The 70,310-nt window shown below is 35.1% G+C and overlaps 7 protein-coding genes and 1 long non-coding RNA gene across 11 annotated transcripts; 5 read left to right on the top strand and 3 right to left on the bottom strand.

The window, feature by feature from the left end:
• Positions 1 to 2,431: 2,431 nt before the first annotated feature.
• LOC115702524 (uncharacterized) lies at positions 2,432 to 3,799 on the top strand. The gene is made up of 2 exons (XR_009685335.1): positions 2,432 to 2,829; positions 3,615 to 3,799. It is a non-coding gene; the product is annotated as an uncharacterized LOC115702524 (long non-coding RNA).
• A 12,639-nt stretch (positions 3,800 to 16,438) lies between these two features.
• LOC133032761 (uncharacterized) lies at positions 16,439 to 25,970 on the top strand. The gene is made up of 18 exons (XM_061107103.1): positions 16,439 to 17,273; positions 17,522 to 17,593; positions 18,080 to 18,150; positions 18,276 to 18,375; positions 18,465 to 18,563; positions 18,808 to 18,934; positions 20,136 to 20,269; positions 20,362 to 20,421; positions 20,645 to 20,880; positions 21,505 to 21,934; positions 22,084 to 22,407; positions 22,519 to 23,121; positions 23,252 to 23,425; positions 23,768 to 23,998; positions 24,078 to 24,361; positions 24,960 to 25,247; positions 25,367 to 25,489; positions 25,612 to 25,970. The coding sequence occupies exons 1-18, from the start codon at positions 16,998 to 17,000 to the stop codon at positions 25,742 to 25,744; spliced, it is 3,765 nt and encodes a 1,254-aa protein (XP_060963086.1). The 5' UTR covers positions 16,439 to 16,997; the 3' UTR covers positions 25,745 to 25,970.
• A 3,385-nt stretch (positions 25,971 to 29,355) lies between these two features.
• On the top strand, positions 29,356 to 30,711 carry LOC133032763 (uncharacterized). 4 transcript variants are annotated; one of them, XM_061107106.1, is made up of 6 exons: positions 29,356 to 29,554; positions 29,697 to 29,747; positions 29,838 to 29,960; positions 30,054 to 30,127; positions 30,236 to 30,386; positions 30,457 to 30,711. In XM_061107106.1, exons 1-5 carry the CDS (start codon positions 29,510 to 29,512, stop codon positions 30,366 to 30,368), a joined length of 426 nt encoding a protein of 141 aa, XP_060963089.1. In that variant the 5' UTR covers positions 29,356 to 29,509; the 3' UTR covers positions 30,369 to 30,386; positions 30,457 to 30,711. The 4 variants fall into 4 exon arrangements, with proteins under 4 accessions (XP_060963089.1, XP_060963088.1, XP_060963091.1 ...); XM_061107105.1 differs by having other exon boundaries at positions 29,358 to 29,554; positions 30,236 to 30,711; XM_061107108.1 differs by having other exon boundaries at positions 29,372 to 29,554; positions 29,643 to 29,747; positions 30,236 to 30,640.
• Positions 30,712 to 35,134: 4,423 nt separating this feature from the next.
• On the top strand, positions 35,135 to 36,607 carry LOC115715456 (putative expansin-A17). The gene is made up of 3 exons (XM_030644203.2): positions 35,135 to 35,437; positions 35,566 to 35,887; positions 35,973 to 36,607. The coding sequence occupies exons 1-3, from the start codon at positions 35,302 to 35,304 to the stop codon at positions 36,280 to 36,282; spliced, it is 768 nt and encodes a 255-aa protein (XP_030500063.1). The 5' UTR covers positions 35,135 to 35,301; the 3' UTR covers positions 36,283 to 36,607.
• Positions 36,608 to 36,614: 7 nt separating this feature from the next.
• Positions 36,615 to 39,081, bottom strand: LOC133032762 (protein COP1 SUPPRESSOR 2-like). Its single transcript, XM_061107104.1, has 7 exons — positions 38,612 to 39,081; positions 38,245 to 38,440; positions 37,884 to 38,150; positions 37,663 to 37,786; positions 37,505 to 37,578; positions 37,254 to 37,411; positions 36,615 to 37,131 (listed from the first exon to the last, which is right to left on the bottom strand). Exons 2-7 carry the CDS (start codon positions 38,337 to 38,339, stop codon positions 36,965 to 36,967), a joined length of 885 nt encoding a protein of 294 aa, XP_060963087.1. The 5' UTR covers positions 38,340 to 38,440; positions 38,612 to 39,081; the 3' UTR covers positions 36,615 to 36,964.
• A 4,368-nt stretch (positions 39,082 to 43,449) lies between these two features.
• LOC133031717 (uncharacterized) lies at positions 43,450 to 45,565 on the bottom strand. Its single transcript, XM_061105297.1, has 3 exons — positions 45,003 to 45,565; positions 44,753 to 44,920; positions 43,450 to 44,527 (listed from the first exon to the last, which is right to left on the bottom strand). The coding sequence occupies exons 1-3, from the start codon at positions 45,432 to 45,434 to the stop codon at positions 44,342 to 44,344; spliced, it is 786 nt and encodes a 261-aa protein (XP_060961280.1). The 5' UTR covers positions 45,435 to 45,565; the 3' UTR covers positions 43,450 to 44,341.
• Positions 45,566 to 45,573: 8 nt separating this feature from the next.
• LOC115715228 (peptidyl-prolyl cis-trans isomerase) lies at positions 45,574 to 46,950 on the top strand. Its single transcript, XM_030644099.2, has 5 exons — positions 45,574 to 45,989; positions 46,084 to 46,172; positions 46,271 to 46,325; positions 46,427 to 46,512; positions 46,614 to 46,950. Exons 1-5 carry the CDS (start codon positions 45,620 to 45,622, stop codon positions 46,767 to 46,769), a joined length of 756 nt encoding a protein of 251 aa, XP_030499959.2. The 5' UTR covers positions 45,574 to 45,619; the 3' UTR covers positions 46,770 to 46,950.
• On the bottom strand, positions 46,931 to 48,835 carry LOC133031716 (uncharacterized protein C24B11.05-like). The gene is made up of 8 exons (XM_061105296.1): positions 48,718 to 48,835; positions 48,565 to 48,629; positions 48,425 to 48,490; positions 48,244 to 48,341; positions 48,033 to 48,158; positions 47,658 to 47,924; positions 47,503 to 47,568; positions 46,931 to 47,295 (listed from the first exon to the last, which is right to left on the bottom strand). The coding sequence occupies exons 2-8, from the start codon at positions 48,614 to 48,616 to the stop codon at positions 47,137 to 47,139; spliced, it is 834 nt and encodes a 277-aa protein (XP_060961279.1). The 5' UTR covers positions 48,617 to 48,629; positions 48,718 to 48,835; the 3' UTR covers positions 46,931 to 47,136.
• Positions 48,836 to 70,310: the final 21,475 nt, after the last annotated feature.

The raw sequence follows: 70,310 nt of genomic DNA, 5'->3' as shown, positions 1-70,310 counted from the left end.
TTGGTTTCACGATATCGATCTGGGTCTGGGCTTGGGGTTTCGTCAAATGTGGTGGTTTTGTTGGGCTCGTTGGGTTTCATCGATGTTGCATCCGGTGGTGGCAAATGGTTGTGGCAATCGGGTTGGTGTGGGTTTAGGGAGTTAGAGAAAGAGAGATAAACGAGAGAATGAGAGTTAGAGGGAGAGTGAGAGTTTCAAATAGGGAGGGTATTATTCGAATTAAGGGTTTTTAGAGTATTAAATTCTTATATTGTTTGGGATAGAATATTAAAAGACCTTATGCTTATTTTAAGCATGTATTAGCAAATTTCCCTTTAGTAACTAATTGAACAAACATAATTAATAATTAAATGTAGTTTAAAATAAAATTAATTTTGATGAATATTTTATAATAAAATAAAATAAAATTATGTTTTTTTTTTTTGATGAATATTTTATAATAAAATAAAATTATGTTAGTATCAAGTTATAAGTAATTTATTATTATTTTTAATTAATTTTTATATTAATCACAACTGTTTAATAATAATCAAATGATTAAAAATAAATGTAACCATTATAGTTAAAATAAAATTAATCTTAATTAATAAACTCAAAAATAAAATATATTAATAAATAAAATAGAATCAGGTTACTATCAAGTTATAATAATTTATTATTATTTTTAATTAACTTTTACATTTATCCATTCAGTAATGATCCAATGATTAAAAGTAAATGTAATCATCATGGTTACATATTTGATGTAACCATTAAAACTTCTTTCATATATAGTAGAATCTCTATCCAAGAATACACTTGAAACTAAGTAAATTATATTCTAATTGAAAGGTTATAACTAAATAAAGTTTTCAAAATACTAAAAATATTAATGTAACAATAATAACAATAAACTATCCTTAATACTACATTATAATAGAATTATTTTTGAGTAAATATAATATATATGCATGTATTATAATTTTTTTTTTTTAAAAAAAAAAATATTAACTCTACATAAATAAATTTATATTAAATATATATTTTATTGAGATGTAATTATTTTTATATAAAAGTATACTTTGTTCATATGAGACTTAGAAAATGTTTTTATTTTTATTTATAAGTGATCTAAATTGAGATTTAATTTTTTTATAATAAATTTGAGATTATTTGATTGAATAGAGTATTATTAAATAGAAATTCTATTGTACTGTATATATATAATATTAATTATAGTATTTCTTGTGTAGAGGTAAACCATCAAACTAGGTAGGTGGATACCATATGTCATTTTCTCCTCTGCTACTACATCAAATATTGTAACTAATTTCCTTAAAATTATGTATATATTGCAACTAAATTGAACTTTTGTTAATGTGAAAACTTTTGTTCCTAACTACTAAATTGAATTATTAATCATTTGTTTACAAGCCCAACAACTCCTACGTATGAACACAATACGGGTCTCGTTAAGCAATAATTGTGGATTTTATAATAACATTTACGTAGTCTATCCCTATTTATTATTTAGAACTAGTTAATACATAGGAACAGATCAACTTTACCAAAAAAAAATCATAGGAACGGATCAAATAACTCCACCTGAGCACCACAACACGAGTCAATTTTTTAAAAATAAAATAGAATAAAATACAAAGTAGAAACAAAAATACTACTTATGATAGAAATTCTTCAAAATTAGTTTTTGAAAAGTTTTACAGAATATGCAGTTTTATTATTATAAAGAAAAATATCAACGTCTTCTTTTTTTTTCTTTTTTTTTTTCTGTTTTGTATCTTATTAGATATACCATACATAGTAAATTGGGCTGGACTTTGCTTTGCTGCTCTTACTCCTGAGATAGAAATGGGCCTGGTCTATTAGAGTGGTAGAGACTAGTTGGGGTTTGATAGCTAGCTATATGTAGGGAAATTTACATGCTATACTAATTTTTGTCATTTTTTTACAAAAATACTGCCAGGCGGAATTTTTTACTTTTTTACTGTGTTTTTTTATAAGTTTCATACTGCAGTATACTGTGTTAAGTTTTCACTGGTGTTCTACTGGTGTTTTACTAGTATTCTACTGTTGTTTTGAGTTGTTTTACTTTGTGTTTTACTGGTGTTTTATAAAAACACAGTATTTTTGAAAAATTTTCCGTGTGACAGTATTTTTGTAAAAGTTAACCCAAATTCCAGTATTTTTGTAAATTTTCCTATATCTATATATAAGTTTTGAAAATGAATAAAGACACTATTTTTTTTTTTTTTGTTTTTCAACATTTATACGGTACCATAATTTTAGTTTTTAATTTTACCATTTTTTTTAAACTTTTATACGGTTTTTTTTTTTTTAAATAATTACATCATATACGGTTTTTGTTTTACTCATTTAATTGCCTACACGTTTCCTTTAATATGTCAAATTTCAATCACTTCCCTGCCATTTACCATTATCTAACCCACTCACTCCATATTATTATTATATTTTGACTTTTATATTTTACATCATTCTCATCTTCCTCTTCTTTTTCTTTTTGATCATGGAGTTCTTACCTTTTTTTTTTTTCCTGCTTGTTGTTTCTTTAATTTTTCCTTGTTTTTGAGTAATGGTTGTTTCTCAATCTCGTTCAAGTTCATTGTCCCCTTCTCCTAAGAAACCCAAAAAAAAAATCTATTAAAGAATCTAAACCCAAATTAGTTGCTCAAACTTCTTCAAAACCCTCTAAGCAGAAATCTAAAGTTGTGGTTTCTGCTGGTGAGCCTTCATCTGGTGATCTTAGGAAGAAAATTTAAGAGGAATAGGATTGATAATGATGATGATTTTGTTTCTGTTCGTCCTAGAAAGGTATTTTTTTTTTTTTTTTTTGTATTTTTCTTGTTGATCTGTTGTTTTCATGTTGTTGTTCATTTTTTATTTGACTGTTATTTTGTTTGTTTATTATTTGTTTATTTCTTTAATTTTTTGGGTTTAGGGTTTTTTTTCTATGTTGTTTTTATGTTGTGAGTTTCAATCTGATTGTTTTTCATCTTATTATTCTATGTTCTATGTTCTTAGTTTTTTTGTTTATTTTTTATTTTGTTCATATTTCTTCAATTCTATTCTAGGTTCTATATGTAGTTTTTTTTTTGTTGCTTTTTTGTTGATATAGTGTTTTCGTTTAAACGTAGAGATTTTTTTTTTTTTGTATTAAGTTTTTTTCAATGTGATTTTGTCAATCTTTGCTAGAAATTTGTTTTTATATACATTGTGATTGTTTTCATATGATTTTGTTATTTTGTTGTTCAATTATATGTTTTTTGATTGTTTTTTTTTTTTTAGGTTGTTCTGTTTATCTATTGTTCATTAGTTGTTCATTTGATGTAACAAGTTCCATATCCATTTTTAAATAATTTAATTTATATCATTTGTTTTCTTTTTCTTTTTCTTTACATATTGTTGTTTTCTTGAGTTTATAACTTGTTTATTTTTTTTTGTTAGTTATTTTTTTATTTATGCATAGTTTATTTATGTTTATTTTCATAGTTGTTGTAGTTTTTATGTTTAACTGATTTTACTATTTTGTTTTTTTAGTTATGGGATAATAAATTTTGTTGATTTTTCATTAAAATGTTGTTGAATTTTTGTTTCAGCAAGTTTTGTCGAGCATCAATGGCTGCTCTGTTTTCTTTTTCAGTCGGACGAGAATGCTTAAGGTGTTGAAGAAGTTGAAACCGTATTTTATATAATTTAGATTACACTTACCGTATATAAATTGTATTTTGGGGTGTAACCGTATTTTTGTTAAATTTTTCCTATTTTAGTGCAATTGTGAAAATTCCCCTTTTTTTTTTATAAAAAAAATATTTTTACGAAAACAACAAGAAAACTACATGAAAATAACATTTAAATAATATCAAAACAGCAACAAAAAATAACATACAAATAACAAAAAAGCAACAACAAATTAACAAGAGTACAACATAAAAGACCGTATTTTCTGTAAATAAAATAAAAAAAAATCATAAAAATATTTAAAATTACGTGAAATCTTATTTTTATAATTTTTTGTTGTTTTTGTGTATCTGTGAAATGATCCCTTTTAGAAATTACACAAATACTTCCACACTGAAAAAAAAATACAAAATCTAATTTTTTTTTTTTGGATCTTACAAAAATACTTATTATTTTGTTATTTTTATATTTTCACTGTCACATTTTTTTTTTATTTTTATAGTACTAATTTTTTAAAAAATACAGTATTAAAGTTTCAAAATTACAAAAATATAGTGCTTCAGTAAAATAAAAAAATAACTTAAAAACAACTCTAAAATAACTTAACAAACTGTTGACGCAGTTTTTCGTCAACTGATCTAAGAAGATCGTAAAATATATAGAGGACTGCAATGAATTAAACTTGACTAATAAAACCGCAATAAATTAAATTAACACCAGAAATTTATATTAGTTCACTCCCCATATCGCGATGTTAATAGGGCTATATCTACTTGTATTTTTATTGATTAGATCCAACACACCAGAGTTATGTTCTCAAGAGTGTGTGGACAATAATACAACAATGAATTTCTAGATAAAATTCGTATCGAGATTTATGAGCGCAAGACTCATGGGAGACTTAATATTCACAAATCTGATCAATATTGGTGGTTGTATAGTTCTTGGGAACAATAAGCCAATAAAGTATAAAAAAGAGATGTGTATCATGGTGTTTGAGGTCTTAGTGTCGACTAAGTATGGTGGACTCAATGAAAACGATGAAGAGTAAGTATGGTGTTCTTGGCTGTCGTCAAGTAGGTCTCAAAGAAGGGTTTCAAAAAAAGGATCCTCTACTTCAGTCTCTTACTTCTCATTATATAGGTTGTAGGGTTTGTAAGTAATCCCTCACATGTAGGGGTGTCTTACTAACAAATCCCGTATATCATCTTTTTTAATGAAAAAAAATGACAAGAAAATAAATATCTATAAAAATCTCATTGTTTCTTGGCCAAAATCCCACAAACATTGGGAAATGATTATTTTCGGTTGAGGATTTACCAATTTAAAATGGGGTGACAAGGGATGTCACCTCTCAGCTAGGACTTCATGATATTAGTGATGAGTATTGAAACCATGTGATTTGGGATGTCAGTGTTTGCATATAATGTCACATGGGTTGTGGTAGTGTCCTCCAACACCCCTCACTTAACTACACTATTTAATTCCCGAGTAAAATATACCAAACTCTCTTGTGAGCCAATTTTGGACTCGATAACTTCAGAATTGAGCTATAACTATCAAAAACACTTAGATCCATGTTGAAATTATCTTTCCAATGCAAGTTCAACCAAGCCATTTGGATAAAAATTGAGAGAGTTATGCTCATTTTACTAAAGGTAGTTTATGTTGTCTTGTGCCAGTTTCGAGCACTGACATGGCCAAATGGCAATGCTCGGCCATGCATGTTCTTGTTGGAAATATTTTACCAGGATCTAGATTTACTACCAAGTATGTTTTATTAACATCCTAATATGAATTCTAAAACAATGAAATAAACACATAAGAGTTTAAGAAAATCTTACATTGGGTGCAGCGAAATATAATGACTCCTTCCATTCAGATCTCTAGCCCTTGATTCCTTTCTGTAGGAGAGCATTATCAAGATCTGAACCTGGATCTCTTTCTCTCCTTCTTGTTGGTTGAATTTTCCATAGTCTTACATACTATGATTGAGGTACCACTTGATGTGTGTGGGCACTACTCTATCACTCAAGGGAATTTCGAAAGTTTAGAGAGGAAAAGAGAGAGGGGTGGCATAGTTTTTTTCTGAAGGAAAAACAATGTGCAAAGTTATGAGTTTCCTGAAGCCAACACTTTCTATTTATAGAATGCCCTCTAGGTTTAGGTTAGAATTGTGTGGCATTAAAATAAAGAAAAATTAAAATGGTAAAAGCCTATGCATAGTGGGCGGCCCATATAAGGAAATTGGGCCTCACTTTGTAACTTTCCCATTTTGTTATTTCTCGTTCCCATTTTCTCAAAAATGCCAATTTTCCAATTTAACCATTTAAATGCCAATTCTAATTATTTAATAACTTAAGAATAATTATTAAATAATATTGTCATTTAATATATTTATTAATTTAGACATATAAAATATCTTAATTAATAAATAAACCTAGAATCTCTTTTCTTTATAATTTCGCCCTTGCTTAGTGAAAATTCATAAAGTAGACATAGTCTAACTTTTAGAATTATAATTGATTAATTAAAATCAATTATCTGAGTCTTACAAGTAGTGTGGTCTCAATTAGTATGGGGACCATGGGTCTATATAACCGAGCTTCCAATAAGTCGAACCGAATTTACCAAGTAAATTCCCTAACTTATTAATTCCTTATTGAATCCACTCTTAGAACTTGGAATTGCACTCTTAGTCATATAGAACGCTCTATATGTTCCACGATATACATACGTCATTAGTTATCCATTGTTATAATCCTAATTTGATTAATGATCCTTTATATAGATGATTTACACTGTAAAGGGATTAAATTACCGTTACACTCTACAATGTATTTTATCCTTAAAACACTTAACCCTGTATAAATGATATTTCAGCTAAGTGAAATGAGTACTCCACCATTTATTTTCGTTTGGTTAAGCTCGAAGGAAATCATCCTTTACTTTCTATTCGCCAGATAGAAGCTATAGATTCCATATTTATGTTAGCACTCTCACTCAATTGCACTACCGTGTTCCCAAAATGTACGTATCACCCTGACCCAAAAGTAGGCTTAACTAACAAATCAAAGAACACGAATAACACTCTTGAGATTGAACCTAATCATATCAGGATTAAGATCATTTGATCTAGGATCAACATGTGATATTGAATTGAATAGATATTACGGTAAGTTTTAATATATCTAATCAAAGTTCAATATCGGTCCCTTCCGATGTATACTCCATACATCCGATACTGGTAAACTTTGCCAATGTCCTGGAAAGGACATAACCCTTTTCCAAGGTGTAAGAATACCTATCGCTGATTATACCATGTCAGTCTAAATCCAGTGTTCTGACAAATCAGGGAATAAACTTTCGAACATATAATTAAGATTATATTCCACTGTGCTGACAACACTATTATCATTAGCAAATTCATATGTTCTGGACTTAAATAGAATTCATACATTATATATATAATCATGAAATAAATCATGTGAACCATGCAACACAAAATGTTATTTCTGATCTTTATTAATAAGTAAATCTGATTATATTGAAATGAGTTTTATTTAGGGCACAAAACCCAACAGTTCTCGGACCCCAAGGAGTGTGTTTTGACTTGTTTTTTGAGGGTGAGTCATATTTTGGGGGTCCTAAGATCCCAAAACCTTATTTTGACGTCTGAAACCCTAACGGGAGATCATTACCACTAGTTGGAGCTAGAAAGTTGCAGTGGTCGTCGGCCATGGCTTGTGGGAAGCCATGGATGGTGTTTCTTGCTTATTTCAGCCATATGGATGATATAAAACTACTTTGGTCACATTAGTTATTGGTCAATTGCTTAGGAGAGCACTAACACCATTTTTGCCAAAATAAGTGGCAGTGGTTGCATAAGGGACTTATGAAGCCTTGGGTGACTTTTCTCACTTGTATTTAATACATGGATATTGGAAATACAACTTGGCCAATGAAACTCCTTTCCTTGTGTATTGCCCGATAGGGCTGAACATTGGACGAGTTTACCGGGTTTCGGGTTGGCGAGTTTCGGGTTCACGGGTTTCGGGTTCAAAAAATTGAAACTGAACCCGGACCCGATAGGGCACGGGTTGGCGGGTTTCGGTTGGTCGGGTTTAGCGGGTTGGCAGGTTGACCCGGTCAACTCTTTAAAAAAAATTAATTTTTTATTGAAATAATTATTTTTTTTATTTATTAAATTAAGCATATATAATATAACAATTTGTTCATAGTATCTACTATTGAAGAAAAAAGGCATTAATCAATCCAACCAACAAACAAATAACCTATTTATCAAAGATTCAAATCAAACTTCATATTCATGTTCATGAATCATGATAAAAGTGAAAACTAAAATATTTCAAAATACATCCATATCCAATATCCATAGTCCATAAAAATCTAATATCCATGTTATATATATAAAAACAGTAATAAAAAAAATATATAAATATATTTATAAACCGAGTTGGCGGGCGGGTTCGCGGGTTCAACCCGAAACCCGGTACCCCTAAAATCTCAACCCGCCAACCCACCCGAAGGGTACCGGGTTGAACCCAACCCGCCTGAAACTTTTTTTAAAAAAAAAATTTTGCGGGTTCACCAGTTCGGGTTTGGGCGGGTTGCTCGGGTTCGGGTCAAACCCGCTCAAAATGTTCAGCCCTAGTGCCCGACCACTACCACCAATTATGCCAAAATTGTGGCAATGGTCGGCCAAGTGGTTTCCATACCACTTGGTGGCTTCTTTCACTTGGTTTTGACATATCATTGGTGAAAATGCATTATTAGAAAAAAAAAATATCACTTTCCCTCTTCATCATCGACCACTGCAATTCATTGTGCCACAAAGATGGCAGTGGTTGGCTAAGGTTGGTCCTTGGTGGGAAATAGTTTCTCTCACTTGTTTGCACTCCTTGGTGTTGAAGGAACACATTTGGACAATTTTCCCTTCATCATTTGTATGTAGCGACCACTGCCATTCCCTTTTGGCAGTGCTCTTCAAAATTGAAGAGCACTGTCATTTCCTTGTGGCAGCGCTCTTCAAAATTGAAGAGCACTGCCATTTCCATATGGCAGTGGGTGTATGTGCCTTGTTCCTTGAGGGCTTGATGCCATATTGACTTTATGCATAAATCTAAGTCATTTCATGCCTACATGAGTCAAGTTCTTGTTGGTTTCCTTGGCAGATTAAGATTTCTAGGGTGAAAACGCTCGCACGGGCCCATGAACCTTAATTTAGGCACACTTGGGTGTGTGAGTCCCGATGCCAAATGGTTTTTTTTTTTTTTTTTTTTTTTTTTTTATGTTTTTGAGTCCTCTAAAAGTGTCATGGGGCCCTCAAGAAGGATGTCTTAACTCATTTGACATTTATAAGTCTTGGTCAAAGTCATAAGGTTGACTTTTTTGAATTTTTGAAAATCTTGTATAACATTCGCCCCCCAAAAGTGTTTGTCGAAAACTTTTGGGAAAAACTTTTGTTATTGTACCCTTCTTGTCTTGAAAATAATAAGCATGTCGCCTTTTGCTTATTTTGTTGTCTCTTAGAGTACTCGGTTGAGACTGTCGTCATTGAGAGTCAGTTCTATTTTCTAAGCGACTTATCTCGAAATTTGTGGAATTTAAACTTTATTACGTGAAATAAATTTAATTTGTCTAAGGACAATAAATTTCCATTTTTTCACATAATTAAATGTTAAAATCACAAATTTTACCAACACAAATAACAAGTGTCACAAGGAGATGAGTACCAATGGCACCTACAATAAATAACATGTGCCAAATAGGCCAAGGGCATTTTTGGAAACCCTTGGCCAAATGAAAGGCATAGCCATAAGTCTTATTTTCTTTATAAATGCAATCCCCTCCCACTTTTCAAAACACTTCATCACTTTTTTAAACTTTCACTCACTAACACTCAAGGACACCATCCCACCATTCAATTCTCAAAGGGACGGCTAGGGATTCTCAAGCACTAGCAAAGATAAAAAAAAAATTCCCTTTCACTCTTTTTTATTATTTTTTTCGTTTTATCTTCTCATCCACTCATTAACTTTAAAAATTACAAAACCCCTAGAAATCCACATTGTGGCCATGGCTCTTGCTTGGTGAAAGGAAAAAGGGCTTTTCAAAATTTCTTCAAGGTTTTTGGAAATTCAAGCAATTTTTGAGGTAATTTTTAATTTGTAATTGGTTTTGGCATTAATTACATGGATGAAATGATTGTGGATATAGAAATTAGGACTGAATTTGTGTTTTCTTGAATATGTTTAGATATATGTTGTGGGAATAGTGTTTGGATAGGTTTTGAATTTATTGTGACATTGGTGATGAAAATTGACTAATTGGGAGTTGAAGTAGCAAATTTGGGCAAGAAGTGCAAACTTTTGGTATAAGTTTGGACTATGGAAAATAGGTCCCACCAAGCGTTTGATGAAATTCCCAAGTGAGAAAAATATGTGTTTTTTGTCACTTTGGGTGCTCGGATGCATGTGATTTTCACAAATACTTTATTTGATTACTTGTGTCGTTGAATTGTCTTTGTCTCGATCTGGCATGTCTCCATGTGGGAGTTCTTGTGGCCGAGAGCTTCAAATGATTAAGTCTCTTTATCATTGCTTTAAACACATAGTCCCTCGTGATGGACCATTGCCACGTCATCATTAGTGCTAATGGTCATCTCCATGGGCGCCCCATCGTACCACGTAAGTGGAGGTTGCATGTTGTCCGAAATAAGGTCACATCGGTGACTTTGTCTATTTTTTTATGACTTTAGGACTACACATGGGCTCCACCAAATACAATTAAGATACTTTTCTTTTATATATATATAGGCCACGTCACTTTTCTCAAGAAAAATAAGTAACCCCTTGCCATAATTTCTTCCTCAGGTTCTAACTTCCTTTTTGTTTTTGTTAATTTTTTCAAGAACAAAAAGAGAGTTGCGGGATCCAAAACTATATTATCATGTAACAATCTGGCGAATATAGAGGAATCTACTCAGTCACCCCTCTACTAGTACCTGTAAACCCCCTCCGCGGTCTAGGACCAAATCTGTAAGGGTGTATTTCGAGGCGAGCTGTATCACTTCTTCTTTCGGAAGCATGTTCCAAGTTAGTGATTGCCTTAGAGCTCACGAGCTCAACCTCGGTGTTGGACGACTAAGAAGAGTCTTGACTCCCACCGAGTGCAGCTATTCTCCTCCTCATGAGAGCATGTACGCGTGGGGCACTTCCTTGCTTATGGCGAGGGGTGCACTCACATTAGCCTCTGATTATTGGGACATCCATGGACCCTTGGGTCTTACTCCCTTCTAGCTATCCTCTAATAGCTATCGGATCTTGGCGGGGCTTAAGTCCCTCTATCATATATTAGATCTTGGAGACCCGACACCTGCGGAGGTGTTGTACATGTACTAGCCGAGGGCCAATCCTTTTGGGAAGGGGAAACATAGCGATAGATTCTATTATCTGAATTGTGTGACCACTCCAATAATTCTTCAAGGTATCCTCGATAAACCATCTGATAAGAAAAATGAGTTCTTCTGGGTATGGGGCCAATCTGACAGGGGCAACCATGACTTCAAGCGCACAGGTACAAATATTGCACTTTGGCTCCATTTAATGATTGTTATTCATTATATATATATTTTTTCGAAAGTGTTGACTTGCATTTTCGTCTTTCTAGGGGCCATTCACATCCAACCATTGGACTGGTTGAATGAGAGGGTGAGTCTTCTCCAAAGTGTTGACATGCGCAAGCGAAACCTTCGCTTTCTTCTTCATGACGAACACCTCAGGCCGTGCGGTCCATCAAAAGATATGGGGAAGATTGTGGATGTTTTCCTTAAGAAAGTTGTCAATTGGGAAGGTTTTCCTGACTCGACTCTCCTTTCTCAAAAATAGTGAGCTAAATTGGTGTCAACTATGACAGCCCCGTCCAAAATTTCTACCCCGAACATAATGGGTATGAGACCAGTAATCCGGGGGTAAAGTGTGTGAATTTTACCTTAGGCTTTTAAGTAGAGCTGGGTGGTTCCCCACACTTCTCTCTAAAGACCTCACTATTCATACCCATGATGAGTATGAATATTCATTGCCTATGTATAAGGAAGTAGATGGGAAAGTTCATAGATGGGACCATTGGTTGATGAGTGGGGAACTGCTTTATGTGAGTAGCCCCACCTTCAAAGTACTGTACGCATCGGGGTTGGATCAATATGGCTCCAACCTTATGTCTGAAAAATATAATACTTTAGTTCTCCCTATGGAGAGAGTGCATATAGTTTTAGGACAAGGTATTTTCTTTATTTCCTTGCTTGACTTTCTTGACTTGACTTGGATATATGCTTGTGGTTGCACTTTGTCTTTATGTTGTTTCCCATAATTATGTCTTGTAGTATACTTGTTGTGTAATAATTCTTGTGATGGCTGACATGTATATTTCCCTTTGATTTTTTAGGTACCATGGATGTTTTAGCAGCCTCTGTCAAACAAGCATCTAAAAGGCAAAGGGTGAACAAAAAGGCCATGCCTCCTCGTCAAGCCAACGAGACTCCCTTAGCGGCAGCCGCCCCAACTCAATGAGTCCCACTAGGTGCTACCGTTGCACCTTCACAAGAGGTTCCCACATCCACAGGCTTCTCTCCTATGGTTGCTTCACCTTCGGGCTTGGCTCTGTCCAGCTTGCCACATTTGACGGCTGTAGTAGCACTACCTGCGATGCCATCTGTTTTTCTAGTGGCCCCTCCTTTTGGTCAACCTCGGCACCCAGTCATGGGGCTGCCATCTTGATTTGCTTCTGAGCAATTTTTTTTCTATCAGTTGGCCCAGGGACTTGCATTCCAGGGAGAGGCTTCTGATCCTATATTGCCCAAAGCAAGCAAGTTCTGAAAAATATTAGCTCGAGAATTTCATCTTTACACACCTCAACTAGGGGGCTTTCGACAGTGATCTGGTCCCAGTCAATAATTTGGCGCAACGACGCCTCGACTCCCTTGCTATGGTGATTGAACCTTTACCACTTTAGCTTATGTAGATGTATGTATATATATATATCTATTACTTTTTTTTTTATGTAGATACTTATGATGTCACTGACTGTTTTGCTTTGTCTTTGTAGTTCCTCTTTGATGACTTCAGCCTTTACCAGAGGACCACTGCCTCCCATAACATATATCTAAAGAAGTGTAAGGACCTTGAGAAACGCAATGTGGAAGCCACTTTGACAATTAAGGAGCTTGAGGAGAAGCTTGCTTCTTTTGAGAGGAAGTTGGAGGAAGCAAGTGCCAAATAAAAAGCTGTTGAGGAAGAGGCCAAAACCAAGAATCAAGAGCATGGTTCGTTGAATGCCAAGTTTGTTAAATTGGAGGCTGAGTCGAAGGTTATGACTGACAACCACACCGCAACCATGGATAAGCTGGAGTCGGAGAATGCAATGACCATTGAGCAGATAAAAATATATCACAAGGCAGAAGTTGCTCGTATTGAAGAGCTTGCCAAGGAGAACGTTTTTGGGATATCTTACTTGTGTTGGTGCCGAAAATAGGACATGGACTTCAGCTTCATGGGCGAGCTTTTGGGTGATTTTCAAGAGCATTGTCGCAAGGCCCAAGCGATCGCAACCACCATCGAGGTCACTGCAGCGGAAGCCAAGGAGAAAGGAGAAGAGATCACTTCTGAACCAAATTTCCCGTAGTCGAGGAGAGGAGTTACACAAGGGTGTTGGCATGTTGGCGGTGCTCTCCCTTGTGGTGGCGTTCCATGTGAGAGCTGCCATGTGTTAGTGCTCTCCATGATTGACTTTAGGCTTTTTATTAGTTTTGCAGTACTCCATGCGAGAGCTGCCTTGTGGCAATGCTCTCCATGGACTAATTTTATGCACTTTGTTATTTGTATGAGAACATATTTGTGTTTATGTCTCCTTGTGCCACATACATTTATTTTGGTTATGTATTGATATTTGGGCCCATATGGGTGGGTTCACTCATTGCCCACTTGGTGTGGAGTGCTCGCTAGTTAAAGCTAACAAGTCTTTTCACATCTTTGGAACTTTTTAAGCATATATAACTTAGTTTATTCCATATCTTGGTGACTTTAGAATTTTAAGTTGAATATATTTTTTTGGCTTATTTTATTTCGATGCTTATTATCTTTGTAACGTGGGGTTTTAAAGATCACATTAACTTTATTACCAATGGTGGCTTGCATTTTTACTAGTTTGAGCAAGTTGTCGACATGGGTCTTAACTCTTTGGGTACTCAATTTTAGCACGCGACCCACTTGTCAAAGTCTCCAATGTAGGCAATTTGAGATGTCTTTGGTAAGTGGAATTTTTGAGTTATGGCTCCTTGGAGCGCCCTCATTTATCTTTTATGTCGCTAGTGTACCAACTTTGCCCCCTGTCCGAGATGAAATTTTGAAAATATATTCATGGCAATTTTTTTAAAAAAATTTCTTGCTGTTAAAGTGACGTGTTAGCAATGACATTGAGATTTATTTTTATTTTGTCGATATACCGACTTTGCCCCTACCCGAGATGAAATTTTGAAAAAAATATCCATGGCAAAAATTTTTAAAAGCCCATGCTCAGAAAGTGACGTGTCGGCAATGACTTTGAGATTTATTTTGTGAATTGATGGAGTATAGTTATAGCCTAGACCATATATGCCCCCCAAGTTATAAAAGTATTGGGTTACTTTTGTAACTTGTTTGGGTGAGGACGTAACATTATAAAAGAAATATTTTTGCAAAAATTGTAAACATTTATCAAAAAATAAACAACTGATTATCTAAAAAGGAATTTTAAATGTCGTGCTTTTGGAATGGCACTTAACAACTGAAAAACTAATAACATTGTTCAATATTGTGAAAAGAAAATAAAAGCTAAAAAAAGTCGGCTCCACATGGCTTCTCCTAGCCACTTTTATTATCTTGGCAAGTGTGTTCAAAAGTTGTGGCTTAGAAAAGTTGAGTCCCAGGTTGGGATTGACCTTTCATTACCACACTGTTGCATACTCTTGCTGCCAACTGATCCCCACGTACTATGCCATTCCCATGATTTGTTGGTAAACTTCATAGTTAAATTTCTCATTGATGTTGCTGGCCCCAGTGCGATAAGCATTGGTGTTCCCATTATTACATTATAAACCGATGGAATGTCCACCGCGACAAATTTTGTCATTTTTGTTACAGTTTGCGGCGCCTCTCCCATTGTGAGAGGGAGAGTGATTTTTCCAATACTTGATATGCCTTCGCTGATAAATCTATATAAATATGTGAGGCATGGTTGCAAGTCTCGAGTCTCAAGTCCCATCTTATTAAGGGTGGACTTGTATAGTAAGTTGATCCCAGTTCCATTATCAACAAGTATTCTATAATAGTGTTTTTAAGGTTAACTATAATGGTGCAATATTTTTTATCTAATTTTATTTTTAATTTTTTTTCAAACGATAATTAGATCGTTGATTATTTAATTTATTTTTTAAATATTAATCTTAACTGTGTTTCTAACGTGAGAAGATGTCAAAACTATTATTTTAACTTATTAGTATTAATAAAAGGATTATTTTTTTTTTCAGTTTTAACCAAAAAAGGTAATACTATTACAAAAATACTTCCAGCTGACTAAATAAACAAATATACAACCCAAATAAAAAATTACATAAATACCACTTACACACACGTTCAACCCAAGATCCATGCTTCTTGGGCAACTATCGCGCAACCACGTAACAACCAAACTCAATTGAAACGAAAATTCAACCAAAAAGAGAACCACCATTAATTCCGACGATTTCACCTGAGAAGACGACCAGAATCAATCAAAACATGGGCTGTTTCGAATTCATAAAAAAAAGTGTAGAAAAATTACTACGAAACTAAAATTCAACAAAAAATCCAGTTTAATTTGCATAAAACTAATGTCCTGACTTCAATTTTCAAATCCATGAAAGACATATCTCAAAAAGTTGAACTAGAGTTCTCAAACAATCCAACTCAAGTATAATTTAAAAAAAAAAAAATTACATCAATATAGTAAAATGTTTATCTTGGTGTATTTTCGTTGTTTTCTAAATTTTTAATGGTGAATTTGTTCATATTAAATCATAAAGAGACATGTAGATAAAGTTACGTACGTGAAAATAATGTTATGATTTTTAATGTTTCATAAAAAATTTGCTAACAGTTATTTTGTTTGATTGAAACCTTCGTCTGATGCAACATTCGACCAACCACCTAGCAACCACACTGCAATCATCGTCTGATTGAAACTTTCATCTGATGCAACCACTGCGCAACTATTCTGCAACCATCGTCTGATTGTGTAAGTAATAGTGTTAGAGGTATTTTGGTAATTAAAATCGCATAAAAAGTATAAATGTTGTCCATTATGGAAATACTTTTGTAAATAAAGTGTCAATTTTTTTTTTTATGTAATAATTTCTTAATAAAATGACAAGTTTTAATAAAAAAAAATACAATATAATTACCATTATGCTAAAGTAATCACCACTCTAAAAATTAAAATTACTCTTATACCCTTATTTTATTCCCTCCTCCTAGCACCATAAAAATTGAGGATATTCTTTTTTGCAATACACTGATTTTTATTAGCATTCCAAAAATAAACAACATATCCTATTTTATTACTATTACTGTTAATATTACCTTTCCAGGTTTTTACTTTGCCACTCATTTTTGTTTCCTAATAAACCAAAAAAGTACAAATTTTGGGAGCGGTACTGAAACCGGACCTGGCCTGGCAGAGAGGATAAGAGCCATGTTCCAAAAGGGGGAACTTGGAAGGAAAGAGAGAAGAGAGGAAAGAGAGAAGAAAGGAAGATTGAATATGTATATGCAGTCATCAGTGTGCGCATTATGTTTATGGGTAGTTAAGCAAGTTAATTAAATAAAGAAATAATAAAAGCAAAAGCTAACAGCGCATGCTTTTCACGTTGTGATGTCAGGAAGGAATAGATTGAAGCTCTTCTCCCTCCTCACCCTCACTCTTCTCTTAATTACACATTTCCATTTTCCTTACAAAAATTCCTCTCTTATCCACACTCACACATATATATAATAATACCAATTACAATACATACACACACACGCAAACCACTGAAGCTTGTTTCTACCACCCACCCAATAAAAATCGTCTCTTTTTGTCTCTGAGAAAGCTGTTGAGAACACGACATTATATATATATATATATATATATATATATACAGACACGGCAGCTGCATCAGTTGTAGTAGTAGTAGTAGTGCGGAGCTAGTCGTACATACGCAAAACGACATGTCGTCTATTGCGGCGAAAGAGCCGGAGCAAGTTATGAAGCTTAGGGGAGGATCAGTGCTTGGGAAGAAGACGATTCTGAAAAGCGACCACTTTCCTGGATGCCAGAACAAACGATTGTCTCCTCAAATCGATGGCGCTCCAAACTACCGTCAGGCCGAATCTTTACATGTACATGGTGTTGCAATTCCCACCATGGATGGGATCCGGAATGTTCTCAACCACATTCATGGAAAGGAAGCTCAAGTTCTTTGGATTAACCTTCGCGAGGAGCCGGTAAATTCATACACAGATCCATTACTTATTAGGTTCTTTAATTTCTTTAGCCAATTTCGATTTCCCTGGTCTATTTCATTTTAGCTTCGTTTTCAAGTTCAACCAACCTAAATTTTGGACTCACGAGCATTTTGATGCTTTGACCATGCAAAAGATTTCAGACCAGATAGCCTACTAGTACAAGTGATTGTTCCCAACCAAATAAATTTTCATGTTAAAAAGAAATGTTCTTTCTTTTCTTCAAACAGGTAGTGTACATTAACGGACGCCCTTTTGTATTGCGTGATGTGGAAAGGCCTTTCTCAAACCTGGAATATACGGTATGTTGATAAAGTCTAGTTTTATTTTTATACTTGCAATTTGAACATTATGTTTTACTCCCATGTTTCTAAACTCCAAAAGTTTTTGCCTCTTCATTCATGAACTCCAATACAACATCTTTAAGGCTATATGTTAAGCTAAACAATCACATATCTTCTGGGCATTTTGCAAATACTTCTATTTTTGAAAGGAAGATGCATACCTCCATATGAATATCATCCTTAACTCAGTAGTAATGTCGGTATTATAGTAGCTCCCCACCTCAGAATAAGCTGATACTTCTGCTCTCAAAATGTAGTTCAGTTTTGAAACTTGTTCCTGAACCAGGGCCCATCACATTTGGTTTAGTTAGGAGGATTATTTGGATGTTTAATTTTTCTAAAAATAGATTCATAAATTTTATACTATACTGCAAGAATTCACGTATTTGTGCTAATAACATCTGTCTGTTTTAAACTTGCTTATGGCCTTTTATATTGAATAAGGGAATCAATAGGGAAAGGGTTGAACAAATGGAGGCTCGACTGAAAGAAGACATCCTCATGGAAGCTGCGAGGTATATTTTCCTTTGCTGCATTGTGTTATAACCAGCCCCTCCCAAAAATATGGTGACTGTTTGTACAGTTCTTTACCTTTTCATTTGAATGAGAGATAAATTTGTTTGCACATCTGACATCCCAGATATGGAAACAAGATCCTTGTCACCGATGAATTGCCAGATGGCCAGATGGTGGACCAATGGGAACCAGTATCTCGTGATTTTGTGAAGACACCACTAGAGGTATCTCTACTGTATGTTATTCATAAGAAGGGGTTAAGAAAGAAAAATATATTTTGTTTTGATAACTCAACTTGTTTTCTTTCCTTTAGGTGTACAAGGAATTACAAGTAGACAGATACCTAGTTGACTATGAGCGTGTTCCTATAACTGATGAAAAATCTCCCAAGGAGTTGGATTTTGATATTTTGGTGAGTTGAAATGGGAAGAATCCTCCTTTTAGCTTGCCTAAGTGTTCTGTCGTAGACAATACTTAAGACCTACATGTCACTTAAAAGTGTTCACAACTCTTAGTTTCTACTCAAATAATAACAACCAGATAATAAGAACGAGTTTATATGAGCAGACTGTAATTTGTCATGACAAACACTTCTTTCAAGTCTTTCTGTGGTAATACATTTACATTTGTCTCTAATTTTCACTTTTTATTCCTAGGTTCATAAAATTTCTCAAGCTGATATAAATACAAAGATTATATTTAATTGTCAAATGGGACGTGGGCGGACTACAACTGGGATGGTGATTGCAACTTTAGTTTATCTCAACAGAATAGGATCTTCTGGTAGCATTCCTGCTTTCTATACTCTTTTTTACTTTCAATATTTGGAATAATCATTATTCATCAATACAATGAACAATGAATGTGCATATGACTTTTAATGTTGTGTATTTACATTATTTGACATCATGTTACAAATATCTTTAGAAAAACTTGTCTTGTTAACCTGGTTATTCTCATTGTTACTTTCAATAATCTGTTAATTTTCACTTTATGCTTGCTAATAATATTAATTCCACAAAATGTAACATTAAAGCAGGAGAAAGCCTATTGTTGGTGCATTGCAGAATACTGATACTAAGAGCACTCACAATAGCTTGTTTGTTACTTGTCCAGTCATAATTGTGAAATAGATCATAATGATCAGGGGGTTAAGGGCCCTTTATTTGAAGTATAAGTATAACAACAAGAGGGAGAATCGTGTAATATATAAGATCAGTGAAAGATTGGTTATCTGAATATAAAAACTAGCGAGTGCTGCATGCCTTGGGGAAGTCTGAGTGTTGTTTCTATGTTTCTTCAACATTTTTTCAAACACTGAGATGACATTAGACGTCAAATTAGATTGGAACAATGCCAAATAGTTCTTTGGTCGCATCACAAGTAATTTAGTATTGGATCAGTATCTAAGCTACGTAGCCGTGAAGAATTCTATTCCTTTTGTAAGGTTTTTAACATGCCACAATTAGCATTTGATGTGGCATATTGAAATTTCATGTCTGTATGTTTCTTAGATCATAGTTGTGGAGGGAGAAATATCTAAAATACCAGACCATTCTACCAATATTTTGCCTAATAATCTCTTCTACCTCTGATGTATAATTTGGGATTGAGCAGTTAAGTGGTAGTCTTCCCTGCCTTTGAGTGTACATGTATCCACAATAAATAATTATTTCTGAACAAACTAGGACAAAGGTAAGGATTGATTTTCAAGCTCTAAATGAGACTTTTTCTTTTGGATCAGTAATAGTAATGTGATGGCTTGGAAAGCAAATTTTCAAACATGTTTACATTCAATCAACAACAGATGTCTTACTGATATTATTAATAAGTTTTTGCTGGATCGCTCATATTTATAGTTTTAACATATTGTATATTTTTCCCACTTTCTTCTGTTGTTATTGGCATTTGGCAACGGCACGACACTCTAGTCAGTTGCTTTGATGATGTTAGCTTCTCATTCTTAGTCTTTTTGCATAAATAGGTATTCCAAGATCCAATTCAATTGGTAGAGTTTCAGATGCTGTTGCTAGTGCCACTGACAACTTTCCAAACACAGAAGAAGCACTTCGTAGAGGGGAATATGGTGTCATAAGAAGCCTGGTTAGGGTATTAGAGGTACTTAAAATCTTTTCTTAATTTTTTTTTTAATTAAAAAAGCTGAAAAATTAATACTTTTTGAAAAATTTCATTATTAATTCATGTTTTAGGGTGGCCTTGAAGGGAAAAGGCAAGTAGATAAAGTCATAGACAAGTGTGCCTCCATGCAGGTATAACTCTTCAATCCCATGCTGCACCCTTTGACTTCAGTTTGCTTTATAAACATCTATTTAATGGGAGATTATCTCAAATTATCTGATTTTTCCAAGAAATCTCTTTCATCCATTTCTTGCCAGAAAATATTTATATAGGTATACATATACATTTATATATAAGCTCTTTTAAAATTAAAAGTCTGTTGAACTCATGAAACCATTTGTTGAAATTTTACAGAACTTGCGTGAGGCAATTGCCACTTATCGCAATAGCATTTTACGTCAACCAGATGAAATGAAAAGAGAGGCGTTGCTTTCATTTTTTGTGGAGTATCTTGAGAGATACTACTTTCTTATATGCTTTGCCGTCTACATTCATTCAGAGAAATCAGCCCTTCAATCTAAATCTGTTGGTAATAGCAATTTTGCTGACTGGATGAGAGCGAGACCAGAACTCTATAGCATTCTTCGCAGGTATTAAAAGTTCTTATCATATCTAATTTAATAAAGTTGACAATATGGCAGACATTGAATGTGATCCCAACTGGTTTCGTCGCTTATTGCTTTTCCTTTTACTTTTATCATTGATCCCAACTGACTGTTTTGAGTCATCAGACTCATCACCATAGAGAAATTCTGAGCATTGTGTATATTTTATTAAAAACCTCCAATAATGTTGAGGTATATGACTACATTCGGATGAAAGTGCACCTGTAGAAGGTTAGATTAGCCAGGGTTCTTAGGATTTAAGGTGATTATTTTCTTCAGGAATTTGATGCTAATTGAGGGTCAAAATAATGGTATATATTTGTGTTTCTAGAACAACTTATAGGCATTGCAATCTTTCATATTGAAAAGTAGAATATATCTTATTTCAAGAAAGCGAAACAGTAAGGATAAAAAATATATGAAGATTATCTAGCGGATTTCCATATGTGATGTTGCCTCTTTTTTCCTCTCCCAATTCATGATGAACTAGTTAATACCCTCTTCTTCATTTTTTTTTGACAAACAAACGAACTAGGTCATATCTTAGGCATTATTATTGTTGGAATTTTTGGTCATTAATAATATTTCTGCAATCTGGTGCTCTTTCAGACTGCTTAGGAGAGATCCAATGGGTGCACTTGGGTATTCAAGTTTGAAGCCATCCCTCATGAAGATTGCTGAATCTACTGATGGTCGTCCTTCTGAGATGGGTATAGTTGCTGCATCACGAAATGGTGAGGTTTTAGGCAGCCAAACTGTTCTGAAAAGTGATCATTGCCCAGGTTGTCAAAACCAACACTTACCTGAAAGAGTTGAGGGTGCCCCTAATTTCCGGGAAGTTCCTGGCTTTCCAGTTTATGGAGTAGCAAATCCAACTATCGATGGAATACGATCTGTGATACAAAGAATTGGTGGCTCGAAAAGTGGTTGTCCAGTTCTTTGGCACAATATGAGAGAGGAACCGGTTATTTACATAAATGGAAAACCATTTGTGCTCCGTGAGGTTGAAAGACCATACAAAAACATGCTTGAATACTCGGTAATTTTTATTTGTGGCATATATAATATGTATACATATTCAAATGTGTAATCTACATTATTGCTGCTAGTCTAGAATGTAGGGAGATGTTTTCCCTAACTGTCTATGTCCATTTTTGGGGAAAGTAAAATTAGGATGTCTTCTTTCAGGGCATTGATCGTGAGAGAGTGGAAAGAATGGAAGCTCGACTGAAAGAAGATATCCTCAGAGAAGCTGAACGTTATGGTGGTGCCATAATGGTTATTCATGAAACAAATGATGGACAAATATTTGATGCTTGGGAACATGTAAATATCGATGCTATTCAGACTCCACTTGAGGTTTTTAAATGCTTAGAGGCTGATGGTTTTCCTATTAAATATGCGCGTGTACCTATTACTGATGGTAAAGCTCCAAAAAGTTCAGACTTTGACACTTTGGCAATGAATATTGCTTCGTCTTCCAAGGATACTGCTTTTGTTTTCAATTGCCAGGTTAACATTTTTCATTCTTACTGTGATGAATTGTGCATTTTAAATGTTAAATGAATTCGCAATTCTATGTACTGTACTTTGTCTTTTTCTGAACATTATTAAAATTTACAGATGGGCAGAGGAAGGACAACCACTGGCACCGTAATAGCTTGCCTTTTGAAACTTCGAATTGATCATGGTAGGCCTATTAAAATTTTGCTTGATAGTATGACCCATGAAGAGGAGGATGGTGGAACCTCCAGTGGTGAAGAGACTGGAGAAAATGTTGTTCCATCAACTTCTAGTGTTGCAAAAGTAAGAATTGAAAAGGACCAAGGTAGAAGTTTTGGCATAAATGATATCTTATTATTGTGGAAAATAACAAGATTATTTGATAATGGAGTGGAATGCCGTGAAGCCTTGGATGCTATTATAGATAGATGTTCGGCTTTGCAGAACATACGCCAAGCTGTTCTTCAGTACCGAAAAGTTTTCAATCAACAGCATGTTGAACCAAGGGTAAGGAGGGTAGCACTAAACCGCGGTGCTGAGTACTTGGAACGGTACTTCCGTTTAATTACTTTTGCAGCATACTTGGGTAGTGAAGCATTTGATGGATTTTGTGGACAAGGAGAATCCAGGATGACATTTAAGGAGTGGTTGCATCAAAGATCAGAGGTTCAAGCAATGAAATGGAGCATAAGATTAAGGCCTGGAAGATTCTTCACAGTTCCTGTAATTCCTTCTTTCTTGGACTAGCAAACTTGAGACTTACTATTTTTCTTAGCTTGCAACATTTCCTTTTTTCTTACAATATTTCCTTTTACGGGCATGGATATGTACCCTCATTTTTTTTTTCATTTAGGAGGAACTGAGAGCACCTTATGAGTCCCAAAATGGTGATGCAGTTATGGAGGCAATTGTAAAGACGCGAAATGGTTCGGTTTTAGGGAAAGGCTCTATACTTAAAATGTATTTCTTTCCTGGTCAGAGAACTTCTAGCAACATACAGATCCATGGTGCACCACATGTTTACAAGGTAAGTTTACATGGATGTGTTTCAAACATCTTATGATTATTATGCTGTCAAAGTCATATGGTAATTCCATAGTTCCATCTCTTGAGTCATTACAGTGAAGTATCTTTAGTCATTGTGTTGCCGGATTGGACAAGTACAGGACAGTAAATTTAATGTTATGGAGGCAGAGTTAAATATTTCATTAAAGAGCGATTTACTAGCTGCCAATTGGACCAGAGAACTCTAGAACATTATATACATGAAGTTTTTTTACGAACAGCTTATCATGTGATCATTGTAAGATTAGATTTCATAGATAACGGGACTTTTGTGCTGTAAAGTCGTAACTTCCATTTTCTACAGGTGGATGGATACCCTGTGTACAGTATGGCAACTCCAACAATTGCTGGTGCCAAAGAAATGCTAACATATCTAGGTGCCAAGCCCAAATTGAAAGGGTCTGCTGCAGAAAAAGTGATATTAACTGATTTGAGAGAAGAGGCAGTTGTTTACATTAATGGAACACCTTTTGTACTCAGGGAGCTTAATAAGCCCGTTGATACACTCAAGCACGTTGGAATAACTGGCTCTGTGGTACGTCATCAAAACTTTTCTCATTTTGTCTAGTAGTCATATTGCAAATATAGTTCCAATTTTTTGCAATCTAATGCAGGTGGAACACATGGAAGAACGATTAAAAGAAGACATATTGTCTGAAGTTAGACTGTCAGGTGGTCGGATACTTTTACATCGTGAAGAATATAACCCAACATTGAATCAATCCAGTGTCATAGGATATTGGGAAAACATCTTTGCAGATGATGTGAAGACTCCTGCAGAGGTATATGCTTCTTTGAAGGAAGATGGTTATAATATTACGTATAGGAGAATTCCATTAACAAGAGAGAGGGAGGCATTATCGTCTGATGTAGATGCAATCCAGAACTGTATAGATGAGTAAGTATCCGATCCTAAATACTTTCAGCTCTGTGATAGTCTAATAACATGCTTATTATATGCTAAATTGTATGTGGGGCTTGATTATTTTTCCTAGTCCATAAGGATATATTTGGGGGAGAAAAGATAGAAAGGAAGAAGAGGTATGGTGCGAAGGGAAAGAAATAGAGCATGAAGGAGAAAATCATACATTCTTGTGTTTTGTATGGGTAGAAGAAGGAAAGATCAAACATTCTCCATTTGTTTGGTAGGAAGGAGAGGTGGAATTGGGGGATGGGAAGGTTCATTTGAACAATTATGGTCATTTCTTCATAAAATCTCTCTAATTTGGAGGAGTTGAAAATTGGTTCATTCTTCTCCCTATTTCCTACCCAATATACACCAAGTTCATCTAATAAACCCCACTCCTTTCCTTCCTTTCATATTTTTCTCCTACCAAACACACTATAAATTGATAGAAACTCTTCAACCATCCAGGATGTTCTCTGTGATGGATCACTAAGTCTTCCTTTTGCGTAGATTATTTTGTCTTTCTTTTCTTGGATATTCACATTGGCAAATGTATCCTCTCAGTTCTTAAAACAATCGTTTTTAATAGTTCTGCAGGGTGTTACCTTTTTGTATCGCACACAGGCTTTGGAGGAGTGGCATATGCCATGGCAATTATTTGTATTAGACTTAGTGCTCAGGCAACCTTTTCTTCAGAAGTTCAAACATCCTTGGGTAGTAGTATGCACCAGTTAAACAATGCTGACAAGGAGTTGCCTAGTCGGGCATCTAATGAAGAAACTCTCAGAATGGGCGATTACCGTGATATATTAAGCCTTACAAGAGTTCTGGTGTACGGTCCAGAAAGCAAAGTAGATGCTGACCTTGTGATTGAAAGGTAAGAAAGTCTTAAGAGAAGCTTGTATGTTCAATAAAATAGAAGTTTGCAGTGATTGTTTGGAGTTGAGGTGACTGGTGAAGCAGGCTTAGCTTAATTTCTTTGTTCAATGTAAATAGGTGTGCAGGTGCTGGACACTTGAGAGATGATATCTTTCACTATAGCAAGGAACTGGAGAAGTTTCCGGTTTTGGATGATGAGCAGGGAGCGTACTTAATGGACATGGGTATCAAGGCTTTAAGGTATTTAATTTGCGTATTTTCAGTAAATGAAGATGATATCTATTATGAGATGAAAGTTAAAAGTGATAAAGTGCGATAATGATGTGTATATGAATGAATGAATGATTTGCCGATGTGTGCAGGCGCTATTTTTTCCTGGTGACATTTAGATCCTACCTCTATTGCACTAAAGGAGCCGATACGACATTCACCTCATGGATGGATGCAAGGCCTGAACTCGGACATATGTGTACTAACCTAAGAATTGACAAGTGATTTTTTATTTCTTTCTTTTATAATTTGTACAGAATAAATCCCATTAATAGCCACTATTTGTAACCAACCTCTAGCGAGCCATGCATTTACTTGTTTTCTTTTTAATCCTACGCCTCTTTCTTCTCTTAAAACTTCACCCAAATTCATAGCACTAGCAAAGCAAAGCAAGCAAAACATGAAACATACATTGCCAAATATCACCTTAAGGTTTTCTTTTGTGCTCTCACCTATCTTGCATTTTTTGCATCTCACTCGGTTGAAATTTGCCTCTTTCAAAGACTCATTTAATTTTCTCAAAATTGTTTCGTGCTTGCTATTATTATTATTATTATGATCGTTTGAGACAATGTAAGTAATGTATTAAGGTTTAGGGTGTTTTGTTTTGGCTACCTATATATATAAATATATTGTAATTTGATGGAATAGGTTTGTATAAATTAAACGTTTCTAGAGGTATGTTTATACAAGAATATATATTTTTTTTAGTTGCCTACAAAATATTTGGTGTATTTTATATGAATTTTTATATATATTTTTTCTTTTTCAATATAATTTGGTAGCTTTATCTCAAGGTGTATGCTCGATGATCAGATTTGTTCTGTGTTTATGTATTATTTTCTCAAATTTGTTACTAAAAATTATCAAGTACCATGACTTCGTGAGTTCATTAAGGACTCGTTTGGAACGCCGTATTAGGTCGTATTGTATTGTATTGTATTATATTGAATTGGATTATATATCATATTTTTGTATAATACTATGTTAAACTTTAATTTATACTAAAATATTATATATTTAGGTGTCCATAAAAGTTATTACCACATATAGTTTTACATAAAAATATTGCATAAAATACAATTCAATATAATATAATACAATACAATACAATACGACCTAATACGGCGTTCCAAACGAACCCAACTGTTAAAAAATTCAAACCATTGAAATCATTGATAAAATATGAAGATGGTTGTTAAGGATAATGTTAGTAAGCAAGTTGAGAGTTAGTTATTAATAGCTTAGGTAGTTATTTGTTACTAGTTATTGGTATTGTAATCGGTTGTTGGTTTGTTATTGATTGTAACAGTTAGTAGTAACAACCTGTAAGTCCTTAAATGCTAATTGTATTCTCTTTCAATTGAATAAAACAGTCGATTCTTTCTTCCTCATTTTTGATAGAACATCACAGTATTAGAGTTTCAATCGTTCTTTAATGGAGAATCCTTGCTTTGTGTTGGAGCATTAAGTTTGAACCAAACTCAAATTCAAGATCCTCTACAAGTCCCTCTTCCAAAATCTTACCTTTTTTTGTTTACCCATTTCTTGTCCATCTAGCTTGATGAGCATAATTTTCTTTCTTGGCAACATCAAGTGTTAGCTTCAATTAAAGAAAGTCGTCTTCACAAATATTTCGATTCAACTCAAATTCTTGTCATCTTTTTAACCCTTGGTGATGAACCAAGCAATACAAGAAACCCTGCCTTTGAGGATTAGGAACAATAAGACAATCTCTTGGTTTCTTGGTTATTGTCTTTAATGTCCGAGAAAACCACAAATCACATGATTGGATGCGATAATATTTCTTAGATTTGGAACTCTCTCAATGAGTAATACACAATATTTGTCTTTACAAGACTCAACTTATGAACATGAAGATGAGTGGTTCTCTTAATGACTACCTGTTGAAGATTTAGGAAATTAATCGTTGATTTTCTTGCTACCATCGGTCACAATAAGACACCTCAAAATCATATTGAAGCAATCTTTAGTGATCTTGCTCTCGAGTATGATGTCTTTGTCACCTCTGTACCACAAGAAATGATAACTACATAGTTGCAGAGATGGAAGCACTGCCCAGTGTGTTCGAATTGACAAGAATGTCAAGTCTCCATATATAAATAAAAGTGAAGCAAATATCTCTCGTATTAAACCCTTCAAACCTAATTTTTTCACTCACAATCCCTTTCCTTCTAGTTTATGGATACCTTATGGATCTTCTCGTGGTCTTTAATTTTGCTCAAATGATGTTGGTCATATGATGAATACCATGCATGAAGGTGGTCTAACCTTTAGACATGTCCATCACAACAATCCCAATTCTACAGCTCGCACTAGTTTCCCGAGCTTTGGAAGAGGACAACCTAATTCTTGGAGCCAAAAGCCACAATGTCAATTCTATCATAAGATGGGTCATACAACCAAACAATGTTTCTATATGTTTGAAAGATCTTTTACATGTCCTGAATCTGTTAACCAGTTTCCTACAATAGCTCATCTTATTGAAATGCAAGCTTGCCATGCTTCACCTGAATTGATCTCATATGATAATTGGTACCTAGAATTCGGAGCAACTCATCATCTAACAACAGAGGGCTCCAATCTTGGTGCCCACAACTCCTACACATTGGTAACTCATATATCCTTTCTCATTTAATCTCTCAACATCTCACCCTTAATAATCGGATATATGTTTCTTACATAACCAAAACTCATTAAGCGTCTCCCAATTTGCCAAAGACATCAATATCTTCTTTAAATTTCACTCATTTTCTTGTTATGTCAAGGGTCAAGACACTCAAAATACCACAATATTTGGGAAGCTTGACAAGGACTTTTACAAATTTGATTCTACCTTAGTCAACTCTCCTCCTCCAGTGTCACTCATTTGTTGCCTTCTGAGTTGGGTCATCAGTCTTCAAGTCCTTACTGCCTTAATCACTTAGTGTCATTACCAAATTTAGTTTTTCTTTGTGGCACAATAAGCTTGACCAACTTACAACTAGAATTATAAAATTGGCTCTATCTTCTTGTAATATCCAATTTTTTAATAAAACAATTTTTGATGAGTGTATAGCTTTTGTCTTGGCAAACATCATAAATTACATTTTCCCTTTTCTTCCACAACTTATAATGAACCTTTACTACTTTTACACTCGGATTTGTGGGTTACTGCAACCATAATAAAATAAAATTGTGTCACGTGTACACTGTGTTCAGTTTAACATGACACTTAACACCTAACATGGACGGAAATATTAAATTGCTAACAGAATACGAGTATTGGAGATTTTACCGCCTAAATGTGGATTTTGGGAGTTAAGTGAAACCAAAATGAAAATTTTGGGGGTTTCGCTGCTATTTACCCTAAATAATTATAACGTAAAAAATAGGCACCATTTTTTGTAAATTATTTATATTTTTACGTTTAAAGAATATTTTTTTATTTTTTTACATTTTTACGGTTTTCCAAAAAATAACACGAAAACAATATAAAATCAACAAGAAAACTACATAAAAGTAACATGAAAATAACAACAAAAAATAACATACAGATAACAAAAAATCAACAACAAATTAACAAGATTACAACATAAGAAAACCGTAAAAATAAAATTAAAAAAATCGTAAAAATATTTAAAATTCCGTAAAACCGTATTTTTGTAAATTTTTTGTTGTTTTTATATTTTTGTGTAATAATCCCAATTTTTTTTAGATGTCTAAATAGGTAAGAGTGCACTTTTAAGGAAGTGCATCTTAGAATCACATATAAATGATTAATTTTTTTTTTTTTTTTCTGGAAGGGTATAAATGTTTATTTTGGGTAATTTTAAAAAACCCCAATTGAAAAGTCCTTGGTGAAAGGGTGGCGCCAATGTGAGAGTGAGGAGTGTGGAGTAAGGGCTTTCATTTAAAAGGTTGCCGCGTAACTGAGAGTGAGAGTGAGAGTGAGAGAGAGTGTGTACTCTTTACTGTGTTTGATTGGTAATGGCAGAGAGATCAGAATCTTCCATCAGAGCCACTCACACCGAGGTACGCTACATATCTATCTACCTTTTCTTCATCTATCTCTTAATCGTTCAGCTCTCATCTGTCGCTTGATTGTATTTTAGCTTTCCAGTGATCAATTTAGGGTTTGATCCTTCCTTTGGAACTCTCTCTTCTTACTGATCAGATTCTTGAAATGGATGCCAAAGATGATAACAGGAAGCGATTGAAACCAGCTGTATGTTGAACTCCGACTCCGACTTCAACTCGAATGACTCGGTACTAATTTATGTCCATTAACTGATTGACTGGTTGCCTTTGTTATAAGGTGGAAGACCACGGAGCTATTTTGATGGCTGAGGCTGAAATTGATCAGACTAACGGTGCATCGCCAGAAATGGAACTTCATATCACTCAAATTCTTGAAAAATTGGACAGTTTCACTAACCTGGTACTATTTTCACTTACATAATATTAATAATCCTTTTATTCATTCATTTATGAAATGGATCTTCTCATTCTTGCTGTTTGTTGTTTGTTGCAGGTGTCTGAACTTCTTGAATCTGGAAAGACAATGTTTAAGGAGCTCAGTAATGAATTCGAAGAGCGGATGATCACGTTAGTAGTACCTATTATATATTCACTTCTATATAATTCAATCTTTAACTTAAATTCTTGCTCTGCTCCAACCAAAATAATTGTTATTGTTAATTTGCAATTTTGCAGGATCCATAAAGAACAAACGGAGAAATGGATGGACGAGATCAAAGAACTCAGGTTGCTTGATGCCTCAAATGAGGAGGCTCATGCTCTTCTGCATAATGCTCGATACTTGCTCCAAAATCCTCATGTTGATTGATTCTCATCCAATTTCAAGGTATTCGATAGACACTCGAGCTTTATCATCGTTCCAGCACTATCCACTTATATAATCTCTGGTTATGCAGGTCAAAGGAGTTACCACTTTCAATATATTAGTAGTTAGTATTTGTTAGAGTTTCCATATACTAGTCTAAACTCTCAAGTTTCTTATATGTTCTACATCAAAGAATAAACTACATTCTTTGTACATAATAAAGGACAATTTCCTTTCACCTCTGACTTTCTTACCTTTGGATCAGAGGCACAAAACTATTTGTAGCATGGAGAATTTCACTATCACAAGTAACTATTATAGTAGATGAAATGAAAAACACTTGAACTTGTGCTTTGTCTTATTTAACTTATGGCAGTTTAACCAAATAAGATCATTCATAATAAACAACAATAATGGTTTAATAATTTAATTAGATATCAGCCTTATTGCTGATGATGTTTACAATTCTTTTTTCATGAATGAATGGTTTATAGATAAGGTAGAGGTCTTATACTTATAATAAGTGAGATATATATATTTTTTTGCTTGGTAGCCCATGGAGTTAGTTATATATTATCATAATATTGGGATCGTTCATCTGGGTGTACGTATATATCAATATATATATCATCAGGGATTGCATCATCCATGTGGGTGTAGGTGTAAGTGTGGCAAATGTGGTTGAGGATGGGTGAGGAGTTCCACTAGACATGGCACATAATGTGGCACTCAACTCATGTTCTCCCACTTCAATCATTGCTTATATAAGATGAACTCCCATCCATCCACCGTACCTTGAAATTAAATTCCTAATCCTATTTCTTAATCAACAAGTTATTCCCATCATTTGCATATACGCGTACCACGTTATTCTCCCACATATTACTCGATTAAATGTACTTAAATCTGTACGACTTTGACTTTATTGTTTTAGTAGGATTATCGAATGCTCTTGTTCAATAACTTTATTCAGATAATTTCCTATCATTATATATAATTAAAATAAAAAAGGAGCCGAGCTCAAATTTATAAAACCACCGGCTATCAATCTTTGATAAGTCAACTGCATGTTTATTGGTAATTTGCCTCTCAATTGTACTATGAAGTGTGAAACGTACTGTGTAACCAATCGAAAGAAATAAATGCCAAAGGAAAAACAAATAAAAGTACCACGGAATTAAATATATATATATAGATATATTATATATAAAGAGAAGTCCCATCATTAATCTTTTATTATAATTTTTTAATCAATATTTGTGTCTAAAAATACAGAATATTTTTTAAAAAAACTTTTTTTTTTATAATTGTACGCAACATTATTTTTGAAATTTTTTTAATAATTTACAATACTAAAAATAAATTTGAAAGTTTTTGAACACACGTGATAAACTGAAACATCAAGAATTCTATTTTCGTTACTGTAAATTATTCAGGTAAATTATTCAGAATGTTTAAAAAATTTACAAAAATAATATTGTAACTACAACGAATATCATACCATTATAAAAATAAAAATATTTTGACAAGTTATTATAAAATATAGAAATTAATTAAGATGTTGTAATAAGCAATTATAATTAGAACACATATAAAATAAAAAAAAATAAAAAAAGCAAAATACGGATGATATGCGTATAGAATTATTATTATGTTTTTTTTTTTGTAATGTAATAAACACTATTAGGCATCTACAGTTTGTGTTTATGACTTGAACAACAAGCTCATAAGAATCAAGTGGGTGTTTACTAATTTCTAAAGGGAAATTTGACATTTTATGCTTAAAAAACACACATGGTGTTATTTTATGCCACCCTCACAAAAATTTGTTAACTATGCTTATCTTTTAATCTTAACCCCAAAATGCCCCTCTCTCCTACAATCAAAAAATTCAGCCCCTCATTTCCATCTCGTGCTCTCTCTCTCTCTCTCTATTCTCGCACTACTCTCTCTCTCTCTCTCTTTCACTTTCTCTCTCTATTACTACCGGCCGCCAGTTTCACCCTCAAGGTCCACCGCTCACTGCCGCCATTTCCACCCACGGCCGACTCCCACACTACCATTTCCACCCTCAACATCCACCACACTCAACAAACATATGGGTAAGTGTTTTTCTTAGTAAATAATGTTGTTTTTTGTTGTATTATATGGATCTGAACGTAATTAGTTGTAATTTGTGGTTTTTGTGTCCTTGAAATCGAGGTAGAGTTTGTTACGAGCAGCCTGTATTTTTCTGGGTTTTTTTATTTTTTGCGATTTTATGCGACTTTGTGCGATATTGTTTGCGATTTCATGAGCAGTCCAAGGTTAGGGATGAAACGATTTATTTTGGCGACTTTGTACGATTAGAATGCGATTATGTGTGCGATTGTAATATTTGGCGATTTTTGTGCGATCTTTGTGCACTGTTATGCGATTTTAACTGACAGGATCTTGATTTTTTAGTTTGTTTTGTTCTGTATTTTTTGGCGATGTTATGCGATTTTTGTGCGATTCATTTTTTAGTTTGTTTGGCTCTGTATTTTTGGCGACATTGTGCGACTTCCGTAGTACCTTGTGCGATTTATGTGCGATATTGTATGCTGATTTTTTCTGTTTATTTCTTTGTATTTTTCTTTGGGACAGATTCAATTGTATTTGTGCCTGTACTGTATGATGGCGTTTGGACTGTGGAGGGTTTCAACTGGGTATTTGATTCCTCAAAAAGTAAGACATTGATGTTTGACATTGACTCTACACTGAAAAAGGTGCGTGAAGTTTTGCATGAGGAGTTGGATGTGGACCCATTGGTGTATGAATTGAAGTTAGAAGTTCTTTACATGTACATGAAAGGCACTAAGTTTCCGCCTGAGGTTTTAGTGAAAGATAGTCAACTACGAGTATTCTTGAGCATGAAGGCAAAAATGAGTGTGGAGAACTTGTTGCCACTATTTGTGACTAAGGTGAAGAAGAATGTAAATTTGGAGCCTACTCCCAGAAATGTAACCCCTAGAAGTGTTGTTGGGACCTTTGTCCCAGAAACTGATCTGGTGGTTGGATATATATAATTTTGGTGAGATATTCTTCCAAAGAAATTCAAACACAATTCAAGCACAAAATTTCTCTTGTTATACATAATCTTCTCCTTGTTAAAACTGAACATTTTCTTAAGATTTTTGTAACTTTTGTATGAGAAATCTTGGGATTTACTCTTGAATTTTTGGCTCTACACTTTGTTTCTCCATTATATGTATATGTTTATATTATATTATAGTGGTATAGTTCAAATATTTCTGGTGGAGATAGTCAGCAGACAATGTTTTCATATACTCCTCATTTTTTCAAGATAATTTTTCATGGGACAATCACCCCGGAGAATTTCAAATATTTCCTCAACAGCAATTGATGCACAATCACCCCGGAGAATTTCAGTTCATTCGCATTCCAAAGAACTCCAAAAGGAGTTTCCTTCACCCTCTCGGTCAAGTTGAAGGCTTCAAACTTTGCTTTAATTGAAGCAAAGTACCCATTCCCTCTGTAAGTGATACGCCCAGGAAAATGCTCAGCCAAGGGGAGAATGAGTTCTGGAGCCATCTGCAAATACAACAAAAAATCTAATTAATTGGACTAAATCGCACAATAATCGCATAACAATCGCACATACATCGCCTAACCAAAACTATAAAATTTATAACTACCTAGTAAAAATCGCAAACTAATCGCATAGTAATCGCATAGAAATCGCCAAAATGTCATTTCTAAGTCTAACAAAACTTTTAACACTTAAATCGCATAAAATGTCGCACAAAATCGCTCAATATCGCATCAAAATCCCAACTCCAAAAAAACTTCACTAACTCACATTATATCGCCAAAAATTGTCAAAATGTCGCTCTAAAATCGCATAAAAACTATCTCACACAATACCCTATACAGACTCGCATTACGTCGCACAAAATCGCATAAAATCGTACAATTATCTAAAAACCCAGAACCAATGCACACTCGTATTACGTCGCACAAAATCCCACATGAAATCGCATAAAATCGCACAATAATCTAAAAACCCAGAAAACAGCTATTGCTCGAAACCCATATTCTTCCCACAGTTTTATTGCACAATTTATCCCAAATAACATACAAAATAGCAACTTTCAATTCAATACCAGAATCAACCACAAATGTATGCATTTTAAAGGAGAAATTCAAAGAAAAATTCCAAAAAACTAACCTGGATTGCTGCGATTGGGGTTGGTGGGATTCGAGTGGGTCTCGTTGTTCACTTAGGTCGATTGGGTCGAGAGGGCGTCCGTCGATGGGGTCGATTGGAGTGGGTCTCGTTGTTCGCTCGTGGGTCTCGTTGTTCGCTCGGGTCGTTCGTCGGAGGTTGGGGTCGAGAGGGTCGTGGGAGCGAGGGGTCGACAGGGCCGTGTGGTTCGAATGGAGGAGCTGGGTTGATTGGGGGGTCGTCTGGTTCGAGCTTGCTGGTTCAAACGGAGGGGAAGCGTTGGGGGTTCGAATTGAGAGTGAAGGAGGAGAGAGAGAGGGGGCTGTTAGAGAGAATGGGGGGAAAGTGAAAGGATAGGGGTAATTTTGGGAGAATATTGAAAAATTGGCATATATTTACTATGTTTAAATTTTTGGTTTAATTAAACACTACTTCTAACTTTTAAGCATAATATATCAAATTTCCCTTTCTAAATTGATAAATAACTCAAGTGCACAAGCTCTTAAATTACGGCTAACATTGTTATTCTTATATAGCTAGGATGCACATTACCATCTTAGTGATGATCAGCAGTCAACGGCTTCATAAACATAATTTTTTATTCCAATTTCTATTATGAATTATATTCTGTAAGCCGTACAATATTGACATTATGGGATTATAAATAGCCATTAAAAGCAGCTTATTGAGATATAAAAAATAAGAAAGAAAGAAAAAGAGATATAATCAATGGAGAAATATTACGTTGTTTCTTGTGTTTTATTGTTTGTTGGAGTAATTTCAACCCAGCTCAGAGGAACATCAGCCGCTTGGCAACAAGCCCATGCAACTTTCTATGGTGGAAGCGATGCTTCAGGAACAATGGGTGAGTTACAGTACCTGTACTTGTTAAATATGTAATGAATATTTCAGCTATATGTAATGAATAATACATGAATCATGAATGCATGTGTATGATATATTAATGAATGCATATATATATGGATGAATTAGGGGGTGCATGCGGTTATGGAAATCTGTACACTGATGGGTATGGAACAAAGACGGCTGCTCTGAGCACTGCTTTGTTCAACGATGGAAAATCATGCGGTGGGTGCTATCAGATAGTGTGTGATGGGACCAAGGTGCCCCAATGGTGTCTCAAGGGCACTTCCATTACCATCACTGCTACAAACTTCTGTCCACCAAACTATGCTCAAGCCAGTGACAACGGCGGCTGGTGCAACCCTCCCCGCCCTCATTTCGACATGTCTCAGCCTGCATTCGAGACCATTGCCAAATACAGAGCCGGGATCGTTCCCATCTTCTATAGGAAGTATGTACTAACTAAATATGTTACATGCTACTAGCCCATTTGATATTATAATACATATGTCTCATATGAATATGGTGTTTTTCAGAGTTGGATGCAAGAAAAGTGGAGGCATCAGATTCACCATTAACGGAAGAGACTACTTTGAATTAGTGCTCATATCCAACGTAGGAGGAACTGGAGATATTTCCAACGTATGGATCAAAGGCTCTAAAACCAACAAATGGGAAACCATGTCCAGAAACTGGGGTTCCAATTGGCAGAGCCTTATGTATCTCAACGGCCAAACCTTGTCATTTAAGATTCAAGCCACAAATGGTAAGACCCGAACCGTTCTCAATGCAGTGCCTTCTAATTGGAAGTTCGGCCAGTCTTTCACCACCAAAGTTCAATTTTAAGCTCAACTACTACAGGACCACCGCCACTAGCTCGCCTCTGCTACTAATTTATCTAAACTTTGTATTATTCTGTATTCTATTTTATTATCTTTTCGTTTTCTTGTTTTACTTTTACTCAAGTAATTATGTACTGCGCCTTCTTGGCTTGTGGCTCTGCGTTTTTTGCCAGAAAGCCCACCAAGAAAGGCTTAAAAGAAGTTGGACTCATTTCCAACTCTGATAGTGAAAATATACACAGCACAGAGAGCCATAGGGCAATCCAATTTATCTCTTTTTAATAAATATATAAGAATTACTTCTCAACCATGAAATGACTTTAAATCACCAGGACATTTTCAAACAAATTTGCGCTTAAATCTTATTTAGAATAATAAGAAGAAGAAAACAAAGGTATGTGTTAGATTTCCTTAATTGAAAATGAGGGAAATTGCACGTTTGACATAGAGTGATGTAAGTTATGGGCACCAAGTGTCGGTTGTGTGGTAGCCAAAAAGTCTTCTCATAATGTGTGGAACTGGAACTGGAACCGGAACTGCAACCGCAACGCTCTTCAACCCCGAAGGCAGGAGCAGAGATTCATTCAGCAACTCCAATGAAGCATCCACCAAATGGTCAAAGGGCTTGTTGATAATCAAGGACCAGATATCATTAGTAGAAGAATAGAGGAACACAAGAAACCATGTCATCTGCGCATAACCCGCTGGCGCTCTCTTTTGCGGAAGCGCTCTAGCATAAATTGATCAGTTGCAGCTTGCCTTTGTCCAGCTGCCTCTGTGCCAGTATCGGCTTGTCTGGGTGCACCACCACCTTCTTCTTGTGAGCTCCTGTCTTTGTAGAGCTCAGGATGCTCTGCATAGAAGGCAGAAACAAACTCACTAATTTGTAACAGTGACTAACAATGAGAATAGATAAATGAGTAATATGTGTACACTAACAATATTATGATAAAGTTATATATGTGCAAAAGCAACCTCTTCGAAGTTTTTCAGCATAGTCCCTTCCACGCTGAAAGTAATCGGCACTGTAACTTGAAGGGATGCTAAATTCAGATTTAGTCCGGCCCATGAGCCGCTTCTCCTGAAGAAGCTTTTTAGCAGCCTCAGTTTCCTCAATATTTTTCAATTTGTATCTACAAAACATTACAGTGAATAAGTAATAATGACATGATTACGTATCTCAAGCTCAGCAACAGAATGAGAATAGATAGAGCAATGGGGCTTACTCAATGGGAAGCTGAACTTCAGCTATCCCGGTAGTCCACTGAGTGGAGCTTTCCTCCGAGTTTCGCTTCTTTACCTGTAAAAGAAAATGCAATCAAATCAATCTATTTACCTAATACAAGAGAAAAATACAGCAAGAGAAGAAAAAGAGAATACTGACTTTGAGATGGTCAGGGATTTTGTAGAGTTCATCTTCAGCATTCTTCAAATCATTCTCAATTTGATCAGTTGCATCCATTGTCTTGCCCCTCTTCTTTGCTAATTCTTGTTCAACATACTTCAGCCTGAAATTGATAGTTCATGGAAAAGAAAGTTGTAAGCTTGAAACTGGAGAGAGAGAGAGAGAGAGAGAGAGAGAGAGAGAGAGAGAGAGAGAGATACATATTGGGATCTTCAACCATGACGGCTGTTTCTTGAGCAAAAGTGTCTTGAAGAACGAGGTCATCCTTGTCCTTGTCGACATCTGAGGGATCGGCAGGGGCCTTAGAGTTAGACTGATACTGATGGCGATGAGATTGGGTGTCGTCCACCGCCTTCTTACTAATGCCATTTTTGATATCAAAAGCACTTTCACCCCCGACAACTGCAGGAATCCCCGACTTCCTTTGCCTCTGCTTCTGAAGAAATTTCACCTCTTCCAAAGCCATTCTGTGAAAAAAAAAAAGCCCAAAATTAAAACCCCAAAAAGCATTACAGTTTGTGCGTTTTCTATTCAAAACTGCAGTTAAAGAAAGAAAGAAACCTTCTTTCTTGTTCATCTTGGCCTTCGTCGGTCTCAGGTTCAGGGGAAACGCATCTCTTTCTAAAATTCTTCTTCTTCTGCTGTTGCTGTTGCATTGTGTGGTCTTCTTCTTCTTCAATAATTTTCAGGATTTGCCTCCACACTCCACTACTATCTCTCCAAACTCAAACACACTGTTCTAATGTCCACCCTGACCCTGCAAAGCAAGTCCATGTAGATATGAATACTCTTACTCTACTCCTTCCCTCGTTAAGTTCAGACACAGTTTCAGTAAGCAAATCAATTATTCGAAGAAAGAAACTGAAGAGAGATGGAATTGGGCCAAGAAATCCAAAATCAATCGTACAAAAGGGAACGAAGAACAAACCTGAGTTAGGTCGAAATTGAGAAGGGGCGAGCTGAAGGAGGTCGAGGGCGACGGAGATTGGAGCGTGACGGCGGCCGGGTGCGGTGGGGGTTTCTTTACGAAACTTCGGGTTGTGAATTGAACGGTAGTTTTGGTACAAATTTACTTTTATACTTTAGTTCTAGTTTTATTTTATTTTTTTTATGATTTATTTACTACAATTTTTTTTTTTTGAAAATAAATAAATTCATTAAAAAGGCACAATGTGAGATCAATACAAGCATAAACTATATAAAGTAAGTTGGACGAAAAATCCTTCTACCACACTTTGAGAAGTTTCAAATGAAAGAGTAAATTTAGCTAAAAAAATGAAGCAAAAGCATTAGGTTATAATAAAAAATATATAGGAAAAAGACTTCTAAACGTGAAGGATATAGTAAAAACAATGTCATACTCATTGCAATCATTTTTCTTGTTTGAAAAAGAGTTTACCAAGCACAAATAATCAGAAAATATATTGATACAAGTATATCCCAATCGTACACAAAGGAGTAGCTCATGAAGAAGGGCAGAAGTCTCCACCACATAAGGTTCAAGCAAACCCAAGATAGGAGTAGCAGATGAACATAAAATGTCACCATCTTATCGAGACACCATCGCCCCTAAACCAATTTGCCACCTTTCATAGTAAGTATCAACATCAACAAATAGATTGTACTCTCCCAAAATCAACTTAGGTACCGCACCCCCAATATGACCAAGAGAAATTAGTGAAAAGCTCAATGGAGCTAGTGGATCAATTTGAGTTTGAGCTTCCTGGTATCACCACAGATAGCTAATAGCCCAGCTACTGACCATATCATCAGAAATAAGCTTATTATCATGCACAAATGTATTACGATGTCATATTCTCCAACAAAAGGACAAGAAATTCTTCAACTTCTACCTTGGATAAAATATCCATAACCCTAACTAGAAGTTCATTTAAACCGGAAGCCATCTTTAAATTATCCAAACCTCTCAAACCCCAACTGAACCAAATGGATTTAAGAGAAGGACAAAACCACAAGGCATGTAATGTTGTTTTATTATTTTGAAGACAAATAGGACATACCATAGAAGCCTTTATGCCATGCCTATTCAAGTTGGCATAGGATGGAACAAAATTAAGACTATTCTAAACAAAATTCTTGATCTTAAGGGGAAGAGAAAACTTCCAAAGAAAATTTTACCACTTCGATGGCCTTGAAGAAGAAGAATGTTTACCCCAACCAAGCCTAGAAACTGAGTTCCAATAACAAGCCTTAATATAAAATCAGTCATTATCAGAAAAATTTCAAATCAATCTATCTTGTCGATCAAAGCTAGAATGCGGAATAGACAAATGGATTTAGCCTCTGCATCATCAAAAAGTTCCATGATGAGTGAAGACATTCCAACCACGCAAGGCAAGTTTAAGATCACAAACTTGCTCAACATCAACCTTCCCTCAAAAAGAGTAGGATCAACCTACATGATCCTTAGGGATCCAAGAATCATCACGAATACAGATGGAGTCCCGCGCCCCACCAACCATCGACACACCCTTGAGCTCGAGATGGCCCACCACTCTTCTTATATTGATGAAGAATTTCATTCAAGTCACCATCCCCAATCGAGGTCTTGAGAACTCATTTGCAAGATGTTCCATTATTTACTACATCATTTCTTTTCATTTTAACTTTCTCATCCAATTATTTTTGTAGTATTAATTTTTTTGGGAGTATTTTTTACATAATACACTATTTTTTTAAAAAGAAATATATAAAAATACGTTAACACATAAAAATTTATGTAATTAATTTATATTTGTTATGAAATTGATTAATTTGTTCCTTGTCTTTTTTTTTTTTGTTTTTATAGTTTATAATTTTTTGTTATTTTTAGTTGATTTCTTATAATTTTAATTTTTTTGCTGAGAATTTTTTTTTGAATCATTAAAAATCATATTTTTGACCATTTAAAAAATTATTTTTATATTATTGTAAAAAAAAAGGTATAGGTATGTAAATAAAATATAAAAAATAGTATTTATGAAAAAACTTTTTTTTTTCTTGAGGAAATTTTTAATAAAATTGAGAAAAGAGAGGAAAATATAGCAGTAAAAGAATTAAATATAAAATATGGCAGTAAAAATATAACTGGATTTTTTTTTTTAATAAAAAAAAGAAAGAAAGAAGAAAATATACATGTTTTAAGTTAAGAATTAATGACATTCAAAAAAAAAAAAAAAAAAAAAGAAAGAAAGTTAAGAATTAATGAAAGAAGGTAACGAAATTCAAGAAATTTGATGGAACTATGAATTGAAATGATCAATGGAGTACATAAGGGTAAAATAAAAATTCATTTTCTTCTTTTTTAGTGGAATAAAATCACACAATGACAGAATGTATCTCATCCTATTTTTTGTAGTTATAATTTGACTCAAAAGACTTATGTCTAAAATGGGGTTTGGTTTGTTAACCGTGAACCGTGAATTGTGCATTGTGATTCAATTCATAAACAAATCATAAAACCAACCCCAATTGTCAAGCAGCAGCAGCAGCTGTGTGAAAATGAAAAGGAAAAGCAACCAAAATTTATCTACACAAATACAAATATAAAATACAACACGAAAGATACTAGATGAGATGAGAGCATTGGGACTTTCATTTCTAAAGATGATTGATTTACTCGTACCAAAAAATAATTACAATGTCGAGGAGCAATGAAAAGAAAAAGAAAAAAAAAAACTACCTAAAAGAATGCAAATATGAAGTGGTAATTTATCCAGATGACCTCCAAATACTTCCCTCCTGTGAATAGCAAGCAATTCATGAAAATCCATTCATAGATCAGCATAAAAACACAAGCAAACTCATGAATAGATTTCCAAAACATAACCCCTGATCTAATTTACAAATCTGAACAAAACATTTGACCACAACTAGCTCCATAGTAAAGCAATTGCCTAGTTAATTTTCTTAATTTAATGAAACTTAATTTTCTTGTAGCAAGTACAGAAAAGCTAACCATTCTTTTTGGCAGCACGAAAAAGAAGCTCCGCAATAAGGTATTGTGCAGGATCCAGTTTCATATGGTGAATAATTGGTTGTGGTTTTCTGCTGTTGGAGTTAATGAGTAAGCACTACCCTATCAACATGCTCATCCATGAAATTGGATGGAGTGGGAGGAACTCAATTCCATTATTATTATTATTATTATTATTACTTCTTTTTTATAATTATTTGCACTTGCACTACCTAAAAAGTAGTAGTCATGGAAATGAATAGTACCAAAACCCAAAAACATTTAGTAAAAATAATATGGGTCTAAAGTATTCTTCTTTTAAAATTGTAGTTGCAGCAATAAATAAGATACCTCTTTTGTTTCTTAGTTAAGAAACAAAAAATCTTAGTTTGTCTCCTTCCTCATTCTTCCTCTTCTCATCTAACCCCCTCACACCACTCAAAACAACTCTTCCTTCAAAGTTCTTTTCTTTTATCATGGATTCACATTTTCTTTGATTTCTCCAGACCAAATAATGCATTGTTATTTGAAGAACATATAATTTATGGATATATATTAGTATTTGTTTGGTATAAGTAAAAGAAAAAGGAGAAATGGTGCCTAAAAAGACAAATGGAAGGCTAGCTCCACAAGCATTCACTGGGCAGTGGGCACTGCCCAAAGGCTAGACAGTAGACAGGAGACAGAGTAGAAGACACACCTCCCAGGCTCCAACCTCATAACACTATTTTATGAATTTGGCCGGTGGATGCGCTCATCACCCACATTTGGTTTTGGTGAAATCTTCTCTCTCTATGTAGAGAGAGAGAGAGAGAGACACACACACACAAATAAAAAGTTCAAAACTTTCAGGTGAAATCCTCTCGCAAATTCCTTTTTAATATCAATAAACTCCCATTTCATGGAACATTCTCACCTGATAATATCACATCATAAAAAAAAAAATCATGGTATACTTGTTCTTTCCTTAAATGAGTTACATAAATGATGGTTCATCAATAACGAATGTCTCTAAATTGTCATACATGTTAAAGTCAAATTTCATTTACATCTGTACTACTACTAACAAGTCAGCAAATAATGGCTCCTCAAGGAAACTAAAAAGATAAAAACAAATGTCTTTGAAAATATAAAAGTGGCAGTATGCGGAAACTAATACAGAGAACGAATGTATAATTCACATATTAATCCAAGCCAAAGAGGAGAGCAGCAACCAAAACAGATACATTAATATTTGCTTCATAAATAAAAAGAATGTTTCTAGACAAGTTGTTAATAAGTTCTTGCATGAAGTCAAATAGGTTCCCACTCTGATTAACGCCATCACCTGCTTCTTTTTCTATTGATGAATGAAGCACAAACTGTGTTAAGTCAATTGAATGCAGTGCACCCAAGGCATTGAGACTCACGAAGCAGGTGCACATAAAATTATCAATGATAGTTGGTATAGCTTTCTCAGCCACTAATGATTCAGTTAGTTTGTTTTTCATTAGGATCCACTCTGCTTATGAGTACACCAATATGATCACTCCTGTCTATGTGCATAACCATTTACAGTCCCCTTTTCCAAATAGTAGGATTAACATGATATGCTTGAACTTAAAAACAATAAAAGTTGTTAAAAAAACTTGCAAAACATGTAATAACTATTTAAAGGACGGACGCCCTTCCTTCACCAGAATAACAAAATTAGGATACATGCATATAAATGTGAACATGTATACAGAAGTACAAGAACAAAGTGAAAGGGAGAAAAAACAAAAAACAAAAGAGATGAAGTAACAAAATACCAAAATGGAAGCATTCGAAAATTCAAAAACCAATCAAAGAGAGGGCGTAAGCAGAGGAGTATATTTCTTATAGTTTGACCATTATAACTTCATCTATTACAAGTGTCAAATTATTTTATATTTTTTTCCTGCTGCACCAAATAAAGAGAAGGAAAAAGAATGCCATTTGCTAGCGTATGCGCCCCACGCAAAATTGAACATTGAATCTAATGAGAGAAACCATGAGACTGACTACTCATACTTGACTAGAGTTTTAATTCAACAGAAGAAAATACAGCTAAGAAAAAGTATAATGAACAAGGGGAATACTAAACGTCACAAGAATTTGAACGTACCTATCAACCTGATCTTTAGTAAAACAACCAATGGGGTTAATAGGAATCTAACTGAAATGAAATTAGAACTTTCCTATCGATTCGTTTTTTAATTTTAAAGTAGTAAGTAATTACATTATATTTTTTATTATGAGGAATAATCTCAAAGTGATATAGTGAAAAACCTGGTTCTGGTCTGCCTTTTATTATAGGTCTAGTCCAGGATCTTAGCCATATATAGTCATTGCTTTACAAATATAACTAACAAAAGATGAATCAACTAACCTTTTTGCTTCTCTCGGTTAATATGAACACTAAGGCATCCTGAGAATGCGGAGCCGTTACAGTCTGCAGCTGACACCACTTTCACTCCTCCACAACTCAACTTAAGGACATTCCAATAACAAACTATGAGCACGCCCTTCTTGAAAGGAAAAGAGCATCATAAGCTGAAACCCAATTGGAGTTTCATTGCAAGCAGGATAATTTATGGACTCAGCTAACATACTTGAGAAAGATGCACATTATAATTTTGTTACTGATTTTAGAATTCAGTAAACAATAGTGATCGAGGGAATAGAAAACAATTTGAGATGACATCAAAGAGAGCGCGTAGTATTGCTAAATGCTTTCTCTGCTTCTTCTCTGATGCAGGCAAGGTTCACCTTTATCTCATTGGAAAGTCTTCCCTCAACAAGCTGTACAGGCAACCAAAGCTTTGGCTGTACATCAACCAAATATGAAAGAGTTGTATTCATTTCTTGATCCTCTCCTCCACTATCATGCTGCAACAGCATAAATTTAAAGTGACATTTTTTAAAACTGAAACACAAAATAATGTCTCCATAATACCAAGCACTAGATAAAGCAACGAAAATTGTTTTGTATTTGGGCGTATGAGACTGAGAAGGCATACTGTGATCCTCTTACAAATTCCAATATCCAAGCCACTAGTCTGAATGGATAAAAAACTAACAAGAAAAGAAGAAAGTGAGAAATTTATATCATACTTGTAGAATTGACCATTTTCCTTGGAAGAGCTGGAAGTCTCCGTCTACCATGTTAAACTCAATCTCACGCTTCTGGGCAGAGGGAAGGGTTTCAAGTGGCTTCTCATAACAGTCAACAACCCCTTTAGCATTGAATTTAAGGCCAAGGGCCAAGTTCTGCTCACCCACCTGAGTAAAATGAAAGAGAGCAAAATGGGTTACACAGATGGAACGAAGAAGAAGCATTAGGTGTTAGGTGATAGAGCGAAACCTGAAAGAGTCGTGCATAATCAGGTCCTCTATCAAGCAACTGGCTAATAGCAAGACCGGGAATGAAATCGGCCAATCCTTCGTAATCAGTCAAGACATTCCACACAGCTAGGAGAGAAGCGTTAATGGCGACGGAGGAGAGTATTCTGCGTGAGTTGTTGGGAAGTTTCTGGATCTCTATGCAAACACCATCCTCCGATTCTGATTCCGATATAGATTGGGAATGGGAAGTGGAGGAGGAACAACGGAGTCGGAAGGAAGAAGAAGAAGAAGAAGATGAAACAGTAGAAGAGTGGTGAAGAAGAAAGAGAAAGGGCTTAGGGTTGGAGAAGAGAAAAGAGGGCTTTCTTCGATGGAAGAAAAGGAGCGAAGGAGAAAGAGAGGTTGGGACTGTGAGAGTCAGCATGGGAGTGGCACTGGCGCGCATCTTCATCGTATGTGCTGCTACAGTACCACTGTATCTCTGTTCTCCATAAATTCCTATTCTTTTATAGAAACATACTCACACGTGCACCGAATACACACACGTGTGACATCCAACCCTTATATATAAACAACACAAAACCCCCAATTTTGCCATATCCACATTCCATTTATTCACCATTCAAGTTCGTGACCATGGCTGCTTCTGCTACTGCTGCAATGTCTGGAGTGTTAGCGCCTAGCTTCGGCACCAAAATCTCTTCTTCTGCTCGTACAGGAGTTGTTGCTACGAGCCTTAAGCTCAACCCTTCTTCTTCTCTAAAGCCAAATGCTCTTGTTTTCTCTTCTTTCCCTAAAGCGAAAAGATTAACAGCCACAACGCTGCGCCGCCGCAGCAGCACCATCCGCAGTTCGGTGGAGCAGGAGCAACAGCTGCAAGCTAAAGTCACCACCAAGTGCTTCTTCGATGTCGATGTCGGCGGCGAGCCTGTGGGTCGCATTGTGCTCGGCTTGTTTGGAGATGTCGTCCCCAAAACCGTCGAAAATTTTCGTGCTTTGTGCACAGGCAAACCCAAAAACTTTTCTTTCTTTCTCTTTCTCTCCTTTATTTTTTTTGATAACAAATATCAATGCTTTTCCTTGTTTATTTGATGCAACAGGAGAGAAAGGATATGGTTACAAAGGCTCCTCCTTTCACCGCATTATCAAAGATTTTATGATTCAAGGAGGCGACTTTACTGAAGGAAACGTATGTATATAACCTCATTCTCTCTCTTTTGCTTCTTTTGAAAAGAAAAGATATATATTATATAAATTAAATTGAACAAACAAGCATCTCCTGTGCAGGGTACCGGAGGAAAAAGTATCTATGGTTCCAGCTTTAAAGATGAGAATTTTGAATGTGTGTCCTTGCTTATACAATGCATTTATTCTGTTCTTTTTGTTATTATTATTATTATCATTTTCATTGTCCAACATATTTATATGTATCCAAATATGCAGTGAAACATGTGGGGCCTGGAGTGTTGAGCATGGCTAATGCGGGTCCTAATACTAATGGCAGCCAATTCTTCATCTGCACAGTCAAGGTCCTATGATCCTTTCCTACCCTTTTGCATTTTCTATCATAAAATGCTTTTAATTACTTAATTGAGTGTTGTTTCTGTTGTCTTGTTTTGTATCTATATAGACTCCATGGCTGGACAATCGCCACGTTGTGTTTGGACAAGTTATCGAAGGAATGGATGTAGTGCGCAAACTTGAAGCTCAGGAGACAAGCAGATCAGATACTCCTCGTTCCCCTTGCAGAATCATCAACTCTGGAGAGTTGCCCCTCGATGCTTGACTTGGCTTCCCTTTTTTTTAATAATGTGGTTTCACACTCAACTCTCCCCCTTTTCTCATTGTTTTTCTTTCTTTTCTTTTTTCATTTTGTAATGTTGAATGAGGCGATATCCCATGTGTAAACTATAGAGATTGAGTATTGTAAGTCGTAATGGATTGGATACATATCATTGTTTCGTTACACTTCAACAATAGTTTAACAGTACAGTAGGATTGTGGAATCACTTATTACTGGCACCCATATGACTTTTCAATACTTTGTATCACCCTTATGACTTTTCAATACATTTTGTCCATCATAAACGTGATTTTGAATATAGTCTATCTATAGGACTTAGGACTTAGTAGACTTAGGAGTAGCTTAATGCTCATGCAACTACGGTTTCCACCGCAGATGACTGGATCAGTAACTCCAGCTGTAGTTGTTTCCCCACTTCATCGTCCCATATTTCGGGTAGTGCTTCTTTGATGTTGTGGATGCTTCCCAAGGCATGATCTGCACCAGGCACCAGTACTGAGCTCCCAACCTGCCATCATCAACATTCTCAAATTAATTATAAATCTTCTTCTTATTAAGACACTTACTACTGTGTAACTGTGTTTAGCTTTTTCTTCAGCCTCATCAACACCCCTTACATGTTTTGAAGTCATTTAACATGGTCATGTGAGAAACAGATTATTCAAATGGAAATTACTGACTGGAAATGGACCAGAATCCATTTAGATTTTCTTACAATAACAGTTTGAAGCCCGGCTGCCTTTCCACTGGCAATGTTTCGAGCACTATCATCAAAGAAAAGCTGAAAAATGGAAGTAAAAATTGTTTAACTATGTGTTGTTTTCATTAGAAAATCAGAGCTGAAGAGCTGAAGTGAAGGTTCTATCTCACTGTTTTCTTGGGGTCAACACATGCAATCTGAATAGCGGCTTTCATTGCTTCAAGAGAGGGTTTACATAGGATTTTGGAGTTGGAAGTTTGCTTCCTAGTCTCAGTTAAACCGTTGGAATGGGTCTCTGATGAAGCAGCAGATATGGAGTCAAGGGGTTCAGGAGGAGGGTTAAGAGTTTCAAAGCATACGATGCCTTCAAAACAGTCTTCCAACCCCAACCTGTGCAGAACTTGTGTTGCATGGGCTTTGTCAGCGTTCGTGAAGATCTGCATACACCAACATGGAAGAAAGTTCTCTTAGAAATCGCCACACCCCATGTTTTGTATACAATTGATAATACACAAGAAAATCTTGAACTACCAAGCATCACATACTAGTTTCCGCTGTGGCATGGACAGTAGAAGGTTTCTCAACACCGGATCAGGCTTCAGTGCATCATACGGTAATCTTCCATGGACATAAGCATGAAACTCATCGTTGTCAAACTCATAACCAAGCTCCTGATTGAAAGAGATTATTTTTCTAGGGAGGATAACAAAAAGAAAAAAAAAGGTATTCTTGAGAAAGAGAAAAGTTTATTTTTACCTTGAGGCCGGCCATTGTTGTCCCACACTCCCTGTATAACTCAAGGCACATCGTAGGTACTTTAGTTTCTTCAATATGCAAGTATTGCAACATGAACTCTACAAATGAAAATGAAATAAGGGCTTATATATCCTTATGATCATCATCAGTCTCAATCTCATAATTGTTTAAAAAGTCATACCTTCGATGTTCTTTCGGCATGCCAAGTTGAGTCCTAAGCTCAAGGGGTATAGGGTATCATCCATGTCTGTATGCACACACAATATGGTTAAGGATGATCGGCATGGACATTTCAAAAAGCAAGATTTTATCATTTCTTACCGAAAAGCAAGCACTCGTATTTGGCACCATTGGACCTCCCAACAACATCCATCTTCAAAGCTATCCTGAAGAGAGTAATAACAAGAGTTAGAAAAGCAAGTGCATATAAGAATGAAGAATTAAGAATGCATTTTCAACATATTAAGATATTACCTTGAAATGGTCCGGTGGAGAATGAATTGAGAGTAGCTTTGAGGGATCTCAATATATAGAAGTAGAAGTAGAGAGAGACCTGTCAAATTGATTTTGGAATGTGCGGCATGATGCTTGCAGGGGCATATGTCTGAGTCTTTGTTGGGTCAGCAACTGACCAAGTAAGCATGTTCATTGTTTATAACCTTTTTTTATTAATTAAAGCTAGTCTAAATTGTTAAAGTTATCTTTTTCTTTCATGGAAAACTCATTCTCCTCATAATTGTAGTTGCTTTATAAATAATGGATTTCTGATCAGATCCCACCTATAATATATTAGGTTTGGGTATGGGCAATACATTTCAGTGTACCACAGTCACACTCACCATAACAAATTAAGTATGTTATTATTATTACTTTTTCTTTTAATAAGCTTGAATATGATAATGAAGAGGAGTATTATTCCTATTGTTGCTAATCCTATTCTGAAGCTGATAAATATGTGTGGTTTCAAAATGGGGAAATAATGGATCTATGGCTACAGGAATCAGATGCTTGCTGGCTGCTGATGCCCTTTCTATACTTTCCTTTGTGTTAAGATTACACCATCAAGGTAAGTCTTTGTTGAGGATCAAGAATATTTCAATTCACTATGTCACTAGACTCCCCACTTTGTTTAAGGGGACTAATGTTATAAGGCATCTTAACTGGATATGGATGGCAATTTGATTCAGTGGAGCAGTGCACTGTGGTGACCCTTGCTAAAAGTACATTTTTTCTTCAAAATTATTTGATAACTTCACAAAAATATGCTAAAATTAAGTCTAATCTCTATATATAATTATATATGAGCACATACAATTACAAAGTTGTCATATTTAACTAACAATAATATTTAAAATATAAGATGTCATAATTTACACTAAGGATGTTTAGGAATTTAATAGTAATGGTAATAGTAATGTAATAGAATAAGAATAGTAATGAGAATTGATTAAGATGTTTGATTTGTTATTGGAATGAATATTGAAATAAATGATAAATTGACAAAATTATTCCTTACTTTAATTTTTATATTTATATAAAGAAGGGTATTAAAGTCATTTTAGCTTTACTTTATTTAGTCTTTTGTAATGTAATCCTCATTATATAGCTTTTCTAATATAATTGGGATTCTCTTGTATAATGTAATTATAATTACAATGTCCATTACATCATTTTTAAAAGCGAAACAAACATTATAATGGATAACTTGATTTTATTACGATTTATAACCAACCAAATATCCTCTAAGAATACTTGTAGATTCTCATTACAGCTCAGAAATCCAAAATTTTCAGCAGTTGTCTAATCAATACAAGAAAACAAGAGAAGAAAAGATTAGTCTCTTTTTTTCTAAATCTGTTCATGCGTATACGATTGGTTTGAATTGAACCCAACACTATAAATGTGCTTGATGTGAACAAGAATAACTAAAATCATAAATTACTATTAATTCTAATAACTAACGGAAGCTCCTCATCAAAAAAAAAAAAAGAACAAAAAAGCCTAACGGAAGCTATTGCGAACTAGAACATAAATTACTTCTAACCAATATTTTATAAAACAGTATTGAGCAAAACGACTTGTAAGCAAGTATGTATGTCTGTATATTTCAAATATAGGTATATACTAAAATTTGCAGTAATCATAATATCCTAAAATCTCAAGCTGCCGTTAGTGGTGGCTAGCAGTTCAATTACAATATAACAAATATGCACAAAATAAGTTCTCCATAATTTTTAACATCATGAGAATTTTTAAATGTAGTTTTTTTTTTTTTTTTGACAGAAGAATATTCAAATTGTGGTGAATCACAATTCACCTCATTCAAGAACATACATAACAAAGAACAATTAATATATAAAACCAGAACTGAAAAATGTAAGTTCAAAAACCAGCAATGAATCTTTCAACCAAGCATGAACTATGAGCAATCAATGGTAATAAACTGGAAACAGAAAATTGGCACCTTTTCTTTAACGAGGTTCGAACATAGATCAATGCAATCTATGCCTACATTCCCGGGAAACAATCAGTGATGAATCAAAGTTGAGTACAAAGTGTTTGATCTTACACCAGGAAGATCGATTACAAAGGAGTCAAGCTCCTGACCCTCCCAAACACTCAGTCTCTCTTTTCTCTCTAAATTGGTGTCTTACTCAGAATTCTACTAAGTTGAGAAACAAACAGGGATGATATATATATATATATGAGTCCTGGACAGAAAACATTTCCCCCCAAAACCAACTAACAAAACTGTCATTTAAAAATGACCAACCAAATAATGCCACATGGCACTTATATTAGACTTATGTTAAAAACACCACAATTATCTACCTTTTTGACATAAGTCTTTAGAAAAATATGCATGATGTTTCACTGTACCTCCGAGGAGGTCTATCACTACAGAGTTGAGATGTTAAGCAAGTTTAGACAATGTCTAAACTTTGCTAAAGTCACACACTTGGTCATCACATCTGCAGGGTTGTCATCTGTTTTGATTTTCTTCACTTGCACTTCACCACTTGCAATGATCTCCCTGATGTAGTGAAGTCTGATGTCAATATGTTTACTTCTTTCATGGAACATTAGATTCTTCATCAAGTGAAGAGCACTCTGATTATCACAATAGACAGTGATATCAGCAGCATTGATTTTCATTTCCTGGGCAAATCCCTTCAACCATACTGCTTCCTTTATTGCTTCTGTGGCTGCCATGTACTCGGCTTCAGTTGTAGATAATGCAACCACCTTTTGTAAGTTAGATTTCCAACACACACATCCACCTAAGGTTGTAAAACAATAACCAGTGAGACTCCTTCTAGTATCTATGCTTCCTGCATAGTCTGAATCGACATAGCCAGTAACTTCACAAGGAGAGATGTTATCCTTATGAAATTTTAATCCAATGTCCAAGGTTCCCTTGATATACCTTAGAGTCCATTTGACTGCTGCCCAATGTTCAGTGCCAAGATTGGCAATGAACCTACTTACAACACTCATAGCATAGGCCAAATCTGGTCTTGTGCATACCATAGAATACATGAGGCTGCCAACACATGATGCATAGGGTATGCTGTCCATGTATCTCTTGTCTACTTCAGTTTGTGGTGATTGAGATTGTGTGAGTTTGAAATGAGGGGCAATGGGAGATGTTACCTGTTTAGCTTTGTCCATGTTGAACTTATCCAATATCTTTTGAAGATAACCCTTCTGAGATAGCATAATGTATTCTGGCCTCTTTCTGATGATGTCAATGTTGGAAATTATTTTACCAGGATCTAGATTTACTAACAAGTATGTTGGATTAACAACCTAATATGAATTCTAAAACAATGAAAATAAACACATATAAAGTTAGAAAACCTTACAGTGGGTGCAGCGGAATAATATGACTCCTTCCGTTCAGATCTCTAGCCCTTGATTCCTTTCTGTAGCAGAGCATCACCAAGATCTGAATCTGGATCTTCTTTTCTCCTTCTTTGATGTAGAAATTCCATAGTCTTCCATACTATGATTGAGATACCACTTGATGTGTGTGGGCACTACTCATCTCACAAGGATTTCGAATTTTTCTCTCTTTTCTCTCTTGAATTTCGTGGTTTTTTTGTCCATATATTGTACGAGAGAAGAGAACAAGGGCTGCTATATATAGGGAGAAGGGAGAGCACAACTTTCCAAATAAACAGTTTCCTCTTTTACTGTGTAATTGATTAACTGCCTTATTTAGTGTGATTCACCACTTTCCTATTATAGCTAGGCTTTGATTAGCAATTACATGACAATTAAAAAATAAAAATAATAATTGGGAAACACAAAGGGAGTGCTCGGCCATAGAGAGAATATGGGCCTCACTTGGATTTTGCAGTTTCCTCAATTTTATTTCAATTTCTCCAAAAATGTCATTTTTCCAATTCTAATCATTTAAATGCCAAAACTAATTATTTAATAACTAAAATAGATTATTAAATACTATTGTCATTTAAAATAATTATTAATTAGACATACAAAGTCTCTTAATTAATAATTAAACCTAGAAACCCTTTTATTTACGATTTCATCCTTAAACTGTGAGAATTCATAAAGTAGACATAGTCTAACTTTTAGAATTATAATTGATTAATTAAAATCAATTAACTGAGTCTTACAAGCAGTATGGCCTCAACTAGTATGGGGACCATGGGTCTATATAACCGAGCTTCCAATAAGTCGAACCAAATTTACCAAGTAAATTCCCTAACTTATTAATTCCTCATTGAATCCACACTTAGAACTTGGAATTGCACTCTCAGTCATATAGAAACGCTCTATATGTTCCACGATATAGACACGTCATTAGTTATCCATTGTTATAACCCTAATGTGATCAATGATCCTCTATATAGATGATTTACACTGTACAGGATTAAATTACCGTAACACCCTACAATGTATTTTATCCTTAAAACACTTAACCCTGTATAAATGATATTTCACCTAAGTGAAATGAGATCTCCACCATTTATCTTCGTTTGGTTAAGCTCGAAGGAAATCATCCTTTACTTCTATTTGCCAAATAGAAGCTATAGATTCCATATTTATGTTAGCGCTCCCCACTCAATTGTATTACCGTGTTCCCAAAATGTACGTATTACCCTGATACAAAACTAGGCTTAACTAACAAATCAAAGAACACGAATAATACTCTTGAAATTGAGCCTAACCATATCAGGATTTCGATCATGTGATCTAGGATCAACTTATGATATTGAATTGAATAGATGTTTACGGTAAGTTTCAAAATCTAATTCAAAGTTCAATATCGGTCCATTCTAATGCATACTCCATGCATCCGATACTGGTAAACTTTGCCAATGTCCTGGAAAGGACATAACACTTTTCCAAGGTGTAAGAATACCTATCGCTGATTATACCATGTCAGTCTAAATCCAGTGTTCTGACAAATCAGGGAATCTACTTTTGAACATATAATAAAGATTATATTCCACTGTGCTGACAACACTATAATCTTTAACAAACTCATATGTTCTGGACTTAAAAAGAATTCATACATTATATACCTATAATCATGAAATAAATCATGTGAACCATGCAACATAAAATGTTATTTCTGATCTTTATTAATAAGTAAATCTGATTATATGAAATGAGTTTTATTTAGGGCATAAAACCCAACAGTCAATCCCCAGTATCTTGTTTGCTCTCCCTAGATCCTTCATTTCGAATTCACTACTCAGTTTCATCTTGATTTTGTCAACTTCACTCCTTAGCTTTCCTATGATCAGTATATCTTCAACATAGAGAAGTAGATATACATGATCATTGTAGTATACACAGGGATCATACTTGCTTTTACTAAAGCCAATTCGAATCATGAACTCGTCGAATCTTAAGTTCCATTGTCTTGGAGCTTGCTTGAGACCGTATAGAGATTTCTTGAGTAAACAAACTTTATCTTCTGAGTTTTCAACCTCCAGACCTTCTGGAATAGCCATATAAATTTCTTCATCTAACATACCATGCAAAAATGCAGTTTTGACATCCATTTGATCCACCTCATAGTCGAATTTTGCAGCCAGAGCCATCATAATTCTGATTGATGTTTGTTTGAAAACAGGGGAGTAGATATCATTGTAATCTATACCTTCTTTTTGACTGAATTCCTTAGCTACAAGCCTTGCCTTGTATCTGACCTTGCCAGTTCCATTGTCACTTTCCTTTTCTCTAAATATCCATTTGCAGCCTATAACTCTTTGCCCTTTAGGTCTTTTCACCACAATCCATGTTTTATTTTTGATCAGAGAATCCATTTCTTCATTGATAGCCATTAACCACTTCTCTCTTGCTTTGCTTTGAACTACTTCTGTATAGCTGATGGGTTCTGCATTATCAATTTCTTCTGCAGCAGGAAAAGCAAAAGCAGTACATTCTGATGCAGAGTAGTCTGCATAGCCAAGTCTGTCAGGAGCCTTTGTTTGCCTCCTTTCTCTGTCCCTTGCAAGTTGGTAACTTCTCAGATTTTCTTGATTGGCATGTGTTTCATCATCAGATTCGATTTGTGCTTCTCCAGTTTCTGGTAGAGGTGCTTTTTGATTATCTGTGTCTTGCCTTGTTTCATTTGGATCCACCTGAACTTGTACCCTTCCATTCACAATTGAATTCTGTCTAGGTTTCATTGCCATTTCATTCTCCTTGAATACTACATCTCTGCTAATAATGCACTTCTTATAACCATCCTCTAAGCACCAAAGCTTATAGCCTTTCACACCATCAGGATAACCAAGGAACAAGCATTTCAAGGACCTAGGTTCTAGTTTGTCTTGTCTAATATGAGCATAGGCAAGACAACCAAAAACCTTTAAGTGATCATAGTTAGGTTTGTTTCCAGTCCATATCTCTTGAGGTGTTTTGAAATTTAATGCAACAGAGGGAAATTTGTTGATTGAATAGCATGTTGTCTTCACAGCTTCACCCCAAAAATGTTTCTGCAATCCTGCACCCTTCAGCATACATCTAACTCTTTCTAGAATAGTTCTGTTCATTCTCTCAGCCAACCCATTCTGTTGAGGTGTCTTGACCACAGATTTGTGTCTTTTGATCCCAGTCTTAGCACAATAGTCCTTGAATTCATCTGAGCAGTATTCTAATCCATTATTTGTCCTTAATACCTTTAGTTTTCTGCCTGTTTGGTTTTCCATGAGCTTTCTCCAATTGCTGAATGTTTCCAAAGCTTGATTCTTGTTTCTCAACATGAAAACCTAAACCTTCCTACTAAAATCATCAATGATACTCATGAAGTAATTAGCACCTCCAAGAGTTTGTGTCCTTGAAGGACCCCACAAATCCGAATGCACATAGTTGAGTGGTTCTTTAGTGACATGCATACCAGTAGAAAACTTTACCCTACAGCTCTTGCCTAGTACACATTCTTCACAAAACTCTAATTTTCCATTCAACTTGTTCCTTAACAGGCCGTGTTTGTCAAGTTCAATTAGGTCTCTTTCACTCACATGTCCTAACCTCAAATGCTACATTGTAGTTTGATCACCAGTACTGTCATTTACAGCAGCATTTGCTGTTCCCAACACTGCTTTTCCATTAAGAACATAGATACCATTTCTGATATCACCTTTCATAACAATCAGTGAGCCTTTTATCACTCTAAGAGACTCACCAATCTTAATAGAACATCCACTAGCAGCTAGTTCTCCAATAGACAGTAGATTCCTCTTGAGTTTAGGGACATACCTGACATTCTTGACTGTTCTTCTGATGCCATCATGCATGGTGAACAACACAGATCCAATTCCTTTGATCTGACAAGCTTTGTTGTTTCCTAAGAGAACATTTCCACCTTGTATATCCCTGAATTCACAAAACAGATCCTTGTGAGGTGTCATATGAAATGAACACCCAGAATCTAGTATCCATTCTTCACCAGATTCCTTACTAGACACAACCAACACATCTGCTGATTCATACCCATCTTCTGCAACATTAGTTTCACCTCTTTCTTTGCTTTTACCCCTGGCATTATTGGCCTTTAATGCTCTACATTCATCTCGAAAGTGTCCTTCTTTCTTGCAGTAGTAACAGAACTTTCCACTTTTGAATTTGGACTTAGTCTTGGATTGGCTATTACTTCTGAACTTGTTCTTGAATTCTCTCTTATCAGTTTTTCCTCTTCCAATGTAAAGACCATCACCATTCGAGTCATTCCTGTCATCAGTTTTCTTTTGGATTTCTTTTGAGTTGATTGCAGCCTTTACTTCTGACATAAAAATACCCAGAAAAATACAACACCGCAAGCAATTATTTGAAATGCAGAAAAGAAAATAAAGGAAAGAGTGCACCGATTTTATAGAGGTTCCCCAAAAATTGTTGCTAGGTACATCCTCATCGAGCTCCCCTCAGATTGCTCGTTTCCATTATAGACCTTCAAAGATAAAAAGATTACACCAAATCAAAGGTACGATTGGTAATCTATAATTATTTATAGTGTTTGAAAACTCTCTCTTTCTCTCTAATTGTTACTAAATCAAAACAGACTTTTTCTCCTCTCTTTTCCATGAACAATCACCATCCGAGTTTATTTTCACTAAGATAAGATTGAGTAACCACCATGCTAGTTCATTTTTAATGCTCTGCTCAAAAAAGATTCATACTACAAATCATTTTCTTCCTTATCCACTTATATTTTATTTTTACAATTTTAAAAAATACACTTAACATTTAAGGGTCAGTTTGGTACGCAGGATTAGACTGGACTGGACAAGATTAGATGGAACTATTTACCCCACCCTGCTAGATGGGATAAATAATCCCAGACATATTAGATTAGCTATAATAGTTATCCAGACTTCTAACATGCCCAAACACTGGATTAGACAAATTAATCTGTGTTATCCAATCCAGTCATGCGTACCAAACAGACCCTAATAGTTAAATATTTTTTATATAATATAGTAGCAGCAGAATTTCAAGAAACATGAAATTAATTTTAAACAAAAAAAAAAAAAGACTTAACTTCGTATTGTAATATTTTTAATCTAAATTTTTCTCTTTTTTTTTTTTTTTTTTTTTGCAAACATTTTGGAAAAATGAAAAGGCACTTTTATGGTTCCAAGGAAGCATTTTAAAGCTTAGTAGACTTATATCTTATGAAAAGATACTTTTATGGATCATGGCAAAGATTAGTAAAAGAAATTTCTTTTTACAAAAATATATATCTTATCATGTTTAAGTAACTAAAGGGACTCGGATGCAAAAACATTGAATAAAAAAATAAAAAAAAATAAATGCATACTGCAACTTTAGTAATAAAAAGGCATGCGTATTGGAATAAAAAAAGTCATCATTTATAAAAACTAAGAAAAACAGCCAATGGAGGACCTTTAATCCAAAAGCTGAAAAAGTTAAAAAAAAATTGTATTAAACTGCTTACATTCTCTTAGTCACAAGTAAAACTGTATAAATATAGCTTGTGATTTGCTTGATCTCCTACCAAAACACTTTCTACTACAAAAATTGTTATCTCTCACATCCAAAAACTACACCTTTTTCTCTGAATATTGAAACCAATGTCTCTTAACTTGTCAGCCATGCAAGAGGACCTTCTCCCAAATGCTGAAGGCTTGCCACTGAACATGAATCTTTCTGAGGTAGAAGTGCCTACAGTGGGAGCAGTAGATGGAAGTTTGGTGGATAAGAAACCAGTGATATTGTAGGAATTTTATTCTTTCTTTGCCCTTCACACAACAATGTGATTAATCAAAGCCCCAAGGTCAAATCTGACAGTTTACCCAGTCAAAGAAAGCTTTTGACTTTCTGATACTATAACTCCAAAAAAAACGACAGCTCCCTTCTATGAGCTACAAGTCGTTTATTTATTGTTCAGAAACCCTAAAACACCTTTAGACATATATAAGCTTCTTTTCATTCAAACACACAGCCTCCACTTTAAAAACCCTAGAAGAAAACCCTAGAGCTGCCTTCGTCTTCGATGTTCTTCTCTGAAGAACACGAAGACAGCAGCACCAATATCAGCCCAGAAAAACCAGAAATTAAATCCAAAAAACAACCCAATCCCAGTTCGAACAAACCCCCTTAAACTGAACCTTCTTCTCCGTGGTTCTTCTCTAAAGAACACGACGAACAGCAACATAAAAATACCCAAAAAAATACAACACTACAAGCAATTATTTGAAATGCAGAAAAGAAAATAAAAGGAAAGAGTGCACCGGTTTTATAGAGGTTCCCCAAAAATTATTGTTGGGTACATCCTCTTCGAGCTCGCCTCAGATTGCTCGTTTCCATTATAGACCATCAAAGATCAAAATATTACACCAAATCAAAGGTACAATTGGTAATCTATAATTATTTACAGTGTTTGAAAACTCTCTCTTTCTCTCTGTTTATTACTAAATCAATACTGACTTTTTCTGCTCTCTTTTCCATGAACAATCACCATCCGAGTTTATTTTCACTAAGATAAGATTGAGTAACCACCATGCTAGTTTAATTTTTTATGCTTTGCTATAAAAAGATTCATACTCCAAATCATTTTTTCCTTATCCACTTATATTTTATTTTTACAATTTTAAAAAATACACTTAGCATTTAAGGGTCGGTTTGGTACAAAGGATTAGACTGGACTAGACAACATTAGATAGAATTATTTACCCCACCCTGCTAGATGGGATAAATAATCACAGACATATTAGATTAGCTGTAATAGTTATGCAGACTTCTAACATGCCCAAACACTGGATTAGACAAATTAATCTGTGTTATCCAATCCAGTCATGCGTACCAAACAGACCCTAATAGTTAAATCTTTTTTATATAATATAGTAGCAGCAGAATTTCAAGAAACATGAAATTAATTTTAAACAAAAAAAAAAAGATTTAACTTCGTATTCTAATATTTTTAATATAACATTTTCTCTTTTTTTTTTTTTTTTGTTTTTTGCAAACATTTTGGAAAAATGAAAAAGCACTTTTATGGTTCGAAGGAAGCATTTTATAGCTTAGTAGACTAATATCTTATGAAAAGATACTTTTATGGATCAAGGCAGAGATTAGTAAAAGAAATTCCTTTTAAAAAAATTATGTATCTTATCATGTTTAAGTAACTAAAGGGACTCGGATGCAAAAACATTGAATAAAAAAATAAATGCATACTGCAACTTTAGTAATAAAAAGGCATGCGTATTGGAATAAAAAATGTCAGCATTTATCAAAACTAAGAAAAACAGTCGATGGAGGACCTTTAATCCAAAAGCTGAACAAGTTAAAAAAAAATTGTATTAAACTGTTTACATTCTCTTAGTCACAGGTAAAACTGTATAAATATAGCTTGTGATTTGCTTGATCTCCTACCAAAACACTTTCTACTACAAAAATTGTTATCTCTCACATCCAAAAATTACCCCTTTTTCTCTGAATATTGAAACCAATGTCCCTTTACTTGTCAGCCATGCAAGAAGACCTTCTCCCAAATGTTGAAGGCTTGCCACTGAACATGAATCTTTCTGAGGTAGAAGTGCCTACAGTGGGAGCAGTAGATGGAAGTTTGGTGGATAAGAAACCAGTGATATTGTAGGAATTTTATTCTTTCTTTGCCCTTCACACAACAATGTGATTAATCAAAGCCCCAAGGTCAAATCTGACAGTTTACCCAGTCAAAGAAAGCTTTTCACTTTCTGATATTATAACCCCAAAAAAAACGACAGCTCCCTTCTATGAGCTACAAGTCGTTTATTTATTGTTCAGAAACCCTAAAACACCTTGAGACATCTATAAGCTTCTTTTCATTCAAACACACCGCCTCAACTTTAAAAACCCTAGCAGAGAACCCAGAGCTGCCTTCGTCTTCGATGTTCTTCTCTGAAGAACACGAAGATAGCAGCACCAATATCAGCCCAGAAAAACCAGAAATTAAATTTAGAAAACAACCCAATCCCAGTTCGAACAAACCCCCTTAAACCGAACCTTCTTCTCCGTGGCTCTTCTTTGAAGAACATGAAGAACACCGACATAAAAATACCCAGAAAAATACAACACCGCAAGCAATTATTTGAAATTCAGAAAAGAAAATAAAGGAAAGAGTGCACCGATTTTATAGAGGTTCCCCAAAAATTGTTGTGGGTACATCCTCTTCGAGCTCGCCTCAGATTGCTCGTTTCCATTATAGACCTTCAAAGATCAAAAGATTACACCAAATCACAGGTACGATTGGTAATCTATAATTATTTACAGTGTTTGAAAACTCTCTCTTTCTATCTGTTTATTACTAAATCAATACTCACTTTTTCTCCTCTCTTTTCCATGAACAATCACCATCTGAGTTTATTTTCACTAAGATAAGATTGAGTAACCACCATGCTAGTTTAATTTTTTTTGCTCTGCTAAAAAAAGATTCATACTCCAAATCATTTTTTTTTTTTTCGTTATCCACTTATATTTTATTTTTACAATTTTAAAAAATACACTTAACATTTAAGGGTGAGTTTGGTACGCACGATTAGACTGGACTGGACAAGATTAGTTGGAATTATTTACCCCACCCTGCTAGATGGGATAAATAATACCAGACATATTAGATTAGCTGTAATAGTTATCAAGACTTCTAACATGCCCAAACACTGGATTAGACAAATTAATCTGTGTTATCCAATCAAGTCATGCGTACCAAACAGACCCTAATAGTTAATCTTTTTTATATACTATTGTAGCAGCAGAATTTCAAGAAACATGACATTTATTTTAAACAAAAAAAAAAGACTTAACTTCGTATTGTAATATTTTAATTTAACTTTTTCTCTTTTTTTTTTTTTTTTTGTTTTTTGCAAAATTTTGGAAAAATGAAAAGGCACTTTTATGGTTTCAAGGAATCATTTTATAGATTATGTAAAGTCCTTTTTTGGCAAGTTAGGTGACAAAATAATTTTTCCATTTATGGTAAGATTGTTGTGCATTCATATTCGATTTCTTACCTTATAAATTCGGATTGTAGTTGCCCTTTTCCTTGTTTGGAAAGTTGCACTTTCAGCTGAACTTTCCTTTGTTGAAAACTTCTCAAAAGAGAAGGAATTCTCTTTTGGAAAGTTGTCTTTTTTAGGGAAACTTTGTTTATTGCCTTTTCCTTATTGATTTCGATTGTATCTTGATACAATCAGAATATCTAATCTGTTTTTGGCAGTAATCAAGCATTGAAAGAAGATCGGACCCGATTTTAGTAAGTTTCCCGTTTCTGGGCAGATCTGCTTCGTCAGCATCCGAATCTGATGTAGCAGATCGTGTTTCTTAGGAAAGTTTTTGTACAGCTGCTAATTCGAACTTGTGGTTGCCTCTTTGGTTTCTATGATCTATAAATAGAGCCTAGAGAGCAACCATTCGAATTACCTCTTCCATTATTCATTTTCTACATTTATCTTTTGAGAGAAGAGAGTCTTTCTTTGTTTTGTGAGAGCCTAGTTGTTCATCTAGGTTCTAGTTGTTCTATTTCTGTTCTTACTCTATCCTAGAGGTTGTGAAGAACTACTTGACTGAACAAGAGATTGGTCTTCGGGAGAAGATTTGATAAAGCCTTACTTCGGGAGGAAGTAAGCACTTGGTCTTCGGGAGAAGACTTGTTGAAGCCTTACTTCGGGAGGAAGTAAGCACTCACACTTCAAAGACGAAGGGAGTTCGGGCTTGAAGGTGTTTCAAGAAGTCAGATTCATAAAGTGGATTACAAAGGATTGCGGCAATACTTTAGAGGGAGTCTAAACTTGTTTAAGTCAATTGTCTTTGTAATTTTGATACTTTATTAATTGATTTCATTCTCTGGGCGTGGCCCCGTGGACTAGGAGTGTTCGGGAGAACATTGATACCACGTATAAATCTCTTGTGTCAAGTTATTTATTTTTCTGCAAATATTTTATATTCTGCCTGTTCTATTTTGCTGTAGCAGAATTACTTTCTGCTGCTGCAAACGATTACAATTTTTATATTTTCTTATATACAACTGACATTTGCAAAAACACGGTTTTTCAGATTAGTAGACTACTATCTTATGAAAAGATACTTTTATGGATCATGGCAGAGATTAGTAAAAGAAGTTTCTTTTAAAAAAAATATATATCTTATCATGTTTAAGTAACTGAAGGGACTCGAATGCAAAAACATTGAATAAAAAAATAAATGCATACTGCAACTTTAGTAATAAAAAGGCAAGCGTATTGAAATAAAAAATGTCAGCATTTATCAGAACTAAGAAAAACAGCCAATGGAGGACCTTTAATCCAAAAGGTGAACAAGTTAAAAAAATTGTATTAAATTGTTTAGATTCTCTTAGTCACAGGTAAAACTGTATAAATATAGCTTGTGATTTGCTTGATCTCCTACCAAAACACTTTCTACTACAAAAATTGTTATCTCTCACATCCAAAAACTACCCCTTTTTCTCTGAATATTGAAACCAATGTCCCATAACTTGTCAGCCATGCAAGAGGACCTTCTCCCAAATGCTGAAGGCTTGCCACTGAACATGAATCTTTCTGAGGTAGAAGTGCCTACAGTGGGAGCAGTAGATGAAAGTGTGGTGGATAAGGAGCCTGTGATATTGTAGGAATTTTTTTCTTTCTTTGCCCTACACACAACAAAGTGATTAATCAAATCCCCAAGGTCAAATCTGACCATTTACCCAGTCAAAGAAAGCTTTTGACTTTCTGATATTATAACCCAAAAAAGAAAACGACAACTCCCTTCTATAAGCTATAAGTCGTTTATTTATTGTTCAGAAACCCTAAAACACCTTGAGACATATATAAGCTTCTTTTCATTCAAACACACAACCTCCACTTTAAAACACTAGCAGAGAACCCTAGAGCTGCCTTCGTCTTCGATGTTCTTCTCTGAAGAACACGAAGACAACAGCACCAATATCAGCCCAGAAAAACTAGAAATTAAATCCAGAAAACAACCCAATCCCAGTTCGAACAAACCCCCTTAAACCGAACCTTCTTCTCCGTGGTTCTTCTCTAAAGAACACGAAGAACACCAACATAAAATACCCAGAAAAATACAACACAACAAGCAATTATTTGAAATGCAGAAAAGAAAATAAAAGAAAGAGTGCACCGATTTTATAGAGGTTCCCCAACAATTGTTGTTGGGTATATCCTTTTCGAGCTCGCCTCAGATTGCTCGTTTCCATTATAGACCTTCAAAGATCAAAAGATTACACCAAATCACGGGTACGATTGGTAATCTATAATTATTTACAGTGTTTGAAAACTCTCTCTTTCTCTCTGTTTATTACTAAATCAATACTGACTTTTTCTGCTCTCTTTTCCATGAACAATCACCATCCGAGTTTATTTTCACTAAGATAAGATTGAGTAACCACCATGCTAATTTAATTTTTTATGTTGTGCTCAAAAAAGATTCATACTCAAAATTTTTATTTCCTTATGCACTTATATTTTATTTTATAATTTTAAAAAATACACTTAACATTTGAGGGTTAGTTTGGTACGCAGGATTAGACTGGACTGGACAAGATTAGATGAAATTATTAACCCACCCGGCTAGATGGGATAAATAATCCCAGACATATTAGATTAGCTGTAACAGTTATCCAGACTTCTAACATGCCCAAACACTGGATTAGACAAACTAATCTGTGTTATCCAATCCAGTCACGCGTACCAAACAGACCCAAATAGTTAAATCTTTTCTATATAATATAATAGCAGCAGAATTTCAAGAAACATTAAATTAATTTTAAACAAAAAAAAAAAGACTTAACTTCGTATTGTAATATTTTTTAATTTAACTTTTTCTCTCTGCCTTTTTTTTTTGCAAACATTTTGGCAAAATGAAAAAGCACTTTATGGTTCTAATGGAGCATTTTATAGCTTAGTAGACTACTATCTTATGAAAAGATACTTTTATGGATTATGGCAGAGACTAGTAAAAGAAATTTATTTTTAAAGAAATATATCTTATCATGTTTAAGTAACTGAAGGGACTCGGATGCAAAAACATTGAATAAAAAAATAAAAAAATAAATGCATACTGCAACTTTAGTAATAAAAAGTCATGCGTATTGGAATAAAACATGTCAGCATTTATCAAAACTAAGAAAAACAGCCAATGGAGGACCTTTAATCCAAAGGTCAAATCTGACAATTTACCCAGTCCAAGATAGCTTTTGACTTTCTGATATTATAACCCAAAAAAAAAACGACAGCTCCCTTCTATGAGCTACAAGTCGTTTATTTATTGTTTAGAAACCCTAAAACACCTTTAGACATATATAAGCTTCTTTTCATTCAAACACACAGCCTCCACTTTAAAAACCCTAGCAGAGAACCCTAGAGTTGCCTTCGTCTTCGATGTTCTTCTCTTAAGAACACGAAGACAGCAGCACCAATATCAGCCCAGAAAAACCAGAAATTAAATCCAAAAAACAACCCAATCCTAGTTCGAACAAACCCCCTTAAACCGAACCTTCTTCTCCGTGGTTCTTCTCTGAAGAACACCAAGAACACCAACATAAAAATACCCAGAAAAATACAACACCGCAAGCAATTATTTGAAATACAGAAAAAAAAAATAAAGGAAAGAGTGCACCAATTTTATAGAGGTTCCCCAAAAATTGTTGTTGGGTACATCCTCTTCGAGCTTGCCTCAGATTGCTCGTTTCTATTATAGACCTTCAATGATCAAAAGATTACACCAAATCACAGGTACGATTGGTAAGCGAAATTTGACATTTAATGCTAAAAAAATGCACATGGTGTTATTTTATACACAGAAAATATACATTCGATAATTATTCTTAACTTTCAATTTTGTTCCAAAAATACCCCCTCATTTCAATTCCCCCCAATCTCTCTAAATTCCCTCTCTCTCCTCTCTCTCTTCCTTTCTCGGTTTCAAGCTCACCACTGTTCTCCCATTCGAACCTAACCCTCTCACCACCGCACCATTCGAACCACCACACCATTCGAACCACCACACGCAGTCGACCCACACGAACCCATTCGACCCCACACGAATAGTGACGACCCACGAGATCCGAACCCCACGAGACCCACTCCATCCCAGTCGACCCACGAGAGCCACTCGATCCCAGTCGACCCACGAGACCCACGAGATTCAGTCTCCGTTCATCATCGTCCCCGGCACCGTCGACGAACAACGTATGGGCTTCCTTTAATTTTTTTTGCAATTTATCCTTTAAATTGTGAATCTGTGATATAACTGAAATATGTAGTTTATTAAAGTTTCAAATTGCTAGTTTTTGTGTTTGGGGAAGAATGTAGGCTAGGGGAATTGGTTTTTCTGGATTTTGGTGTTTTGTGCGATTTTATGCGACTTTAATGCGATTTAATATTGAATTCAAGTTTTTGTTAGGGATTTTGAGCGATGTTATGCGATTTTGTGCGATTTTTGTTAGCTTAGATAGTTTCTGTTATATTATGCGATGTTTATGCGATTTTTTGCGATTTTTGTGCGATTTACTCTGAACAATGGGTTCTCTGTTATATTATGCGATGTTCATGCGATTTTTTGCGATTTTTGTGCAATTTACTCTGAACAATGTGTTCTCTGTAATATTATGCGATGTTTTTGCGATATTTGGCAATTTTGGTGCGATTTACTCTGAACAATGGGGTCTCTGTAATTTCTACGATTTATGTGCGAGTAACTGCGATGTTTGTGCGATTTATGATAAATAATAATTTTTGTTTTGTTTGATTGCAGATGGCTCCAGAACTTATTCTGCCCTTGGCTGAGCATTTTCCATGCCGTATCACCTACAGAGGAAATGGATACTTTGCTTCAATAAAGGCTAAGTTTGAAGACTTCAACTTGACTGAGAGGGTGAAGGAAACTCCCTTTAGAGTGTTTTGGAATGCCAGTGATCTGAAATTCTCTGGGGTGATTGTGCATCAACTGCTTTTGAGGAAAACGAAAGTCAGTGAGGTCAAAAATGATGAAGTCTTGTTTTACGTGGGTAAAACCGAAGCTAGATTTGGGCAGTCTGAGTTTGGTTTGATCACCGGTCTAAAGATGAGTGGTGGCCCCTCGACAGAAGATTTGAGTACACTATGTCAGTCTGATCGGATACTGCGGGACTACCTCAATAATGTCAAACGGGTCACTTTCAAAACCCTTTGGCTAGCTTTTGAGGCGTGCAATGTGGCGGACGATGTGTACAAGTTGGGGCTGTGTGCATTTGTTGAAGGTGTTCTGTTATCAAGGGCTGAGGGTGTTTATATCTGGACGAATATGCTGAAGTTGGTAGAAAACATAGAAAACTTCTTCGAGTATCCGTGGGGCCTCCTTTCTTATCAGAAGTTGTTGTCATCCACAACTAAGAGTATGAGTGACCTGAGGAAGAATTACATTGATAAGGTCTCTACTAAAGATAAGACGAAGAAGAAAGGGAAGAAGGAGAAAAAAATTACTCAACCGGATGCGAAGTACAATATCTATGGATATCCCCCGACGCTGCAATATTGGGCCTTCGAGGTGATGCAAGATTTGGGGAAGAAGTATGGGCAGTGCAGAGGGACTAGATTCCCTCGAATGTCGAATTGGAGTACTCCCGATTCAGTTACGAAACATGATGTGAAGCAACCTGACGTGGCTGCACTATTTGAGAAAAGGGTATGTCAATCTTACTTTCTTTATTTTTTTGGTAATTAAATTGTGAAACTGTGATTTTATATGATTTTAAGCGATTTTAATGTGATATGTATGCGATTTCTGCATGATTTTGTTTGTTAATCTGTTTTGTTATACGATGTTATGCGATGTTGTGGCGACTTTTGTGCGATATATAATATTTGTGTTAGCAGAACAGTTATTTTATGCGAGTTTTATGCGATATGTGTGCGATTTATCTTGTTTTTGCTTTTCTGTTATTTTTGGCGATATTATGCGATGTTGTGCGATTTATTAAGACTTGTTAATTTGTCAGTTTCTGCGATGTTATGCGAGTTTTATGCGATTCCTGTGCGATTTTGTTTTGTTAAATGTTTATTTGGTTTTCTTTTAGATGGTTGTGCTTCAAATTTTGTATCCTCGGAATTGGGAGGTTGACTACTGGAAGGAAAATTGTGAGGGTGAGGTCCCCTCAGTGGAAATGGGGTTGGATGAGGTCGAAGAAACACAAGTCGGGGCGCAAGATTCGACCGCATTCCAGACCCAAGCCGAACGGGTGGCAAATTATGTTAAAAGGTCCAAAATTATTCCACCATCCCCACCCAAAGAAACACCAGACGCCTCCACATTTGCCACTGTGCCCCCAAGCTGTGCTCCAGCCAATGACTCTGACTACCTCTTGTTGGCGAAGAGATTGGAGAAGGTAGAAGCGCAACAACTTGCGATTCTCACTGCCCAGACTGAGATGAAGGCTGACTTTAAGAGAAGTCATAAAGAGATGAAGAATCTTATCATGGATCAAATTGCGACCGTGATAAGTTTGTTACAGAAGCAGCCTTCGGAGCCAACACAACCATCAGGGCCGGCACACCAATCATTGCCAACACATCCATCAGACCCGACAGAGCCATTACAGACGATACATCCATCACCGCCGAGAGATGATGATGATGATGATGTCTATCCAAAAGATTGGCAACCCAACGTAGATGAGGTTCCTTCTACTCCTGCAAACGCCATTGTGATTTCCCTGGGTGATACAGAATCTCAGGATGTGGAAGAGTTGAAGGGGCCACCGGCTGGGGTGGACTTCTGCAGGGTTAGGCGAAAGCGGAAGCCGGTTTTCTTGAAGGACTACACAGCTGGGAAGAAGAAACAACGACATGGCCCCGTTGAAGTAGACACTGTGAAACCGGCGGACTCTCGACTGTTAAATTTTTTCCAGAAGTGGATAACTTACGCTAGGGACAATGGCCGTCCTAGGGATGTTAACACTGGCGTAGCCACTCGATCCTGGTTCGTGAAACTGATGGTGCATGGAGAATGGCTCGACGATGCTGTAAGTATTTCTTAATAGAATTAATTTTTTGTGTTTTTAAATGTTTGTGTGAGTTTAATGCGATTTATATGCGATATTAGTGACATTTATGCGATTGATATGCGATTTAATGCGACGTATATGCGATTTATTCAGTTCTGTGATTTATGTATTATTTGTGCGACATATGTGCGATTAATATGCGATATTTGTGCGATTTAATGAAACAATTTTTTGGTAATTTTCCTGTGCGATTTCATGCGATAATTGTGCGACTTTTATGCAATATCTGTCTAACTGTTTTCTTTTGAAACACAACAAATTGATGTCATGGCGCACTTACTGAGAAGAAGACGGAACCTCTATCCAGAAGTCTACACTCGAAAAGGTGTAGTGTTGGACACATCTGCTCCATAGATATTCGCCATGTACTGGAATTTCTATGAGGGTGAGAAGAGCAAGATGAAATGGGATGAGGCCGTTATGAATTATGTGGAGGGGATACAGCACATACACTTGCCATGTTGGGAGAACACTCGTAGTTGACTATCTTTCACTAAAACCTCAGGTGGAAACTTAATGCCTCTCATGTACATGTAAAGAACTTCTAACGTCAATTAATACACCAAGGGTCCACCTCCAACTCCTCATGTAAAACTTCACGCACATTTTTCAATGTAGAGTCAATGTCCAACATCAATGTCTTACTTTTTGAGGAATTAAATACCCAGTTGAAACCCTCGACAGTCCAAACGCCATCATACAGTAGAGGCACAAATACAGTTGAATCTGTCCCAAAGAAATACAAACAAATAAACAGAAAAAATAAGCATATTATATCGCACACTAAATCGCACAAGCTACTACTAATGTCGCACAATGACGCCTAATAAATCAACAATATAAACAAGTATCATGTCGCACACAAATCGCACAAAGAAGGAAACATATCGCATAAGGTCGCACAATATACCATACATAACAAAATCGCATAACGATGCACAAAGGTCGCACATAAATCGCCAAATATCACAATCGCACACATAATCGCATGAAAATCGTACAAAGCCGCCAAAATTAATCATTTCATCCCTAACCTTGGATTTCTCATGACATCGCACATAATATCGCACAATGTCGCATAAAATCGCAAAAAATGAAAAAACCCAGAAAAATACAGATTGCTCGAAACAAACTCTACCTCGATTTCAAGGACACAAAAGCCACAAATTACAACTAATTACGTTCAGATTCATACAATACAACAAAAAATAACATTATTTACTAAGAAAAACACTTACCCATATGTTTGTTGAGTGTGGTGGATGTTGAGGGTGGAAATGGTGGAGGTGTGGCAGTCCCCCGTGGACGTTGAGGGTGAAAATGGCGGTCGGTAGTAATAGAGAGAGAGAGAGAGAGAGAGAGAGAGAGAGAGAGAGAGAGTGAGAGAGAGAGAGAGAGAGAGAGAGAGAGTAGTGCGAGAATAGAGAGAGATAGCAACACGAGATGGAATGAGAGAGAGAGGAGGCTGAATTTTTAGATTGTAGGAGAGAGGGGCATTTTGGGGTTAAGATTAATAGATTAGCATAGTTAAAAAACATTTGTGAGGGTGGCATAAAATAACACCATGTGTGTGTTTTTAACATAAAATGTCAAATTTCCCATTGGTAATCTATAATTATTTATAGTGTTTGAAAACCCTCTCTTTCTCTCTGTTTATTACTAAATCAATACTGACTTTTTCTCCTCTCTTTTTCATGAACAATCACCATCCGAGTTTATTTTCACTAAGATAAGATTAAGTAACCACCATGCTAGTTTAATTTTTTATGCTCTGCTCAAAAAAGATTCATACTCCAAATCATTTTTTTCCTTATCCACTTATATTTTATTTTTACAATTTTAAAAAATACACTTAACATTTAAGGGTCAGTTTGGTACGCAGGATTAGACTGGACTGGACAAGATTAGATGAAATTATTTACCCCACTCTGCTAGATGGGATAAATAATCCCAAACATATGAGATTAGCTGTAATATTTATCGAGACTTCTAACATGCCCAAACACTGGATTAGACAAATTAATCT

This window comes from Cannabis sativa, chromosome X (assembly GCF_029168945.1).
Source record: "Cannabis sativa cultivar Pink pepper isolate KNU-18-1 chromosome X, ASM2916894v1, whole genome shotgun sequence".
Lineage (NCBI taxonomy): Eukaryota > Viridiplantae > Streptophyta > Magnoliopsida > Rosales > Cannabaceae > Cannabis > Cannabis sativa.
Note: the sequence above shows the minus strand (reverse complement) of the source record. Positions and strands in the feature narration are given on the sequence as shown.

Bases quoted from the DNA above. Each gene is read 5' to 3' on its own strand.
- LOC133032761 (XM_061107103.1), top strand. From the start codon at position 16,998: ATGTCGTCTATTGCGGCGAAAGAGCCGGAGCAAGTTATGAAGCTTAGG. The intron at 20,422-20,644 runs GTATAACTCTTC...GAAATTTTACAG, and splicing joins ACAAGTGTGCCTCCATGCAG to AACTTGCGTGAGGCAATTGC. The intron at 25,248-25,366 runs GTAAGAAAGTCT...CAATGTAAATAG, and splicing joins GCTGACCTTGTGATTGAAAG to GTGTGCAGGTGCTGGACACT.
- LOC133032763 (XM_061107106.1), top strand. From the start codon at position 29,510: ATGGCAGAGAGATCAGAATCTTCCATCAGAGCCACTCACACCGAG. The intron at 29,748-29,837 runs GTATGTTGAACT...CTTTGTTATAAG, and splicing joins GGAAGCGATTGAAACCAGCT to GTGGAAGACCACGGAGCTAT. The intron at 29,961-30,053 runs GTACTATTTTCA...TGTTTGTTGCAG, and splicing joins TGGACAGTTTCACTAACCTG to GTGTCTGAACTTCTTGAATC.
- LOC115715456 (XM_030644203.2), top strand. From the start codon at position 35,302: ATGGAGAAATATTACGTTGTTTCTTGTGTTTTATTGTTTGTTGGAGTA. The intron at 35,438-35,565 runs GTGAGTTACAGT...TGGATGAATTAG, and splicing joins CGATGCTTCAGGAACAATGG to GGGGTGCATGCGGTTATGGA. The intron at 35,888-35,972 runs GTATGTACTAAC...GGTGTTTTTCAG, and splicing joins GTTCCCATCTTCTATAGGAA to AGTTGGATGCAAGAAAAGTG.
- LOC133032762 (XM_061107104.1), bottom strand. From the start codon at position 38,339: ATGCAACAGCAACAGCAGAAGAAGAAGAATTTTAGAAAGAGATGCGTT. The intron at 38,151-38,244 runs GTTTCTTTCTTT...TTTTTTTCACAG, and splicing joins CAAGATGAACAAGAAAGAAG to AATGGCTTTGGAAGAGGTGA. The intron at 37,132-37,253 runs GTTGCTTTTGCA...CCTTCTATGCAG, and splicing joins TGCTGAAAAACTTCGAAGAG to AGCATCCTGAGCTCTACAAA.
- LOC133031717 (XM_061105297.1), bottom strand. From the start codon at position 45,434: ATGAAGATGCGCGCCAGTGCCACTCCCATGCTGACTCTCACAGTCCCA. The intron at 44,921-45,002 runs GTTTCGCTCTAT...CATTTTACTCAG, and splicing joins ATTATGCACGACTCTTTCAG to GTGGGTGAGCAGAACTTGGC. The intron at 44,528-44,752 runs GTATGATATAAA...ATGCTGTTGCAG, and splicing joins GAAAATGGTCAATTCTACAA to CATGATAGTGGAGGAGAGGA.
- LOC115715228 (XM_030644099.2), top strand. From the start codon at position 45,620: ATGGCTGCTTCTGCTACTGCTGCAATGTCTGGAGTGTTAGCGCCTAGC. The intron at 46,173-46,270 runs GTATGTATATAA...TCTCCTGTGCAG, and splicing joins GCGACTTTACTGAAGGAAAC to GGTACCGGAGGAAAAAGTAT. The intron at 46,513-46,613 runs GTCCTATGATCC...GTATCTATATAG, and splicing joins TCTTCATCTGCACAGTCAAG to ACTCCATGGCTGGACAATCG.
- LOC133031716 (XM_061105296.1), bottom strand. From the start codon at position 48,616: ATGGATGTTGTTGGGAGGTCCAATGGTGCCAAATACGAGTGCTTGCTT. The intron at 48,491-48,564 runs GTAAGAAATGAT...GTGTGCATACAG, and splicing joins ATACGAGTGCTTGCTTTTCG to ACATGGATGATACCCTATAC. The intron at 47,569-47,657 runs GTGAGATAGAAC...TCCATTTTTCAG, and splicing joins GTGTTGACCCCAAGAAAACA to CTTTTCTTTGATGATAGTGC.